Source organism: Ambystoma mexicanum, chromosome 1q (assembly GCF_040938575.1).
Source record: "Ambystoma mexicanum isolate Mex_15411 chromosome 1q, UKY_AmexF1_1, whole genome shotgun sequence".
NCBI lineage: Eukaryota > Metazoa > Chordata > Amphibia > Caudata > Ambystomatidae > Ambystoma > Ambystoma mexicanum.
In genome coordinates, this window is record NC_090922.1 from 152,323,479 (window position 1) to 152,395,567 (window position 72,089).

The following is a 72,089-nucleotide window of genomic DNA, read 5'->3' on the forward strand; positions in this document are numbered from 1 at the left end:
GAATGTAATGCTTTGAACTTGAAATTAGCAGACACACTTTCCACTTGTAGGCAGCAAGGCTGAAGAGTGTAACTGCATACTGTCTAGCAAGATATGACTCTCAGGGGACAGCACGAATAAGTGGTGTACATGCGTTCAAAGAGCAATTAATTTGGAACAGGGTTGTCATCTGCGAGAGATTCCGCACAACGATCCGTGCACATTCCGATCCAATACACATAGGGACGCATTTCCTATTTCCGAGTAAATTCGGCAGCAAGGACAGGTCCCCGCCGGCGAATTTTATTTAGCATGGCTAGGGGCAAATGTGAAGGGTAAAAGCCGGCGTGCACAAGTGTATGGCGCCATTTGCCCTGCACTTTTTCACTCTGCCATGCAAAGTCAGTAAACACTGCCTTGCATGCTCATATCCCAGGCAGCATTTACTTTAATTGTGAGCGCCGCCTACCATGCTGGCATGGTAAGCGGCACTCAAAATTACAATGAAATGCTGCCTGGCATGTTGGGCAGAATTAAATGTTTATTGTGAACACTGTTTACCATGCCCGCTTGTCAGGAAGCATTTATTTGTAATTGTACATGGCAGTTGTCGGCAGTGTGTACAATGGATCCTAATAGGGCCCACCTGCTTTATGCTAATGCATAAAGCAGGTGGACGCCATTGGGATCTCCAGAATTTACGCCGACATGAAAATCCATGCAGGTGCAAATCCTGGAACATTTGTGTAGTGGAGAGAAAGGGAGGTGGTGGAAATGCAAATTACTTTCCACCCCTCCTCTCCACCATACAAATGATTGAACATGTGGTTTGGCATGAATGGAAGGCATTAACGTCTTACTCAAGGCTTTTACGCCTTCCATCCTTCCATAGCATTTATATATATATATATATATATATATATATATATATATATATATATATATATATATTCAGTAATAACAAGTTAGTTAAGAGAGAATTAAGAAGAACCACCCAATTTAAGATTATACTCACTCTTAACTAACTTCTACTCAAGCTTATTTTGCCATAAATGTTTTCTTCTTAAGTCTCTCTTAAATAACGTTTTTTCACTAAATGTCAAGGGCTTGTTATGATATTTCTCATCCATGGCGCATGGACTATGGCCTTCAGTCGTGGCCACTGTCCACTCTACAACATGGGTATGAAAGCCCACAGTCCTGGCCTTGGCCCATATGCTCCTACCTAGTAAATAACAGGATTCAAATGGCCCTGACCTCGTGCCATGGCTGAAGTCTAGATTGCACCACTTTGGAAAAAATGGCTGTGGCCCCTCTCCTCCCACAATAGTAAATATTTGGTTCAGGCGGAAGTGGGTCGAAGTGGTCTGTGTTACTGTGACATCCCTCTGTACGGCTGAGTCAGTGGAGCTTTGGGCGTTGCATTGGAGGAAAGCTGCTGGACTCATTTGGGACACCCACAGCTTCTTCTACCACTTTAAGGAAACTGAGGCGTTGGACAAGGAAGTACCTGTCCCCGCTACCCAATATCCCTCCTGCTGTGGAGTGCCCGCGGAAGTCGGTCCAAGTGGTCTGTGGTCCACGGGGGTGTGGGGCCGCAGTCCAGGAGTTAAGCCTTTTGCCCTCTAAAGCCAAGGGAACCTGTCACTTTGCCCACTGGAGTGCCGGAAAGAGGTGGTGAGTGTTCTACGGCCTTAATACTCAAGCTAAAGTACGTGGTGAAGTTGGGGAGGGTGACAGTGTCAGCTTTCTTGGGGTTATTCTCTTTGCCCCTTCGCCCCCAGCTAGTCACACCTGAATAGTCAGGAGGTTGAATTCTGACACACTGCATTGTCATTTTACATCCAGGTAAATGGGTCAGGTTCAGAGTATTTGTGAAGATTTTAAAGTGACTTATCTTCTGATAGCAGTATGAGAACTAGGGGAAAACAAATGCATAGCCCCTTGACAAATAAGACGCTTTCTAGAACTATGCCAAAAAATGAAAAGATCATTGTACAATCAAGGTTTACTGCTCCCATGACCCAGGCAAAAAGAAAATCCTTTTTCAGAACTGTAAAATCCTCAAGTTGCGGGACACAAGAGCTAATCACTGCTGACATCTCATTGGAAAATGAAGATGAAGGTGTTTTCGATCAAAACATTTCGATCGATAATAACAGATTTTTGCTAAAGTTATGTCACGTGATCAAGAGAAACTCAATGGCCACGGACCAAGGATTTGGAAAAATGATTAACTACCTCAGAGTTACTTGGGAGTGATAATGACGCAGAGGAAAGTCTTGTGGTGTAAGATAAGGTGCCCCCTCCAGCAAGCTATTATCCTACTGGGATGATTAAGAAGGGGATGGAGGGTCTTGAAGCAAAGATTGATGCACTTTTCGTCCTATCTGCCAAAATGGCTGAGGAACAAAGAGGTGTAAAAGAGGGGATGCAAAATATGCTTGATATTTGTTACAGAGTTGCCGGTCGTGCAGATATGAATACCTCCGTCCCCAAGTACCACACAGGCAATTATATGAACACTGCCTGTGCAATCCTTGAGGCCACAGGTATGGTAGTTCGTCGAGTCTGGAGTCAGGAACTGCCGGAAGGACCCTTTGAGCGCTGTAGGACAAGGAGGGATTAGTACAGGGCAAAATGCAATATTACAGGGTATCTAGGAATAGAAACTAAACATTCTTACCTATGTGTACTGTATGTGTACTGTAGGCCCACCCGGAAAGGAAGGACAGTGATTGGACCTGAGCCCGGGTTCGGATAGGTTTCCACAACCTCTGGTATGATGATGGTAAGCACTGGAGTTTGGAGTGCTTGACCAGGCGAACGCCTAGTGAGAGGCCATAGGCCCAGGTTCCAAAAATCGTGGTTCGTGGAGAAAATCCGTTAATCAGGCCGTGGTCGAGTAAACCAAGAGTTCCAGAGCTAATCAAGGCAAGTTCAGGGTTAAGAGAAAGCAATCCGTTAGGCAGACCGTTGTCGAGTGACCAAAAGTTCCGATGGTGTTCAAGGCAAGTTCAGGGCGTAGAGAAAGCAATCCGTTAGGCAGACCGTTGTCGAGTGACCAAAAGTTCCGATGGTGTTCAAGGCAAGTTCAGGGCGTAGAGAAAGCAATCCGTTAGGCAGACCGTTGTCGAGTGACCAAAACATTCTGGTAAATACGAAGCGTAGCAATGTCCGAGAGAAAGACCAGCTGTGAAGCAACGTTTCGGTGTTTCTGAATGCATTTAAACCATTGGAGAAAATCACGTGATGCTCAACAGGGAAACGTTGAGGCGTGGGGGTCGTCACGTGATACCGATTGCGTTTGGTCTCCTCACGTGACGATCAGGTCCACACGAGCAATGGTGATTGCGGCCAAATGGGAACCTCCAATTACATTTCCAACGGAGAGAAGGGCGATAGATACCAAGCCTGCCATGGACCCCCCTGACATGACGGGTGCAATGGTGCCGCCTCGTCTGCGCGCCCAGAGGTAAGCATCGGGGGCTATGTAATGTGGGTGTGTGGAAACGTGAGCCTGTGGGGAACATAGTAGTTCGTAAGGTAGAGGACATGGAAAATGTAACATAGTTCCCCATTAAAGGCCCACGACCTCGTGGGCAGGAGGGATGGTCCTTATGGAAGCGCGCAACAAGAAGCGGGGCCTGGACGTCCCGAGATGGAACCCAAGAGCGGTCCTCCGGACCGTAGCCCAACCAGTTCACGAGGTATTGGAGCCGACCTCTGTGCAGACGGGAACCCAAAATGGCACTGACCTCAAAGACATCGGGTGTGGAGACTGAAACAGGAGCAGGTGGAGTATGGACCCGGGTAGGGGCAAGGTATGGTTTAAGGAGGGAAGTATGAAAAACCGGGTGTATACGCCAAGCAGATGGAATAACAAGGCGCAAAGCTACAGGGTTCAGGACTTTAGTAATTCTGAAGGGGCCGACAAAGCGGGGCAGAAGTTTGCAACAGCCCGGGATGTGTAAATGGCGAGTTGACAACCAAACTGTCACGCGGCTGTTGGTCGTGCAGAGTATGGGCTATCCCTCTGTTCCCAAGTATCAAACTGACAACCACAATAACATCGCCAGAGTGATGCTTAGGGCCAAAGAAGGTAGTCCGTAGAGCCAGGACTCAGGAACAACCGGAAGAACCCCTGGAGCGCTGTAAAGGAAGATATAAGGTTAGGTAACTGTACAGTATGTAAATACCTCGTGAATACACCCAGGACACTATATACCTGTGATTAGGAGCGTTGTCCCAGAGAACCGAAAGCCTGTTGTTCAGAAAGGAACAGCGGGTTCGAGCAGACGTGGCAGCAGAGACGGGCAGGTGACCCCTCAGGACAGGGTTGTTGTGCTGTGAAAGGTAGAGAGTAGCAGAGCGGTCCAGGAGGCTAGACACAAGGCAGTCCGTAGGGCAGAGCGTAGGTCGGCATCGGTGGATCCAAATTCCGTGGTAGCAAGGGTTGAGACAATGGCAATCCGTAGGGCAAAAATAGTTCGTCAACCAAATAATCCAAGGTTCCAAAGCAGACAAGAGTAAGGCACTGAGCAATCCGTAGAACAGAGCAGGGGTCTGGCAAGGTAAGGAGACTTAAAAACGAAGCGCAAGAAACACGTGATCCAGAGAGAACAGCTGTGAAGCAACGCTTTCCGTAACCGGACTCCTTTTATCCATGGGAAGGAACACGTGACCACTATCACGTGACACGCATACCCAAGCATCGAGAGTTACTAGGCAACGGGTCACGTGTTCCGGGCCGCGCTGGGTCGCGCAGTTCTCCGTGCGTTTCTGTGATGGAGCCTCCAGTTCGTTTGCCACACACCTGAAGGGCGATAAACCCCAGTCCTGCCGAGCATGCCACGTCGTGCCCCATAGCGTGACACCTGATAAGGTAATGAGGTACCCCTGTCGGGACGTGTGTGTTTGGTTGCTGGTTGGGACGAGGCTGTGGACGTGTGGGGGCGTGTCTGTGTAGGAAGCGTCGTAGCTCGTGCGGGGAGCGGTGTGACAGAGTCCCCCCGCAATGGCCCACGACCCCGTGGGCAAGCCGGGTTATCCCTATGGAACTGCGACACCAGAAGAGGGGCCTGGACGTCATGGGAGGGAACCCAGGACCGGTCTTCGGGGCCATAACCCAGCCAGTCCACCAGGTACTGTAGGTGGCCTCTATGGAAGCGGGACCCGAGGATGGCACTGACCTCAAAAACGTCCTGGGAAGACACAGAAACCGGGGCGGGAGGAACAAGGATGCGAGTGGAAGCAAGGAACGGCTTGAGGAGGGAGATGTGGAAAACCGGGTGGATCCGCCAAGCACGCGGAACAGTCAGGCGCAGGGCCACGGGATTGAGTATTCTGGCGATCCGATAGGGGCCCACAAAGCGGGGCAACAGCTTGCGACAACCAGGGATCCACAGGTGTCTGGTCGACAACCATACCCGATCGCCCACATGATACACCGGCGCCTCGGCCCGCTTACGGTCCGCTTTGGCCTTCATCACCGACTGAGCCTCGCGGAGGTGGACCAGAGTATGTGCATGGACACCTGCTAAATCACGCACGCAGGCGTTAGCAGCCGGAGTGGCAGAAGAGAAGTCAGGGAGCGGTAGGGCGCGAGGATGCTGCCCGTACAGGGAGTAGAAAGGGGAGAACCCAGTGGCCGAATGACGGGAATTATTGTATGCGAACTCAGCCAGATAGAGCAGCTTGAACCAAGAGTCCTGGTACTGGAGGGACAGACAGCGCAGGTACTGTTCTAGGGCCTGGTTAACACTCTCTGTCTGCCCATCGCTTTCGGGGTGGTAAGCCGAAGAGAAGTGAGCATCGATTCTCAGGAGACTGGTAAGAGCACGCCAGAAGCAGGACGTGAACTGGGATCCCCGATCTGATATGATGACATGTGGTAAACCGAAAAGACAGAATACCGTTTTGAAGAACAGGCGAGCTAGTGTTGGGGCCGATGGTATGCCTGTGCAGGGAATAAAAAGGGCCATTTTGGTGTATGAGTCGACGACAACCCATATGGTATCGTAACCCTGTCTGCGAGGTAGGTCAGTAATGAGGTCCATTGAGATGGTGTGCCACGGCCTGGGAGGTATGGGTAATGGCAGGAGTAACCCCAATGGCCGTCCTCTACGTGTTTTACATTGTGCGCATATGGAACATGTGTTCACATAGTTTTCTATGTCCTTTCTCATGGCTGGCCACCAGCACCAGCGTTGTAACAATTCAAGGGTGCGTTGTTGCCCGGGATGGCCATTTATGGCCGCATCATGCGACCATGCCAGCGCCTGGTTGCGTGCATCGCATGTAGGAAGGAATAGTTTGCCCTGAATGAAAGGGAGCCCATCCTGGAGAGTGATGTCCCATTCCGTGAGAGTATGGGGATGTTGAGAAACCCATTCTCTAATAGCGGTGAGCATGAGTGGCGAGGGCGTACATAAGCATACAACATGGCTTTTCCCTAATAGAGTGTCTGGGAACGAAACCAAGGAATCACCACCGGGAGATCGGGACAAAGCATCAGCCTTGCCGCTGATGAGGCCTGGTCTGTGTTTCACAACAAAATCGAAGGCAGCAAAAAACAAGTGCCAGCGTACCTGCCGACTGTTTACGCACTTCAGGGAGGCCAGGTCTTGCAGGTTTTTGTGGTCCGTATAAACCACCGTTTGGTGCTTAGCCCCCATTAGGTGGTGTTGCCATGTCTGGAGGGCGTCCTTGATGGCCAGCAGCTCTTTCTCGGTTACAGTGTAGTGAGTTTCGGCTGTTGAGAATTTCCGAGAATGATAGGCCACCGGATGTAACCGGCCCGTGGCTGGACATGGCTGGGACAACACCGCGCCTAGTGCAAACAAAGAGGCATCTGCTTCCAGGACATAGGGGAGGTCGGGATCGGGGTGTTGTAGGACCGGGGCAGAAGTAAACCTGGATTTGAGTGCCTCGAACGCCCCTTGCTGCGTGGGGGTCCAAGAGTACGGGGCAAGAGGACTGGTCAGGGCGGTCAGTGGAGAAACGATGGAAGAGAAGCCGGCGATAAACCGTCGGTAGAAATTAGCGAAACCAAGAAAGGACTGAAGTTGTTTAACGTTAGTCGGAGTCGGCCATTCCATGACAGCACGAACCTTGGACTGGTTCATAGACAGGCCTCCGGGGGAGAGGTGGAAACCTAGGAATTCCACTTCCTTTGAATGGAAAATGCACTTCTCCGGCTTGGCGAGAGAGGACCTCTCTGACATGAACAATGTGTTCCTCTATGGAGGGCGAAAAAAACAATATATCGTCCAGGTATACCACCACGTACGTATCCAAGACGTCAGAGAACACGTCATTGATAAACCGCTGGAAAGTTGCGGGGGCGTTGCAAAGCCCAAAGGGCATTACGGTGTACTCAAATAACCCCTGCCGAGAGCAGAAGGCCGTCTTCCACTCGTCCCCACGTCGCATACGGATCAGGTTGTAGGCCCCTCTTAGGTCCAACTTGGTAAAAATGGTAGCCCTGGTTAATCTGTCCAGCAGTGTGGAGATGAGGGGGAGAGGGTATCTGTTTTTTATGGTAACGGCATTCAACTTCCTGTAGTCCACACATGGACGCAAGTCACCTTCCTTTTTTGGCACAAAGAATATCGGGCTGGCGGCAGGGGAACATGATGGACGGATGTGACCCAATTGCAATGCCTGATGGATGTAATCATTGAGGGCCTGCTCCTCTGATTGGGACAATGAGTAGATCCTCCCCCTGGGTATGGGCGCATCCGGAACCAGATCAATCGGACAGTCGTATGGCCTATGTGGAGGGAGACCCTCCGCCGTGGCTTTATCAAAAACCATGTGGTATTCGTGGTATTCGATGGGGATACTAGCCAGGATGGCCCCCACAGTATGTGAAGGCCCAGTCTCGGAGGTTGCGTCAGTAATGCGAGTAGAGGCCATGGCGCCCAGGATATTGGCAGGAGAGGAGGGCGTGTCGCCATCCACAAGACAAAACTGCTGACACACCTCTGACTCGAACGTGACCTGTCCTGTCCCCCAGTTGATCAGCGGGTTGTGTTGTCGTAACCAGGGTATTCCCAAAATGACACCGAATTGTGGTGTAGTGATAAGGTCAAATGACATGATTTCCCTGTGGGTGCTCTGAATCAATACTTCCAAGGGTGCGGTCTGAAACTGAACGGGGCCGGACGACAAGGACTTGCCGTCAACAGCATGTATGGGTTCCGGGTATTCTTTTCTGACCAGGGGTAGGTTGAGACGATGGGCCAAGGCGATATCGATAAAACAACCAGTGGCCCCAGAATCAATCACTATATGGACCACATGTGCGACTTCCCTAGTAGGTTTCATAAGGGCCTGGACTATCACTGGTCTGACAGGGCCGAAGGCGGGTTCAGAGGTGTTTGAAGATAGCCTCGCCGGTGCCCCCTGTATCATGGGCGAGCCCTCTGAAAACCCGGGGTTTTGTTCTTAGGGCGTCGGGGGCATTCCCTTACATAGTGCCCATTTAACCCGCAATAAAAGCAGGCGTTCTCCGCCCTCCGGCGTTCACGTTCGGACGGTGTTATCGGGCTTCGGATGCCACCTATTTGCATGGGTTCGGAAGGTGGGGCAGAAGAGGCCTGACCGGACTGGCTAGTGAACGTTGTTTCTGTCCTTCTCTCGGATCTCCTTGCATCTATCTGTAACGCGAGATCCACCAGATCCGAAAATACCGAGGGAAGGGTAGGAACCACTGAAAGCGCATCTTTCATGGTGTTACATAAGCCACGGTAGAACACGATCGCCTTTTTCTCCTCCGGCCAGGAAGTCTCGGCGGCAAGCTGGTTATACCTAGCTATGTATTCTATCAATGATAGCTTACCCTGTGTTAGGTCCAGGAGTTCCAGATCCCTTGATTGGGCTTTATGGTGTGTATTAAAGACCTTGGCCATTTCCATTGTGAGGAGGTCGAAATCATACAGAGCGGGGTGGTCGTTTTCCAACATTGGATTTGCCCAGGTGGCTGCTACCCCAGCTAAATGTGACAGAAGAAATACGGCCTTTGTGACTGAATCAGGGAAAGCCAAGGGTCTGCACAAGAAGTGGAGTTTACATTGATTAATGAAAGTTTGGTATTTCCGAGGGTCCCCCTGGTAGCGTTCTGGGGCAGCAAGAGGAACGGGTGTCGGAAACAACATAGGCGTGGGTGCAGAGGCCGGGGTAGGTGCTGGCTGATCCGAGGGACCGGACTCCCCGAATTCGGTGTCTGGGGGTAACGGGTAACGAGTGCTCTGTAAGGCATCAAGACGATCATGTATGGCTGTTGTAGCAGCAGCCATGTCGGTCCTGAGGGCCGCTACTGCTTGCATCAAAGCGGTCACGGGGTCCCCGGTGGAGGGATTCATACTCTGAATGACCAAAGGCTTCACAGTCTGTCACGCGGCTGTTGGTCGTGCAGAGTATGGGCTATCCCTCTGTTCCCAAGTATCAAACTGACAACCACAATAACATCGCCAGAGTGATGCTTAGGGCCAAAGAAGGTAGTCCGTAGAGCCAGGACTCAGGAACAACCAGAAGAACCCCTGGAGAGCTGTAAAGGAAGATATAAGGTTAGGTAACTGTACAGTATGTAAATACCTCGTGAATACACCCAGGACACTATATACCTGTGATTAGGAGCGTTGTCCCAGAGAACCGAAAGCCTGTTGTTCAGAAAGGAACAGCGGGTTCGAGCAGACGTGGCAGCAGAGACGGGCAGGTGACCCCTCAGGACAGGGTCGTTGTGCTGTGAAAGGTAGAGAGTAGCAGAGCGGTCCAGGAGGCTAGACACAAGGCAGTCCGTAGGGCAGAGCGTAGGTCGGCATCGGTGGATCCAAATTCCGTGGTAGCAAGGGTTGAGACAATGGCAATCCGTAGGGCAAAAATAGTTCGTCAACCAAATAATCCAAGGTTCCAAAGCAGACAAAGCAGACAAGAGTAAGGCACTGAGCAATCCGTAGAACAGAGCAGGGGTCTGGCGAGGTAAGGAGACTTGAAAACGAAGCGCAAGCAACACGTGATCCAGAGAGAACAGCTGTGAAGCAACGCTTTCCATAACCGGACTCCTTTTATCCATGGGAAGGAACACGTGACCACTATCACGTGACACGCATACCCAAGCATCGAGAGTTACTAGGCAACGGGTCACGTGTTCCGGGCCGCGCTGGGTCACGCAGTTCTCCGTGCGTTTCTGTGATGGAGCCTCCAGTTCGTTTGCCACACACCTGAAGGGCGATAAACCCCAGTCCTGCCGAGCATGCCACGTCGTGCCCATAGCGTGACACCTGATAAGGTAATGAGGTACCCCTCTCGGGACGTGTGTGTTTGGTTGCTGGTTGGGACGAGGCTGTGGACGTGTGGGGCGTGTCTGTGTAGGAAGCGTCGTAGCTCGTGCGGGGAGCGGTGTGACACAAACACGGTCCCCTACGTGATACACAGGTGCTACCGCTCGTTTCCTGTCCGCCTTCTTCTTCATAGCTGTCTGTGCCTCACGGAGATGGATCATGGTTTGGGCATGAACCTCAGTTAGATCGCGGGCACAAGCAGTAGCAGCAGAGGTAGCAGAAGGAAAGTCCGGAAGTGGAAGGGTGGGTGGGTGTTGGCCATACATGGAATAGAAAGGAGAAAAGCCGGTGGCCGAGTGCCATGCATTATTGTAGGCAAATTCAGCGAGATGGAGCAGATCGAACCAGGAGTCTTGATACTGAAGGGTCAGGCAGCGCAAAAACTGTTCTAGAGCCTGATTCAACCTTTCCGTCTGTCCATCACTTTCCGGGTGATAGGCCGAGGAGAAGCGGGCATCAATACCCAGGAGCTTGGTCAGAGAACGCCAAAAACAGGACGTGATTTGTGCTCCACAGTTTGATATGATGACTTGTGGGAGGCCGAAAAGACAAAAGACAGACCTAAAAAACAAACGGGCCAAGGTCGGGGCTGATGGCATGCCAGTGCAGGGAATGAAATGGGCCATTTTAGTATAGGAATCAACGATGACCCAGATGGTATCATACCCCCGTCTGCGGGGTAAGTCTGTGATAAGGTCCATAGAGACCGTGTGCCATGGTTTGGGGGGAGCGGGTAGAGGTTGGAGCAAACCCAAAGGACGTCCCCTGCGTGATTTACATTGGGCACAGATCGCACAGGTGTTTACATAGTTCGCTACATCCCTTCTCATTGACGGCCACCAACACCAACGTCGTAGTAACTCCAAGGTACGTTGTTGCCCTGGATGTCCGTTGATGGCAGCATCATGAGACCAGGCAAGTGCCTGATTGCGTACATCACTAGTGGGGAGGAATAATTTCCCTTGAATGAATGGCAGTCCCTCCTGAAGTGTAATGTCCCATTCAGTGAGTATGTGCGGGTGTTGGCAGGTCCAATTTTTAATCGTAGTAAGCATAGTTGGGGTCGGTGTACATAGGCAGATGACATGGCCCCTTCTCAATAATGTGTCCGGAAATGTGGAAAGCGATAATCCCCCAGGAGAACGCGAAAGCGCATCCGCTTTACCATGAGCCAAAGCTGGCCTATGCTTTACCACAAAATCGAATGCGGCGAAGAATAAATGCCAACGCACCTGCCTGCTGTTCACACATTTCAGAGAGGCAAGATCCTGCAGGTTTTTATGATCTGTGTACACCACCGTTTGATGCTTTGCCCCCATGAGATGGTGACGCCAGGTTTGAAGTGCATCCTTAATGGCTAACAGTTCCTTTTCTGTTACGGTATAATGGGACTCGGCTGCCGAGAATTTCCGTGAATGATAAGCTCTAGGATGCAAGAGCCCAGAAGCAGAACAAGGTTGAGAAAGTATAGCACCTAACGCGAAAGAGGAGGCATCCGCCTCTACAACAAATGGAATTTCCGGGTCAGGGTGTTGTAGCACAGGGGTAGAAACAAACCTGGACTTGAGTGCCTCGAATGCCCGTTGGTGGTCAGGTGTCCAGATGAAGGGGACATGAGGGCTGGTGAGGGCGGTCAGGGGAGAAACGATGGCAGAAAAGCCGGCGATGAATCGCCTGTAAAAGTTGGCAAGCCGAGAAACGATTGGAGTTGTTTGAGGTTGACGGGGGTAGGCCACTCCGTGATTGCACATACTTTTGTCTGATTCATGGTCAACCCACCGGGTGTAATGTGAAAACCCAGGAACTCTACTTCTTGAGAATGAAACAAACACTTTTCGGGTTTGGCAAACAAGGCGTTTCTTTTGAGGCGAGAGAGGACTTCTCTTTCATGCCCGATATGGTCTTCCAGAGAGGATGAGAAGATCAAGATATCATCTAAATAGACCACCACGAATACATCAAGGATGTCAGATAATACATCATTGATGAAGCGTTGGAATGTGGCAGGAGCGTTACAGAGCCCAAAGGGCATCACGGTGTACTCAAACAACCCCTGTCGAGAACAAAAGGCCGTTTTCCACTCGTCCCCACGCTGCATGCGGATCAGATTGTACGCCCCTCTCAGGTCCAACTTGGTAAAGAAAGAGGCGCTCGTTAACTTATCTAACAGCGTCGATATGAGTGGAATAGGATACCTGTTTTTGATGGTGATGGCATCCAACCGTCTATAGTCCACGCACGGGCGTAGATCACCTTCCTTCTTTGGCACAAAGAAAATGGGGCTAGCAGCCGGGGAACAGGAGGGACGGATATGACCTAGACGCAGAGCCTGCTGTATGTAATCCTTCAGGGCTTGTTCCTCGGAAGGTGACAACGAGTAGATCCTCCCCTTTGGTATGGGGGCATCTGGAATGAGATCAATAGGACAATGTTAGGCCCTATGCAGAGGCAAACCCTCCGCGTATGCCTTATCGAAAACCATGTGAAAATCTTGGTATTCAACAGGGATGCTAACCGAGATGGCCCCTACGGTATGTAACGTGGTAGCCTCTGCTGTGTCATCAGTGAGTCGGGAGGAGGCCATGGCGCCAAGAATCATGGCAGGAGAAACAAGGGAATCTGGTTCTATCAGGCAAAAATGTTGACATGACTCAAACGATACGTGTCCTGTTCCCCAATTGATCAAAGGGTTATGTTGCCTCAACCAGGGGATACCCAGAATGATACCGAACTGCGGTGTAGTGATGAGATCGAATGACAGGGTCTCTTTATGTGTGCCTTGTATTACCACCTCAAGAGGGGCAGTTTGATGTCTGATCGGGCCAGAAGTCAGGGACGTGCCATCGACTGCTTGTACGGGCTCAAAATGCTCCTTTTTGATTAGCGGTAAGTTAAGACTATGGGCTAAAGCAATGTCCATGAAGCAGCCAGTGGCCCCTGAATCGATCACAGGATAGACAGTGTGTGTGATCTCCCTGGTTGGTTTTAATAAGGCCTGCACTACTACTACTGATTGGACCAAAGGCGGGTTCAGTGGGGGTCAATGAAGGGCTCGCCGGTGCCCCCTCTCTCATGGGCGAGCCTTCTGAAAAAACGGAGTCTTGTTTCTGGGACGTCGAGGGCATTCTTTCACATAGTGCCCGTTGAGTCCGCAATAAAAGCAGGCGTTATCTGTCCTCCGACGTTCCCGTTCAGTCGGTGTTATTGGACTGCGGATCCCGCCTATTTGCATGGGTTCGGGACTGGTAGATGGAGGTGCCGGGGAAGAGTGACTAGTAAATGTCGCTTCTGCCTTCCGCTCGGATCTGCGGGCGTCTAACTGCAGCGTGAGATCAACTAGATCCGAAAAAACAGAAGGCAGAGCAGGAACCACCGACAGAGCATCTTTCATGGCATTGGACAAGCCTCGGTAGAAAACGATCGACTTTTTTTCCTCTGGCCAGGAAGTTTCTGCGGCCAATTGGTTGAAACGAGTGATATATTCTATCAATGTTTGCCTACCCTGTGTGAGATTAAGTAATTCCAGGTCCCGTGCCTGGGCCTTGTAACGGGTATCGAATACCTTTGCCATTTCTACGACCAGCAGATCGAAATCGTATAAGGCAGGGTGATCGTTTTCCAACAATGGATTTGCCCAAGTGGCAGCTGCCCCGGACAAATGAGACAGAAGGAAGGCAGCCTTAGTGACAGAGTCGGGAAAAGCCTGAGGTTTGCATAAGAAATGTAATTTACACTGATTTATGAAGGTGCGATATTTCCGGGATTCATCCTGGAAGCGTTCTGGAGCAGCAAGAGGGGGAGTCAACGGGAGCAACACTGGAGTGGGAACGGGGGCTGAAGTTGGGGCAGGCTGGGCTGGAGAGGCAGGACCGGGTTCGTCATCATCACCGGGCAAGGGAAAACGTGTACTCTGGAGGGCATCAAGGCGGTGGTGAATGGCGGTCGTGGCAGTGGCCATTTCGGTCCTAAGGGCCTCTAGGACATGCATTAATGCGGTCACAGGGTCCCCGGCGGAGGGATTCATAGTCTGGACGAACCGGGAAGGCTTCACAGTCTGTCACAGAGTTGCCGGTCGTGCAGCTATGAATACCTCTGTCCCCAAGTACCACACAGGCAATTATATGAACACTGCCTGTGCAATCCTTGAGGCCACAGGTGTGGTAGTTTGTCGAGTCTGGAGTCAGGAACTGCCGAAAGGACCCTTTGAGCGCTGTAAGGCAAGGTGGGATTAGTACAGGGCAAAATGCAATATTACAGGGTATCTAGGAATAGAAACTAAACGTTCTTACCTATGTGTAGTGTATGTGTATTGTAGGCCCACCCGGAAAGGAAGGAGAGTGATTGGACCTGAGCCCGGGTTCGGATAGGTTTCCACAACCTCTGGTATGATGTTGGTAAGCACTGGAGTTTGGAGTGCTTGACCAGGCAAACGCCTAGTGAGAGGCCATAGGCCCAGGTTCCAAAAATCGTGGTTCGTGGAGAAAATCCGTTAATCAGGCCGTGGTCGAGTAAACCTAGAGTTCCAGAGCTAATCAAGGCAAGTTCAGGGTTAAGAGAAAGCAATCCGTTAGGCAGACCGTTGTCGAGTGACCAAAAGTTCCGATGGTGTTGAAGGCAAGTTCAGGGTGTAGAGAAAGCAATCCTTTAGGCAGACCGTTTTCGAGTGACCAAAAGTTCCGATGGTGTTCAAGGCAAGTTCAGGGCATAGAGAAAGCAATCAGTTAGGCAGACCGTTGTCAAGTGACCAAAAAATCCTGGTAAATACGAAGCGTAGCAATGTCCGAGAGAAAGACTAGCTGTGAAGCAACGTTTCGGTGTTTCTGAATGCATTTAAACCATTGGAGAAAATCACGTGAAGCTCAACAGGGAATCGTTGATGCGTGGGGGTCGTCACGTGATACCGATTGTGTTTGGGCTCCTCACGTGACGATCAGGTCCACACGAGCAACGGTGATTGAGGCCAAATGGGAACCTCCAATTACATTGCCAACGGAGAGAAGGGCGATAGACACCAAGCCTGCCATGGACCCCCCCGGGCATGACGGGTGCAATGGTGCCGCCTCGTCTGCATGCGCAGAGGTAAGCATCGGGGGCTACGTAATGTGGGTGTGTGGAAACGTGAGCCTGTGGGGAACATAGTAGTTCGTAAGGTAGAGGACGTGGAAGATGTAACAATATTATCCTGAGGCCAAGAGAGGTACAAGAACTGGATAAAGGCAAAGTTAAAGGACAGAAGGGCCCACAGTTGACAAACGACAATGTCCCAATGAGTAGGAGGGAGGATAATCATGTGAACTTGGTAGATGGGAAGACTTTGGCTTATGGCAAAGTGTTAATGGTGGGCACCACAAGGGTCTCCTCTTTCCATTTCCTGGTAGAGTCAGGGGATTCCACGGCACATGCAGTGGCAGAATCAGAGAGCCGGGCCCTGGAGGCTATCTTTGCCGAGTTTTCCCTTATGAACAAGTCCAGCTCCTCTACTCCCCCTGAAAGTATAAACAATGTGCAAAAAGGGCTACACTTGAGAGGTGCTCCACACTGGAAACTCAGAAATGTAAGCAGTCAAAAGCTGGTGCCCTCCAGGCCTCCAATGTTAATCCGAGGGGAAGGACAGTTAGCAAACCCAAGGGAGATTTGGAGATGACAGAGGTACTTTTGAGAGGCCCTATAGATGGGTGGCTAACGAAAGGACCAGCAAAACTTACTTTCCATTCCGGGAAGGTTTTTTTCTGGCCCTGGATCGAAATTCTGATTAAACGAACAGACCTATGTCTAACCTGACAAATCTAACAGAAACCTGCATGACACTGGGTCTGACCGCAATCAAAGAGACTTTATATGGTCATCCTGACTCCGCAAAGAACTTGGGGGTAACGGCTAACTCAGGATCATATGGATCAGAATGTTGTTGCCAAAATGCCCCAGTGAGGGATAAGGAGGCAGTGAGTGGAGTAGTGGAAAGGCACCAAAGTGGTGGGTATGCTAGGGTTGATGCTGAGCAAGGGCCATGTACTCAGGAACTTCATAAACAAGTTACATGGCATGATCCGGTAAAACAGAGATCAAAGGCACAACCTATTCAGGGGGAGGAAAGCGATTCCAGTAGGTATATGGATCTCCACCATATCAAATTTGTTCAGACAAATACCACTGCCCCTATCCCTTTTTTTAAATCGGACATGGTTAATGGAAGTTTTGCATTTAATCCCAGACTTATGTACAATCTCAAGCAAGGATATTTGTAGGATCGAGTTGCCCAGGTTTGATAGTATTGATAACTGGGCTTTAGTTTCTTTTATCCCCCCTTTAGTCATGCAACGTGAATGTAACAACGCAAGGGTTTTACATCAGTTGGGGTTTGACATTTTTGTCTTTCATTCTAAAGCACTAAATCCTAAGCACCATGTTATTCTTCATACGCCTAAAGTGTGGCCGAGTATGGAGAAAAGTGCCAAGAATCAAATTGTATCTAGGCAAGAGGGTAAATGGTCAAGGGTGGCCCAGGAACAGTGCTGACCTCCGATTTTGGAGGATACTAATACTATTCAATTACATTCCTGGAATACCAGAGGCCTTGACTCGTTCCTGAATAATTCTGAATCTCTGGCAATGATTAGAAAGGTAGAAAGTTTTTGTCTCCAGGAGACTTGGCTATGGTCAACATTTTAGTTAGATGGGTATACTCTACTTTTCCGCGCATCTGTAGTTCCTTTAAGAGGCAGTCCAAAAGGTGGTTATGCATTGGAGCTAACGTTTTGACTAATATCTCCGAATATCGAATTAACAGTGTGTCAGAACTTTTTGGCTGCTCATATTAACACTCTTCATATGGGCCAGGACCCGATACTTCTGGCTACCTTATACGACCCCCCTGGAGGGAAGTCAACGGTAGAGCTAATTGATATAGGGTGTCATTCCGAGTTTGGCGGCAGCCATGGTGCTATTCGCACCATGGCTGCCTCCAAACTCGGGTCCGGGTCCGTGGTGTCGGAAGGGGGATTTACCGGGATATTCCGACCTATGCAGACCCAGTAAGACCCTATTTCGAAAACCATTCCCCATTCCCTTTTGATCTCCCATAGGGGTCAATGGGAATGGGGAAGGAGCTAATAACGGGCACGCAAATTGGGGGCCTGTTATTAGCTCCATTGTCCCTTAACGGGTCCCGCTAAGGCCGGCTGGTAAAATCAGCTGGCCCTGGTGGTACCCGCTAAGGGACCTCGGAAGAGGTCAGTAGGGGTTAACGGCACCAGCATTCTTACCGGTGCCGCTAACCACCTACCGCCAGGGTCAGAATGACCCCCATAGTCTCTCAGAACTTGAGAAGCTGGCATGCTCGCTATCCGAGGGGGCGTATTATTGTAACTGGCAAGTTCAATCTGGAATGTGCCAAAGAACATCACATCAGAGTGGGTAGGCCGGGTGGGAGGGGAAAAAGGTCTAGGAAATGGAAGTGGGTCATTAACGAGTTTGAGCTTAGTCCCCTACTGCCTAAAGCGGGGAGCTGTAATTTACATGGACAAATGGCCCCTCTAGCAGTCATATAAATTTTATCTTTGCAAATCTTCGCAAGCTACATCCTGGATCACCTCCTTCCTCAAAGGAAGACTCATGAGGGTATTCTCCGACCAGGACTGCGCAACCCCTACTCCCATTTACTGCGCAGTCCCCCAGGGATCCTGCATTTCACCCACCATTCACACCATTTTCACCCTCCCCATTTCAACGACCTTGACGATCATGACATAGCATACACTAACTTATGCAGATGGTACTCAGGTTTTTCTCCCACTTACTGGCTCTTATGAACAAGATGCAGCCACACTCAACAAGATCTACTCCATCATCCAAGCCTGGATGGCAGCTAATGGTCTTTGTCTCAATGGAGCAAGACAGGAATACTTCTGGTAGGTCCCAAACAAGTCCTCAGCAAACTGGATAGAAAGTATGCATCCTTCAACATTGACAACACGACCATCACCACTGCAACAGCTGCCAAAACTCTAGTGGTATACCTAGATGCAACACTCTCCATGTCACGCCAAGTAATAGCGATAGCATCATCTGCGGCACTAACTACGAAGATCATTAATGCTGTCAAATCCTACCTCTCCTCTCAAAACTGCCTAGCCCTAGCAAGGGCCACTGTGGGGGCTCAGTCAGACTTCTGCGTCGTCCTTTTCCTAGGCACATCCTCCAAAAACTTGAATAAAATGCAAACTACACAAAACAACGCATTAAGAGCAGCCCTCAGCATTCCCAAGAGAGAGCACATCTCCCAGGCTAGAAGAAATGCCCACTGGCTCACAGTGAAAGAGCAAATTCTTTTCAAATCGCTCTACATCGCACACGCATTTCTAACTCAAACGGTCAGCCTTACCTGTCTGAAGTTATCCACAGAGCTACCTCAATCAAACCTAAATGGACCCAACATTGCAACCAGCTCATGGTCCCTACCTACAAAGGACTCTAAACAGGAGGATCTAGCTTTGCTGTCCTAGCCCCCAAGAATTGGAATCCGTTACCACCCGCCCTCAGGAAAGAACCCTCAATCTCCTTATTCTGCAGGGCACTCAAAACACAACTGTTCCACTAGCCCACCCATCCCTTAGAGAGATCCACATGCACCGCTACTACTGTATGTAATGCCTCTGTGTAGCCTGACCTACAATCGGCTCGCTTGCATCAAAGAAGTAACCTGTATCTCTTTATGTTAAATGTTTTGAATGACGATGTCTCATGATGCAAATGTATGTTCTGCACAAGCTAAGTATCCTGTAACAGCACTATGATGCCCATGGGCCTCTGGCGCTTTATAACTCTAAATAAATAAATAAAATGTAAATATAACACTGTGCTGAAGATAAGGCCCATGACGGCTAGTGATCATGCTATGCTTCTGCTAACTTGTAACATGCTTGGGAGTAAATTTAGAGATTATTTCGTCCATAACCCAGTGGTGAACACACAGGGCAACAGATTGTGATGGACAGTGGGTAGCATTGAAAAGTTTAACACTGTGGTGGGTAACTGTGGTTTGAAGAAGGACGAGATTATTCAGTACAGTGAGGGGTATTGGGAAGTATAAAAATGCTACTGGGACCCTCGAATATCAGATCTAATTCCAAAAGGAATTATATCTCAAAATCTGGTCTCAATTTTGATTCTGAAATCGCAAAAAGGATAAGAGAGCAAAATGCGGTAGTCTATAGGATAACACGATTGGATTTGTACACGGTATAGGAAAGAATAGAAAGCGGAACAATGGCTAAGGGAAGGTATACAAACTGGGTGAAGGGCCATAGATTCTCACAAAATGATGCGGTTAGGAAATATATAAACTGGCTAATCAGGATTCATGATGCCAATGCACTGCCTTCGAGGCCACGGGACAAGTAATGATGTCAATGAGATTGCACGTCTCTCAGAGACAGAATGGGATGGATATGCTGCTAGCATGTTTGGTGGGAGAGATCAATCTGCTATTATACAGGAAGTAAAGCCCATGCACAATACGCTGGTCAGCAGACATATTAGGGAAGCTGATCTGGTGTCCTGTACAATGAAGTCTAAAGCCGCTAGTGCTGCAGGCCCAGATGGTCTTTGCAATGTGGTATTAAAAAGCAACCCATTACTCAATACTCATACATGTCCGAAATCAACCCTCAAATTGTATACTTCTAGGACTGCTAGATTTCACGTCCAAACTATTTGCTTTTAGAGCTGCTATTGGCTTGCGTGTCAGAGAAAGGTATACTAAAATATCACTAGACACGTTTTCGGAAAGTTTGTGCGACAACCCACTCTATCTGGATCCTGTTAACGCTAATCTCGGACACTCATTGTTATATAGGATTGACTTTATATCTTTGCTTTGTAGATTATACGACTGCATTTGACAGTGTTAATAGATCCAAGCTCAGGGAAATGCAGGCCAGTTGGGACAGTGATCCATCAATATTGAGGTTTATACAAGCGCTATATAGTGCGATCAAAGTCAGGGTTAGGTTGTCACAAGGACAGGTGTCGCGAATTTTTCCTACTAGCTGGGAATTGAAGCAGGGATGTTCCCTGGGTCCTCTACTCTTTAATTTATATACTTCTGAATTGCCCTCAGTCATGAAAACAGTTTAGAATAACCTGTGGTGTTATGGACATGAAGGTTTACCAGGCTTGTCCTATGCTGATGATACAGTGATCTTGGATTGTTCCCCGATGGGACTTCATTGGTCTCCTCGGGCCCTGTGTCACTTTGCTAGAGAACTGGGTTTGAGCCCTAAAACAGCCAAGACTAAGATTATGGTTTGCAGTAAGGGAGCTTACTGTTCGCCTCGTTTCGAGTGGTGGCTAGTTGATACCAAGTTAGAACAGGTAAGGGAATATAAATACCTGGGTACATTCATTATGCCTGACTTGCCTGTGGCGTATATAGCCAAGGGAATTATCCATAAAGCGTGGCTTCAATGGTTGGCCCTACAAAGGCCGACGCCGCTCTCTGCAGCTCTCCGCTGCTCGACGGCGCGCAAGGCGCTATTATGCTGCCCCACACAAGGTAAGGCCACTTGCCTTAATATTTGCTTGTCCCCCCCATCATGGGGGAAGGCCCTCCCTACTACTTTGTGCACAGTGCCGTGCACCTTCAGAAACGCACGACTCCGGTCGCGCACCCGCCCCTCTATCACCTACACCCCGAATATTGTTGACCGTAACCTAAAGGTAGGTCTCAGATGTCTGCCGCCGTCACGCAGGCACAACTTTAACTCGACCTACCCGGATGACACTCTTGTGCCCCACAGGCCTGCCTGCACCATGGCACCATTGTATACTGAAGCCATTGCACCTCATCTCCGCCCAAACTCATCAGACGCCCAAATCAAAAGACCCATTACTAACACTGTCGCGGAACTACCATCCACACCCAGGCCAAGCGATGCTTACATGCCCAATGTTGCCACTACTGTCTCTGCTGCTCTTATACCTCATGTGGATTATGTACCGTCTGTTATGCCTTGTGATGCTCCCATGCTAAATGTTGATATTGTTGACACTCCTGATACTGCTGCCCCTATGCCCAATGTTGTTTCTGCACTGCCTGTTATGCCTAATGCTGACACCACGACCAAGTCCAAAAAAATACTACCCCCTATCCCTGACCCACCCACTACCCCCCCCCCAGACCACCCACCTCCACCTCACCTTCTACGGTCCACACCCTTAGTTGCGCCCTGCTCAACGCTCACTCCGTACCTGCCCACGCCCTCGACATCAATGACCTGATCATTAAGGACAATCTTGACCTTCTATTCCTCACGGAAACCTGGCTCAATGAAAGTTCAGGCCCGGCACTATCTCTGGCTATTCCGCTTGGGTACTCCATTTTCAGGAAGGACCGCACCTCTCAGAGAGGTGGTGGCGTGGCCCTCATCGCCAGGGAATCCTTTGCTATTAGGGAAATGGCAGGGCAACTTGACCACAATAGTGACTACCTCCCACTCAAAATCTATGTCTCTCCTAACTGCACCATAACAGTGCACATTGTCTACAGACCTCCGGGTCCTTGCACTGACTTCCATGACACCATCATCTTCGCACTGTCCAACAACATCAAAAAGACTTCCCAGGTCATACTCCTGGGCGACTTCAACCTGGGGCTCAATGACCCCAAGGACCCCCATGCCAAAACCCTCAAGAACGCCCTATCCACCCTGGGCTTTGCGCAATCTGTCTCTGACTCCACCCACATCAAAGGGCGCACCCTCGACTGGATCAGTCAACATAGCTGCTCACTACTTGTCACGGAAAACACGCCCATCCCATGGTCTGACCACCATTACATCCAATTCAACCTTCGCACCAAAAAAGAGACCAACTCACCTCCGGCACCTTGCCCAGCTACTCTCGCCAGGAGCTCCCACCAGCTCACAGTCGAGAATTTAGCACCCTACCTCCGCAACCCGGCCTTGCAGGCCCCATTCTCCAATAACCCAGAAACCCTAGCCAACACTTTCAAAGAAATCATCACCCAAGCAGTTGACTCCGTTGCGCCACTGACCCTCAAAAAAGCCAAGAAAACCAAACACGCTAATTCTTGGTTCTCCAAAGAACTTCTTGAACAACGCGCGCAAAAGAGGACTGCCCTCTCCACCTGGAAAGCTAACCCCTCAGAAGCCACCAAAAATGCGTTCAAAGCCATCTCTAAATCCTACAAAACTAACATCACCACAGCTAAAGCTGCCTCCTTCAACGCTAGGATCTTTGACGCCAAATCGGGGTCAAAGGAAATCTTCACCATATTCAGGGAACTGGAAAAACCATCCTCTCCTCCTCCCGCTCTCATCAAAGATGACAACTGGTGCAATAGCATCCAATCCGCAATGCTAGACAAGCTTAACACTCTTCAAACTAAAATTCGTGGCCACCAAAAAGCCCTTTCCCGCCTCATAACTAACCTGCATAGTCAACCCACCACACCCTCCACCTCTAATCCCTCTCCATCTTTTGACTTCAAAGATATTACTGAGCACGAGGTCATCGCCTTGCTCAAGTCCATCAAACCTTCCAACTGTAAGGGAGATGCTTGTCCAGCTAGTCTCATTAAAGACTCAGCACAGATCCTAGCTCCATTTCTCACAGCATTCATCAATTCATCCTTCCAGTCCGGCCACGTTCCAACAGGATTTAAGGAGGCCTGGGTTCGCCCACTCCTCAAAAAACCGTCGCTGGACCCCACGGTCCCGGGGAACTATCGACCTATCACCACTGTACCCTTCCTGCTGAATATCCTGGACAAAGCAGTTTACCTGCAAGTCCAAAAGTTCCTTGAAGAAAACCGTCTCCTCGGCCTGCGGCAATCTGGCTTCCGCCCACGACACGGTACCGAAACGGCTCTCTTGGACCTAAAGAACCAAATGGACGATCTAAGAGACGCAGGGAAACCTGCTCTCCTTCTGCTCCTGGATCTATCCGCCGCCTTTGACCTGGTGGACCACAACACCTTGTGTCGCCATTTAGCTACCCAAGCTAACTTCTCCCCCAAAGCTTGCGAATGGATTACCTCCTTCCTCAAAGAAAGGGCCATGAAAGTCTTCTCCGACTCAGCCTGTGCCACCCCTAGCCACATCACCTGCGGTGTGCCTCAGGGCTCATGTATCGCGCCCACACTTTACAACCTCTTCACGAGGCCACTGTTCAGCATCCTTGACTCCCTGGGCATCTCGTATACTAACTATGCGGATGACACCCAGGTCCTCATCCCACTCACAGGCGATTACTTGGCGGATACTAAAACTCTTACCACCATCTACTCCACTATCCAATCATGGATGGCAGATAACTGGCTATGCCTTAATAGTGAAAAAACTGAACTGCTCCTCATAGGAGCACCTTCCACGTTGGGGAACCTCGGTGAACAGTACACTTCCTTCACTATTGATAACATTCCCATCAAGGTCTCCAAACATGTCAAGACACTCGGAGTCTACCTAGACTCCGACTTGTCAATGGATAGACAGGTCAATGCCATTGCCTCCTCCTCAGCCTATTACTCGAAAGTCCTCAACGCTGCCAGACCTTTCCTGTCACGCCAGAATTGCCTCACCATTGCTAGGGCAATAATTGGATCCAGGCTGGACTACTGTAATGCCCTACTCGTTGGGACCTCCAACAAGAACCTGGCCAAACTTCAGCTAGTTCAAAACAATGCACTTAGGGCGGCCACAGGTACCGCTAGAAAAGACCACATCTCAGAAGTCAGAAGACAGGCACATTGGCTCCCGGTGAAAGAGAGGATTGTCTTCAAAACACTCGCCCTCACCCACAAATGCCTCCATGAACTTGCTCCACCATACTTGACCCAAAGAATCTCCAAGCATTCTGCCACCAGACCATTAAGAACGTGCTATTCCAACACGATTGTCACGCCCAAATCACGCAAGGTGCGCGCTGGCGGCGCCAGCTTTCCCACTCGGGCTGCCACCCACTGGAACGCACTGCCACCTCACATCAGAATGATTGAATCCCACCAAGCCTTCCGCAAAGCAGTTAAAACCAAGCTCTTTGTATGAAAAGTACCCCAATGCATTCTGTTACTGTATTATGAATATCATGCCTCACCTGCAACTATGCCTGTAATTTTGTATCCATAAGACCTCTGGTCTCATGCATATCTGCTGAATTAAGAATCCAACACTTACTTGTAACAGCGCCTCGATGTCCATGGGCTGCAAGTGCGCTATACAAATGCGAATAAATAAATAAATAAATAAAAGAATTAATGATCAGCAGGGCAGCCCCTGTATTGAGGCAAAAATACTAGCATACAAGTCCCCAATGGTCCCTACAATTTTATATGAAGTTTTCCCTAATAATTTGCTTACCTGGCTACTCAAGCTCGAAGGAAAAATACTGTGGTCGCTGTTGAGCTTGCCAAAAGGAGTCCCAGTGGGGGCAATGAGGTTAGAACTGCGCTAGCAGCCTTTAAAATCACTGTGGTTTGTTGTGGCATGCAAGTTCTGGGCCAAAATACATTATGGTCTTACCGGTAGTGATTACTTGCTGGCCCAAACAAGTTATCATTCCAACATATATTATAGGAGTGTACGGTTTAGGGACTTGGAACTACTAGTGAGTTCCTACGTGAGCGAAATTGGGGTATTCCGTTAACTGGAATCATGTCTAGAATTCCATCTTGCCAAAATCCAAGAGTAGTCTATCCATATTATATATTTGAAATTGTTTTTATTTGAGTGTAAAAGGTCACAATCGTAAATATATGCACTAACAAAAATACTTGCGTCCCACTAGCCATGGATGTTTAAAAAAAACACTATAACCTACAATGTGAAAGAGCCACTTTGGCCATACCACACATGCCATTGCGCCTCCCAGTAGCCATCAGTGTAAGTCCACCTCCAGTTCAGTGCCACATGAGCAATGCATTGTGTGTATACACATTATCCTAAACAAGCCTTTAGCTCCAAACAATGGAGATTTCAATCAATGAGTTTGTGTGCCTCTGGCTGGCATGACCCTCCCGCAAGACACATTTTTCAAGAGTGCAGCTCTTTCTTGTTCTGGCCCAATTCCTTCCAGGCAGATTGTGACAAAGCCTGTTTGCCCAATTACATGCTCAATGACATATACCTAGACAGAAAAACTGGTGATTCGCACATTTGCGCACTGTATTTTCAGATGCAAAGGTTAGATTATCTGGCCACTGGTAGGCTGAGTTGAATTCCTTAAGACAGCAAATAGAGCCGAGGGCATGACACATCATCCTTCAGGTGACAACGCCTTAGCCTTATTGAAATATTGAAATAAATCCTTTAAAGTCAAGGCCATTTCTAGGGACAGGCAAAGTGGACAAAGGCAAAACGGAGCTTGCCATTGGTGGAAGGCAGCTTTTGGTGCCGGTGGCAGGTGGGCGGCATTAGCTCCTGAAGGGGCACCTAGATTTCTAAATGATTGATGGGTGACCAATCTTTCGCTGGGTGGCGAATGTTTTCAGTAGAGGGTTATAAATGTTTTCTTACATTAGCGCAAGCAACCGACCATAGTGGGGGAGCCCACAAAATGTTAGGGAGGTTCAGGGGGGGTTTTCCCCGTGAGAATTGTTTTAAAAATAATGTGCTGAAATTATACATTTTGAAGCACCATTTTGGGAAAAAAATAGGCAAAACGCATTGCAATTTATAGGTGGTTCTCCATGGTTAAACATGAAACAATCAAGTAAATGCCATGTCATCAACAATACACTACATAGGAGCACTGTATACCATTTTCATCCATGCCAGTAAGGGTCAGTGTATATACCATGCAAGAGGCTGCTGCCACAATCTATACCAGTAACAGTCACATTAAACGATATGCATGAAACGATTCAGCCTTCATGCATAAGATTTAAAGTGACCATTACTGGCATGGATAGGTTGTGGCAGCAGCTTCATGCAAGTGATTTAAAATGAACATTAGTGGCATAGACAGGACAGCCTGTCTATGGCAGCAATGGTCACTTTCAATCCTGTAGGAGTTGTGTTTTGTTTTAATTTGAGGGGCGTAACTATTCTCCTGAAAATATCTCTGCATGGTCGAGGGTAATAGTTGGTAAACATAGTGCATTGTACAGCACATGTTTTGTGTAAAACTGGGTAACAAGCCAGACAGTTTGCAAGCCACCAGACAACATAAGCATTTCCCAGTGTATTTTCATGATGCCTTCGCTCATAATACATGCCAGTATAAAACCATTTTCAACAACATTTTCACACTAACTGTGCCCATACATTTCCATGCTGGCTGAACCAAAATATCCCAGAATTCAAATGTAGGAAAATACTCATGTTTGCATCGAACAGAATGCCAGTACTTATGGTATAAGAAAACATGTCCACAGTAGCTGTGTCAATACATGGCAATATCCCTCCATAAGAACATACTCCTTTTAGAAGCGTTTGGAGAGATGGGAATGAGCTATCCTCTGCAAGATGTAATATTATTTAACTGAGAGGCCTATGATATATCAAGTGGAATGAGGAGGAGGGTTGACAGGTGAGATAGAAAAAAGAAGAACGAAAAGCAGGAAGATAAGGCGAAGGAGATGGGGAGAGCAGGTGAGTGCAGATAAAGAGAATGAGCAGTGAGAGGAATTGAACTTAGAGGTGGGAGGGGTGTTTTAGAACAGATAGAGGATACGAAGTGACCATGTGACTTATGAAGGTAAGAGACTGAGAAGATAGGTGGGGGCGAGACGGAAATGAGGAACATTGAAGGTGTGATGTGTTGCTCCAAAGCAAGTGAGAAGCTGCAGTGATACTGTTGAAAAGTGCCGTTCTTGTGCAAAATAATGGAAAATGAACAATAATGAATTGAGAACAAGTAAATGCGGATTGTGTAATGTACGTGCGAGCAGGGGTACTTCTGCAACTTAAACATCGTAAGAGATGCTGTGTAAAGTAAAGCACGAACTGTAGAAATATGTGTGCAAAGTATGTCACAATCAGAGGCGTTGCTGGGGGGGCTAAGGGGGCTATAGCCCCTGGTCCTTTGGTTCTAGCTCCGGATAGAATCTCAGGAGCTACAACCAAGATGGCTAGGCCATTAGCGTAGCCCCGGGTCTTTTCCAGACCTAGCAACACCCCCGGTCACAATGAACAGAAAAGTTCGTTCAGAGAAAATAATAAAGGAAAGGGCTGCTTGTGCAAATTGAGTCAGAAAAAGAAATGCTGCGTGCGTGAGAGAGAGTGGGTCGTGTGAGATATAGGAAGGTGAAACATATGTGGACAAGACAGGTGCAGCCTCATTGTGTATGAAATGTAAATTGCATCTAGCGGACCCCCAACATAAGTAGCTGTCCCCAGCGATCAATTGTACACATACTGCAGAGGGGAGAAGAAAAGAGTAAAGTAAACTTGCTTTTACTCTTTCATTTTCCTGCCAATCCCAGTAAAAAAAGTGAACGCTGATTGTCAATACTCTTAGCAAGTAGAGTTATCCAATGGATTTGTGTAAAATCTGCCTGGTTGTGACCAGGTGCAAAATCGATTTGATCGGAATCCATGTGTTGTATGCAGGCATACAAATATCATGCATGGATACACGAGGCACACTGACAACACAAATGAGGTCAGCACAATGGGGTTCATATCTGTGCCCCATGACTCTTCTCCACTTATACATTGCTCCAGAATGGATCGGTGCATTAAATGGAAGCGGAAAAGCATTACACCTCACTTTTCCTCCTCTATTGAACACGCCGTGCCATTTAAAATGGGGCTGTTGGAGGCAGAGGACATATGTGGGTGTGTAGTGACAATGTGCGTGGTAGGTGAGATTTGAAAGTAGGTGGGTGAAAGGTAGAGGATATATTTATTGTGCATTTGTAAGGCCCTTATACAGCAAGTACATTGTGTTTCAAAGTGCCCACAGGGCAAAAGGGAGGGAACATGGGGAAGAACCAAATATAACAATGAAAGATACTAAGCCTTGTGAACATTCAGAACGTGCAAGTGCAGAGAGAGAGGGGATGAGGAAGTGGGGGTAAGTAGCAGGTGTAACAAAGAGGGAAGGGCTAGGGAGTAAGCAGCTGTTAGTGTCTTGGTGAAAGTGGTCAGCTGCCAATAAAAAAGTGCAGGCATATATTGACATAGGTCAGTGGGCGCCAAGGCAAGTGCTGGGAGCAACAAGTAATGGGAGCGGATGGAGGCTGAAGGCGATTGGGTGTGTGAGACCAGAACCCAGGAGGACACATAAGGGCCCTGGTCACTGATCTCAGCAACTGTGTGGTTTATCAGAGGATGGAGGAAGGGAACGAGGAGGTGAAAAGGAAGGTCATGAGGAGCTTCTGGAATTTGAGGGTATCCGGCTCAAGACAAAGAGGAAGGGGAGGCTGTTCCATAGGAGGCAGTCAGCTGAGAAAAGAGATTGACCACCAGCTCGCTGTTTAGTGAAGCGCTTGACACACAGAGACATTGATGCCGAAGGACCATAAATATCTGGAGGGAGAGTATTTAGTGAGAGCCAACTGTAGATAGTGTGGTACCTGACCGTAGACAGCCTTATGGGTGATGCAGAGGGATTTGAATTTGATGCGGTACCTGGGCTTGAGGCCCACATTAAGCCTTGCAGCCCTATTCTGGATTAGCTGGAGGGGTCTTAGAGAAGAGGAGGGTATATTGAGGAGGATGTTATTGCAGTAGTGAAGCCTAGAGAGAACCAGAGCTCTAGAGACACTGGGAGATGTTGAGGAAAGGAATAATTCCTTTGAGAGGTGGAGTTGAAGTGGGCCTTCTTGGATGGTCCTGCATGTGAAGGAGGAAGGGAAGGGAGGAGTCAAAGATGACTCCAAGGTTTCTGGCTTCAGATGAAGGAGATGAGGGAGAGCCCATAGAAGATGGCCGGAGTGAGGGGAAGAAAGAGGGAGCAGGAGTCCCAATAGGAAGGATCTCGGTCTTGCTGGCTTTGAGGCAGAGATCATTGCACGTACATCAGGACTGGATGGCAGATAGGCAGTCAGGGATAATGGAGGAAGTAAGGAGAGGATCAAAAGGAAGTTTGAAGAAAAGTTGTGTGTCAACTGCATAACACTGGAGGCTGGAGGAGAAGGTGGAAATGAGGTGTGCAACCAGAGCAAGATAAGTGTTAAAGAGCCAGGGAGAAATGTTGGAGCCCTGGGGTACATCGCAGGTGGCTATAGAGGTGGGGAGGAGAAAGAACCCAGAATAATCTGGGACGGATGATCATTGAGGAAGGAGGTCAGACAGTACAGTGCCTGCTCCGAGATACCTAGGGTATTGTGGAGACATTTTATGAGGATGGAGTGGTTGACCATGCCAAATGCAGAGGAGAGATCAAGCAGAATGAGAACAGCTGGAGAGTTGGAGTCAAGAGTAGCGAGTAGTTCCTCACTGGTGTTCAGAAGAGCCTTTTCTGAGCCTCTAGATGCTCAGAATTCAGATTGATGTTTGTGTAGGCAACCAACAAGTTCAGTGTGCTGGGTCAGTTGGGGGAGGTCCATTTTCTCTAAGAGTTTCCCAAGGAAGGGGGTAATAGATATGGGGTGGTAGTTGGTTGGACAAGTCAGGTCTACAGAAGGTTTTTCAGGAGGGGGCGCACAAGGGACAACTCTGCTGACCTCATAAGGTGTGATAAGAGAGAAGGAGGAGAGAGAGTGAGAGGGGGATGGAAGGCCATAGGAGGCAGGGTGGCAGGGGAAGGGGAGGGGGAGAGGGTTACTAGGGTGCTCAGTATGTCCTAGGTTTTTGCAGGGAAGTGTGTGGCCAGTGCGTTGCAGAGGGCCTTGGCGGGAATAGATGAGGAGATGACTGTGGAAGGTTGGCTAGTTCCTTGCAGAATCTAAAGAGTTCAGCCATGTTGTTGGATGCACCAAAGACTCAAGCCTGAATGTGGGCCCTTTACTTGGAGCAAATGGAGAGTCGGTATAGCCTTTGGAGCAAGCGGCAGGCCGGTTAGTCAAACGGTGAGCCTGAGATATGCCACTTCTGTTCCGCAACTCTGCACTTGCTTTTCATGGTTGCAAATTCAGAGTCATACCAGGTTTTACGCTTGGAGGCATGTTTCAGGCAGATCCTCATGACTGGGGCAAGAATGTCAAGGGTACTAGTGATGGCAAGATGGAGTTTGCTGAGAGCAAAGTCAGAGGAAGTGTCTGTAGTGGGGAGAGAGGGTGGGTGAAGGTTGATGCCAAGGAAGCAGCTGACAGTCGTTTCATCGAATATTCATGAACAAAGTTTGTAGGGCTGGGGGAGGTGCAGTGAGAGGGCTGAGAGGACCCAGGTGGGAGGAGAGCCTGGTCTGACCAGGAGAGAGGGGTGATCAGTCGGGGGAGGGAGAGTGACAGATCTGTGTGGATGAAGGAAGCTGAGTGGGTAGGACCAGAGGGCACAATGGAGAGGGAGAGTGAGGTTCAGAGGTCACAGAAGAGAGTGAGTGCCGTGAATGAGGAGTCAAGGTGGATGTTGATGTCGCCCAGGAGAAGGAGTTTAGAGATGGTTGTGAAGAGAGGGGAGCACAAATCAGCCAATTCAGAGAGGAAGAGGGTGGTAGAGTCTGGTGGACTGTAGATAGTGGCAATGGTCAGGAAGGAAGTCAGAGGGATGTCCAGCTTGCAAACCAGGCTCTCGAAGGAAAAGCAAGTCTGGGTGGGTATGAGGGAAGAAGGGATCCACTCTGGGAAGATAAGAACAACCCCACCACCAGCACGGTTAGGGTGATGCTTGGTGATGATCTTAAAGCCAACAGGGAGAGGGGGGTCAAAAGAAATGACTGAGATGGCATTGAACCATGTCTCAGCAAGGGTGAGGATATCGAGGTCAAGGTCTTCAAGGAGGAGGCAGATGTTGGCAGAGTGTTTGATGGCTGAACGGGCATTAAGCGTGGCTAGATGCAAGAGATCAACACCTTTGAAGGATTTCTGAGGAGGGGTACAGGAACGTGGTACACAAGTCAGAGGGTGGTGGGGACAGAAAGAGTGGAAGAAGGAGTAGCAGGTGTGGGAAGGATGTTGATGAGGGATGGCCAGCGCCGGTCAAAGAGAAGGAGTTTGTGTTGAGGACCCTAAACCAAGATAGTGCCCGTGTAATAGACATTAATAATACACCAGGATGATGTAAAGCCCGCCAAGAGTACTTCCCATCTAGTGCCACCATTTGTGAGGAGAGAGAGTAGAGATGAGATGAGGAGACCATAGATCTGGGAAGGGGACAGAGAAGAGGATATCAGTGAATATCTGTCTGGATGTTGCACTGTCATAGGTGTCTGCGATAGGTAGGCTAGGTTTACTGGTCATGATGTCTTTTTTAAGCTTTTTTCTACTAGACTTTGTGAGAGAGGGAGGATAGGTATAGTATAGCAGTTAGAAAAGATAGGAGAGATGGAGAGTGCCATAGGGGCAGCAGAGAATAGGAGAAGAAAGAGGAGGGACTGCACAGCACATTATGAGCACAAACTCAGCAGGCGGCCTAGTTGCCAAGGGAACCAAAAGAAACAGATACACTGGGAATGCTTTAGTACCTCAATTGGTGCAGAGATGTTAAAAAACACACCAGGATTCGAAATTGCACAAGAGACACAGAAATGCAGTATCAGGAAGGATTAAGTAAGGCATGGAGGTAGAATGGAATAGGCATACCTTGGATCCACAGTTGTTTAGGTTAGTAGGGAAGAAAAGAAAAGTGAAAGGTCAAAACAATGTACAGCCACAACTCACAGGTTGTTCTTAAGAGGTGCACAAGGTTCAATAGGCCCAGGTTTGTGAGTTTGAAGGCTGCATGCCTGTTCCCTGTTCCACGTGGTGCTGCAGGGGGAGCACAAAGGAGCGATGTGGGGGCCCTCTGAGCCCTCCAGGCACAGACAGGCACAGACAGGGGCTTTAAGAGTGGGCCTTAAGGGTGGGGGCTGGCGTTCACCTGCCGGCGCACTGATTGGTCTAGATGACCGTTGCTGCAACCAATCACAATCGTGTGATATGGAATTCACCAAGCACTCCAGTGCTGGTGAATGAGTCAGCCATCTTAGAAAATGGTAATTCAATGGAAATATGCCCACTTAATTCGTGCGCGAGATTACTGTTGCTCAAAATATACACATTTTGGCTTTTGTGAAAAAATAAATGAATCAGGCAAGTCACGCATTGAAATCCGTTGGGTCAGCCAACTCGATCGATGTCAAGCCCCAAAAGGGCTTACCTTGGTTGCAAAGGATGTCGGGAGTCAGCTATTCTGGTGCTCATCGCGGTGAGAGAGAGGCTATGCAGCAGGGCAGTCAGCTGTGGGGAGAGGAAGTGTGCTCCCACTGATGTTGGGAAGGTGGTGTCAAAAAGCTATATGGGTGTGTAGGTAGAATGTGCATGGTAGGTTAGAGTTGAGGGTAGGTGGGTGACAGGGGGAAATGGGAGAGAGTGAGGCAGCTGTGAGAGCAGAGGATGAGTGTAAAATGAATGTTTGTGTGTATGTACATTTGTGTGCATGTGAAAGAGATGGGAGAGGATGTTTAAGAGAATGGACAGTGTGGGGGATTTATATGAAAGGGAACAGGTACGTTTAGAGCAACAGAAAAATGAAAGGTGGGTTAAAGAGAAGAGTTCAAGAGAGTGAGGTGTGAAAAAAGGGGGGGAGAAAGAGAAATGGGGAACAGACCAAGAGCGGGTAGGTGGTGAATAGTGAGAGGAGATAGAAATTAGAAGAGTGATGTTTGAGAGTAGGTGTGTGAGGGGATTGGAGAGAATAATGGTGGAAGAGACCTAGACGGGTTGGTGAGAGTACAGAGATTAGGGAGAAAAATAGTGTTTCAGTAAAGAAGGAAAAAGCCCTGAAGGAGAGACTAGGAAGAAAATAAGAACGTACAGTGAGCAGAAATGGTGGGAGGCGATTGTTTATCTGTTGCCCTGGTTGCAAGCTTTTCTTGAAACAGCGCTGAGTAAAGTTCCCGCAATACTATCATTTGTTCGACCACCTGATCATCTATGAGTATGCATGCACCAAGGACTGGGCCTGCACCGAATGTGTGTTTAAGTGTATCTTCACCTGCACAACATCCACATACTGAATCTGTTTGAGAACATATTTCTTAATATTGATTAATATAGAAAAAGAAAATGAAATATTGCGTTCTTGGTGTACTAGCAAATGCATTTAATGTGGCCAAACTGTTATTAACACAACAATTACTTTGTTCCTTGCCTTAATGTTTAGATATCCACGTGTCTCTTAGTTTATCATCTGGGACCTCAGTGGATTATTTTGCAATGTTCTAATCATAGGATATTCTCAGGAAAGAGTAGTAAAACGTGTGTATTCATTTGAAGGTTTGTTGAGCAATTTATTATTATAGCCTGGAGCAATCTTTCAAACTCTATTATACTGCAGAAAGTTAACTTTCATAGAATGTAAAATACCTAACCCAGGGCTCCAGGAAAATATGTATTGTGGTAGCACTCTGCCCTTTAGTTTTTTTTAAGTTGGAAATACAATTATTTTAGGGGTTAACATGGTAATTCAGTTACCAATGGGGGTATTTTTCATGTGAGCTAAAATATTTTGTCGCTTCAATATGTATCTTTTGATGTGCATTCTTCTTTGCATCTAATAAGAAATGTAAGTAAAAAGATCGATATTTATCTTGTTGGGAGAGAAACATGTAACTATGTAATAGGGCTTAAGGATCTCTGCAAACCACTTTTTACAATTACCCCCTGAGATTTCAATGTTATAGTGAGGTGTATGAGAAGCTCAGAAACCTGTGAACTACCACAGAGACTATATAACTGTCAAACTACCTTAACCTCAATATAATTCAGTGAAAACCAAGGTTATCCTTTTCTGTGATACAAAATCAGTTTTTAATTCGGACACGTATATGCTGATTTCTTGGTGCCTCCACTAAAGCAGTAAAGCCAATCACCAAAGCAAGATGTTTGATGTTCTTCGACATTCGTACTGGGATTGTGGTGCTCATCTCTAGTTGGCTATGCTTAAGCATAGTCTCCAAATCTGCATAATGCTGCTTTGAAACATAATATTCCCATGAATATTACTTTAATGGGATGGTTAAACTGAAAATATGTTCAGGCCTACACGTGATAATGGGCCTATTTTAGACAACCATCAGAGAAGCCATGGAAAGGAAACCACCCATCAGTGGTAATTAATTTTAGCTGCCCAACAAATATTCCACAGATGGCCATGGCAGTCCCATCATGCCTTTTTGCAAAAGAGCAGGAAACACAGAAATAATATTGGGTTGGGTGAAATCCTTCCTGGCAAACTGAAGCATACACATGACAATTGGTTGAGAAGTGAGACACATGGGACAAGAATGTAGCTGCATTTTATCAAATGTTCCTCAAGGATCTTCCCCCAGACGTTCAAGTCAATTTGAATAAGGTGGTTGGCATTGAAACAACAGCATAGCCCGAAATACAGGCACACATAGTACACTATTTTAGAGTGATGTAACAAAAGGAGAAAGCAAGAGTAGAGAAAATGCAGAAGGCAGAAGCAAAACGAGTACAGAAAAAGCTGGCTAAATTCAGCATGGAAGGAGCCGTGATTACTAACACCACAGAAGGGCAGCAGGGCCAGAATCTTCTGCAGGGATAACAGAAGGGTAAGGAGATGGCAGAGGAGATATGGGAGGTTTCCAGAGTCGAAGGGGCAGTTACCAGAGAGTCAGAGGGGGTGTATGGGGAGAAATGAGACCTAGGTTTGGAATACAGTGTTGGTCTTGTGGGAAGATAGGACTTTCTGCACGAGAATGCAGAAGCAGGCAACCCATGTCCTACAACCCTAACATTCCAGTGAATTCGCTCACTTACCATCCACCATCCCAAATGCATCCCCCCATTACCACACATGCACCAGGTCTAGTGCAGCTGCAGCTATTTTAAGACCCAGCACCAAATCTCCCTCAGACACAAATGGCCAGCCCAGCCCAGCCCCCACAATAGGGCAGCACACAGAGGGATCTGACGTGCCCAGTCCTATCAGTAATGTCTGATCCAGAAGAGGAAACCAGAGTGGGAGTGAAGATAGGGGATCAAACATTTTATTTTATGGTTGATACAGGAGCTACCAAGTCCTGCTTTATGGAGGGGAAGTTTCCTCGGTCCGGCGAAATAATGGACATGCAGGGATTCTCTGGTGCTGTTGTATTGGCTCCTTTCACTGAAGATTTATTCATCTCAATAGGCACACAAGAGTTGTCAGCACCTTTAATGTATTCACGAGACACCCCAATGAACCTCCTGGGCAGGGACATCATGAGCAAGTTGAACATGACCATTTCATTCACTGAGCAGGGCAGTGTGTTCTACCTCATGCACAGACCATGCTATGGCTACTGCAGTAATACACGCATTTTGTGGCCACAGCGCCCTGCAGGGCATGTTACTCCATCCAGATGTCTTATTCTATGAGGTAACAGTTCTGTTAGGTTGGGTGCCTGTGATTGAGAACAAAACACTACACATACCCACAGAATTTCTATTTAAACCAGCCATCCCCCTGGAGATAGCACCAGGCACCATTACCACATTAGATTTAGAGGCACTGATCACTAAGGCGGACAAAGTAATACTGTCTGGCACAGACAAGAATGACATTGAATGGCATACAGTCCTATGTATTGACCTAGCACAGCATTTGCGACAGGTGTCTGTCAAGCAATTGTTTGGAGACACCGATAACACAGGATAGATGGTGTTTCAAATCTGTATACACTCTCAGATAATCTTTGAACAGAGAGAAGTACCCCATACCATACTCCTTGCTAAGACCCTGACACCACACCTGAGGAAAGATTTAGAGAAGGTGCCAGAGAGCTGTGGACCAGTAGCTCCCATGATGTTGGTCTCTTAAAAGGGATAGAGAAAGTTCACATCAACTGAAACCAGGGGCATTCTTGCCACGCATCAGGCAGTACCCTTTGACCAAAGAAGTAGATGAAGAGATTTAGTCCACCATTGTACAATTATGGAAACAGGGTGTAATAGTGTCAATAGAGTCTCCATGCAGCACGGCTGTGTACCCATTAAAAAAAGCAAAAAGGTTGTCATGGAGGATGTTTCAGGACTTATTCCTGTTGAACAATATTGTAGAGTCAGAGTTACCAGTGGTCCCCAATCCAGTCGCCATCCTTTGTAATATTCCCACAGCAGTGACCAATTTCACAAAAATAGACTCCAACAATGCATTTTTGTCCATCTCATTGCACCCTAACTGCCAGTGTCTCACGAAATTCACTTACAGAGGACAGAGGTTCCAACACACTTGTTTGCCACAGGGGCATTGTGTGTCTGCAAATGGACTTAAGAAACCTACAGGTACAGAGCACAGTATTTCAGTATGTAGAGAACCTCCTAGTGTATAGTACAACCGAATAGCAGTGTTCGAATGACTCAGTTGCACTTTTGACTTTATTGGCGGAGAAGGGATAAAAGGTTGACAAAGAGAAATTGCAAAACCGCCAACAAGAAGTTGTATACAGGGAAGAAAGTAACACCAGAAAAGACAGCAGCAGTTCACCATACTCTGCAGCCAACCATGGTGAAGCAGGTGCCGCGATTCCTACGATTATGTAATTACTGTGAGGCCTTGATATTTTATGACTCCACCTACACCCAACCTCGATTGCAGGGGTTAAAAGAAGCACAGAATGTTAAGGGACCCATTATCTGGACAGATGAGATGACTCAATCATTCCAAGAACTCAAAAATACAATTAGTAATGCACCAGTTCTAGCAATGCCGGATTACCATAAACAATTATTCCTGTTCTCACATTCTAATGGTTAAGTGATGATGGCTGTCCTAAATCAACAGCCATCAATGGTGCACAAGCCTTTGGCTTATTTCAGTGGTCTTTTAGACCCAGTCAAGCAGGAACATTTTCATATTGAGATGTCACACTGTCAATCCTGCAACATGCATTGCCAAGACAGTACAGCCAGATGACATAGTGCATGATTGTGCCACATTTGGAGACACTTCAGATAACGCTACCCATGTTATGGAAGACCCACTCAGAGAAAGGGAAGTGCTCTTCATTGACGGGTCACTGACGATTTATCAGAGCACTGGGGTCAGGCACACAGGGCAGCAATAGTGAGGATTGAAGAAGATGAATACTAAGTAATATCTAAGGTACAACTGCCCTCACACTAGTCAGCTCAAGCAGCAGAGTTCAGAGCACTAGTAACAGCTGTAGAAATATCCAAAGGGTGCTTTGCTACCATTTGCACAGATACAGCTTATGTCAGATCGACAGTTCATTCATGTATCACCAGATGGCGGAGGCAAGAGTTCCAAAAATCAGATGGCACAACCGTGCAACATGCTGCCTTATTTTCTAGGTGAATTGATGCACTAACACTCCCTACATCAGTCGCAGTAGTAAAGTGTGCTGCCCACACCATAAATACAGACTTAAATATTTATAGTAACAATGCAGCAGAATTAGCGGCAAAAGAAGCAGCATATCTGGAAATGTCAAATCCCACCATGCCCACTTAGGTAATATTGCAGCAGGTAGAACTAACGATTCCTTATAGTGCAATCCCAGTGACTCAGAAGATCGAATTACAGCCACAGGCTCTGCAAAAAGAGGAGTTATGGATCAAAAGAAGGTGTTCCTCATCCTCCCCAGATTTCATTTGGAAACATAGGGCCTTATTCACGGTTTCTTTGCACAGAAAATAGGGACTTGACTGGCCGTTCTGTGTGCAAAAGCCCCTCTGTCAATTAGTGGAATCAACTTTGCAGGACTTTTCCAGACATTGCGGGGACTTTTTGCAGGTCTGGTGTATCGCTGTGAAAAGTCGAGTGTCTTGCGAGAGACTCGATACAGGGTGTGTGTCAGGCCTGCGCAGAGATTAAAATAGGGGGTGGAACATACTCCCCATTCTCCACACAGAATGAGGAAGAACAAGTAAAAATGTGGGTGTGTTGAAGGAGCTAAGCAATCACACATGCCCAGTCCACCACAAACCCAATCAAATTCATGGATTTCAACATGCAACCTCACATCGGGAAAAGTCACACGCAAACCCTGTGATCTAACCTCCACATTATAGCAGGCGTAAAGTTCAACACACAAAGGACCCAATGCGCATATAGCAGGCAATGCACACCATACCAACATTGCACAGCCCTGATGAACAACAAAATAGTGGGAGCCATCGTACATGGACACAGGAGAAGGCAAATGCCCAGGGCCTGGATTTTTTCGCACCAGACACCATGCTGTTTGGGATGCCTGCTGACCAGATGTATGCTAGGTACCACTTCCCCACCATGTCATCTTAAACCTTGTAAGGGAGGGGGAGAAAGACCTAGCATCAACCACCATCTGCTCCCAGGCCCTTAACACCCCTTGAAAAGTTGTTGACAGCACTATGTTTCATTGCCACTGGCACCTTTCAGCATACCACTGCCATAGTTCATGGGATATCTCAGGCCATAAAATCCCTTTGTGTCCAACAGGTATTGGCCTGCATAACATCATGTGTGTGTGTGCGCAGGCACATTACGCGACCTGCGGTAGCGACCGTGTAGTTATGGTTAAGTTGCTCAACTCATCAGAAGAACACTTTTTGAGAGGCTTATAACTTTCCCCCCATTGACGAATCCTCACCAATCTTTAGAAAAAAGTGTATGGCTGCCACAGAATAATTTTCTGAAGTCTGGTGTGGTTTTGTCCAGCGGGGGCAAAGTTATAGAGGGAGTCCCAACATTTTTGAAATCCTCAGAGACCCAATGTAAAAACGAATGGCTCACGCGTACAGCCCAAACTGCTGGATAGATTTTACCCAAACGTGCGCCAGGAGCTCTGGCTCGGTCCTGAAAGGGTGCTTTTGCAAATTTGGTGTAAATCTGTCCAGTATTATTGTAAAAATTGCCAAAAAGTAGGTATAAATAAGTGTAATATCTCGATCCTGTCCGCAGACTCATTTCCTGATTCAGAGTTTGCGAATGCTTCTGGGCCAATCAGAGAGCAGCATGATTTTTGCAGACATTGTAAGCGCACACTGATTGGTGTGCGCTTACAATGTCAAGGTAAAGCATGAGGTGTGTCATATTATTTTAAACAGTCACCATATTGGATCCACAAACACCGGACGTTGTCCATGGACAGTGCAGTAAGGAAAAAGACTGGAAAACACTTTTGGGGTTATTTGGAAGCCGAACGAGGGCCTGGAAAGGACGGAGAAGTGGAATAAAGTTGAAATGGAGCTGGTTTTATAAGTGCAATAAAGGTGTGAAGGTGCCGCTGAGTATGCGATCATTTCTGCTGACAGCGCAGTGATGAGATGTCTGGAAAACACATTTGGGGTTATTTAGTGACCGAAAGAGGGCCTGGAAATGGTGATGAGGTGGAATAACATTGATATGGAGCTGTTTCTAAAGGTGAAAAAAAAGACGTGCCTGTGCCACCGAGTCCGTAGGCATTCTTACTCTCCACGGACATCATTTTGATTGGGGTAACCTGGGCGGTTCTTATTATTTGAAGATTTATTGTACGTACGTGTTTTATGGTTTAATTCTACTGTGGTGGATGTGGCCAATGGCCAGATTCTTGGGGCCATGGCTGCAAACGATGTCCCCAAGAATTGGCCATTAGCCACAAACACTATAGTAATATGTAGGCAAAAAGCTGTGGGGAACCGTCATAATGGACACTCTTAACAGTGGACCTCAGCGCCCTTGGTATAGATAGTGATTGTCGCATGGATTGTGCAACAATGGAGAAAAATATGGTTGCTCCACTCCGTTTTGGAAACTAAAAATGAAGAAGGTAGTTGCACTTATCCCTGAATGCGCCAATTTTAGTTAAATGAAAAAAAGAGACTCCACTCAATTGGAATATAGTGATTGTGAATTTGTATTATTTAGAATGAGTGCCCTTTGTGATAACACGTGTTTCAACGGTCTGAGCCGTCTTTCTCAAATCAGGGCTCATTTTTAATACAAGAATGCAAACAAAATCAATGTTTAAATTCAACAGAAAAATAGTGACCAATGTAGCAATGACAAATTATGTCAAATGTAGCACCGACAGAAAAAAGGGGGGGGTGTTTAGGAGGATCATTCAGGGAAAACAGTGAGACATTAAGTATCAAAATAAATTGAAAAACATCTGTTATTGCATCAAATGTACGATTATTTTGATACTTAATGACTCACTGTTTTCCCTGAACATTTGACATAATTTGTCCGTGCTACATTGGTCACTATTTTTCTGTTGAATTTAAACATTGATTTTGTTTGCATTCTGGTATTAAAAATTAGCCCTGATTTGAGAAAGACGGCGCAGACCGTTGAAATACGTGTTATCACAAAGGGCACTCGTGCTAAATAATACAAATTCACAATCACTATATTCCAATTGAGTGAAGTCTCTTTTTTTCATTTAACTAAAATTGGCGCATGAAGGAATAAGTGCAACTACCTTCTTCACTATAGTAATATATGTATAGTAATTATAGGTACTTTAGGGGAGTATACAGTATTTGCAATACAGTGGAATTATACAATTGACGTGTATATGGTATTTATGATTGTAGTACAATTAAGAATAGTGCTTATGGAATATGTATTTGTTTCTTTGTGAAGATAGCAAATATAATAATACTTCTCATGGTTACTTAGTTGCATGTGGTAATAAAGCTGGAATCTCTGGTTATTTTTCAGTGAAAAAAAAAAACAGTATCATTTGTTAAACAAGATAGTTTAAAACCTTTGATTGCATACAATTGTACATAGAGATGTACTTTCTGACCCTCATAAATAGAACATTCTATGTACTATGTTTGGTACAGCATTAGTGTATGCTACACTATTGTTGTATTGATATGAAATAATCATTGGGCAATTGGGAGAAAACAAAATCTGCAGTGAATCAAAAATAATGACTGTAATTACATAGGGTTTTTGGCATTTACATAGTTTTAAAGTAAGTATGTGTTACAGAATTGTTATGTGTGGTAGCATCGATATATTATGTGAGTGTTAGTGTGATAGTATGTTTGTTTGAAGTGTGCTGTAATTAAGGGAATGTTTAAAGTTTTATAATTATATTGGATTTTGCAATAAGCATTGCAGTAACAAAAACTGTGATGGTATATTTGAAGTAGTTAGATACCTGTTGGCATATTCTAACTGTCTTGGGTTTTAAAAGTACTATTGTAGTATTATGAAAGAAGTTAGATACCTATTGGTGTATTCTTACTGTTTATTGTGCTATAGTTTAGTGAGCACATTTGGTTTGAAGGAATATTAAGTAGGCATTTGTTAGATTTGCTGGTAACCTATGTTTTGGAGTAACAGAATTGTTGTTACTTTCAAACCAACCACTTATTCTTTGACATATACAGTACAGTGGCCTGATATGGTTGTGGCATCAGTGTGGTAGATTATGCCCACTGTTGTGAAGGTTTTCTTGCCCAGAGACACTTGGACATGTGTTAAGCTAGTAAGCTCCCTGTTCCTTTTGGTACCATCTGCTTTGTAACTTAGAAGTATTTGTATCACATATTGGCTGTGTGAGTTTATCTGTATGCTGGAACAATTGTCTGAATTACAAAAAGGGCATAATATGTTATGATTTGCATTCTGCAGAAGCTGGTGAAATGGAATGGATTCACAATTTGGTATGGATACATATACCCATCGTTTATTAGGGATGTGCTCTTGTGAAACATGGTTGCAGAGAGTGCATTTATGTTTCCACGTGTATGAAATCTGGAAGATGTCATTCATAAAGATGTTTTTGGAATCTAGTACTTGTAGTAAGTACATTAGGAATTCCTGTGGATCTTCCTGTGTGTTTATGGTGAATTGTACCATTCCTGTACAGTAGTCCAATGCTTGCCTTATACCTGAGACACTGTAAGTGCTTTCAATATTATTTGTGGCTTTTCTATGAAGGATGAGCATTTGCAAACAGAACTGGCCTGAGCCGTTTAAGTAAATGTGAACAATTGGTGGCAATCGGAAGAGAAGATTGATTGCTACATTTACATAGCAATTTACTCAAGCTGTGTTGCTAAATTTAAATGGATCAGAGCGGTGTGCCTCTTTAACCTTTGATAGGCCTGCAGTTGTTTTTTGAGAAGAGACATTTTTGATGTCTGCAGACTACTAATAGGGGTTTTAAAAAAAGGAAATATCAAAGAATAATATACAAGATATTTATTGTATACAAATGAATGTATTTATGAAAGGGATGGGGTATCGGAAGTTGAAGCATAAATGGGAGAATTTTTTTTTTCTATGCAATGTTCATCAGGGCAAGGTAGCAAGGAGGGAGAGAAGTTTCATCAAAGAATTTTTCATTTATAATGGGAATTTGATGGGGTTGATTTCTGGGGCAATGGGGACAGGAACGAGAAGGACAGTGATAATCAACATATATAATAACATGATTTTTAACATTATTTAAAAGTTTCTTAAAGTCATTACTAAGTTAATCCAATTTTGCACACCAGATCATGATTTCATTATGTACAGTTGGGGATAGTGATTGGCTTTGTGATTCTTTGGATTCTCCATAATTAAATTGGGGTGTTTTTTCTTCATGTAAAGTATGTACTATAAGAAAAAAAAGAAATTATTACTTCAATGAGCTCATTATAAATTACATTATTTGTTTATATTGAAAGATCTGGTTTACCATTAGAGATATCATCATTACTCATTTCTTCTTTTGGAAAGTTTTCTCCCAACCACTCAAGTGTGTCTGCCATTTCTGTTAAAAGAAAAACAATAGTGTTATTTGTTTAAAGGAAATGTTAATATAATTAATCATAATAATAGAGAAACAAATACAGTGTATTTACTGTTTGGTAAGGGGTTGTTTTGGTATGAGCCCCTGTTATATCTGAGTCTGTATGAAGAGTTGTACTCAAGTGATAATATGAGGTATACAGTTATGGTTTGTGCTTGTTGCATTCCATTATATTGTGTGTTAAATGAAAATTAAATGTTACATTTTGAAATGATGAATTGTGCAAAAAGCAATATTTGGGTGTAGTAAATATTAGTAATGTTGTGTTATGTATATGTTTTTGTTGTTTGATGGGTACAACATTTTCTGTTGTCCCCTGTGCTTCTGGGTTTTGTTGATGCTACCTGATTTCTACCGACATTCGCACTGTTTGCGGACTCTGGGCCAGCTACATTGTGGGTGAGTGTGATTTTTTGTTGTAATCATTAAAAATAGGGATAAGGAACTTGCAGCAAATTAAGGAGGCGTGCTGGTAAAAACCTATGAAATTCAGTGAGAAAACGTTGTTAAATTGGCGTTATGGTTAAATTGCACCAATAAAAACCTATGAAGTTCACCGAAGAAACGTATGAATGCAAGTAAAACTGAAAAACTCTTGAATTTCACCAGTTATGGTAAGCTAAGCAACCCTGGAGGAGGGAGGGTGAGGGTGTGTATACACATCTACATGAGTGCACCACAAATAAAAGGAACAAATATAAAAAACCTCCATGGCAGAGGTGGTTGAGGAGGTGTGGGTGTGCTGGGTCTGCCATCCTGCGGTGGGTCCTGAAGTGGTTGTGTGGGTGGTGGTGAATCCAGTCCATACAGTGTTAAGGCCTGGTCTTCATTGGCTAGGGCCAGCTGTGGCACAGATGCATCCACCAGCAACCCAAAGGCGGTGTGCTTCATCCTGAATGGCCACAGAATCGGTATGTGAGCTCACACGTGGAACCTCAAGTTGCTGGAACATTGTGTGGCTCAAGGAATACATCTCTTCATAGATCTGTGTACTTGTGGATGCGAGTTGATCATGCAGTGTCGTCCTCAAGCCCTGCAGTTCACAGCGATTGGATTCATGAGATGCCAACATCTCCCACCTCAGGGCCTCTCTATGTACCTTAACATCTACATGCAGGGTCTCTTGCATTCACTTCAGATCAGCCCATCGGCCCTTGATGTTGGCCTCTATGCCCAGTTTGGGGAAGCGGCTTGAGGACTGCATGATCTGCCACCGTTGCGCATCCCTTGCCGCTTGTGTGGCCATTTTCTCTGCCAGGTGAAGCATGCCCTCTGCAATTTGATCCAACACATTGTCATGCCGGATAGCGGCATGCATCTTTTTCTGCTCCCACACTGTCTCTGCGGCAGGTAGTTGACGACCACGTGTGCGGGGTCCACTGTGGCATGATGCAAGGCCCATTGCTGCAGTGCCCCTGTCATTGGCTGCAGGTTAGCATCCCTCCATTGGACATGAGCCCCAGAACCTGACACCATCTCATGGGAGGGAGGACACACAGCCATGACCACACTGGACCTGGGGCTGCCACTGACTGGCCTTGTGAGTCAGCTGCACCACTGCAGGCTCAATGGCCCCATCTGATCTGCCCGTTGAGAGACTCATTGTCCTCCCCTTCTCGTTCTACATCCGATTCAGCAGAGTCAGAAGAGTCTGAAGATGCCGTAGCATGATTGTTAATGGCCTGTAGCACCTGTGGATTTTCATGACAAAGTACATCATGGCCTCCACTAGTGGACTGCCATACCACCCACTCTTCTTCCTCCTCCTCCTCTGCATCTGCTGCATTATCACCTGCACATTAACAGAGGTTGATATTTTGAGTCATGTGTTTTCTGGCAACCATGCATATGTTCACCAAAGCGCATGCAGCAACAAAATGGCAGGACACCCATGCATCTGACACTGTGAGCTGTAAACCAAGGATGAATGGCATTGGCTGACATGCAGCACCATGCCACTGCTAATCCTGCCAATGCTGTTAGTGGACTCATAGACATACAAATGTGGCATACACAATGGCTAATGGACCATGCCACAAGCATTTCATCACACAAACCAGAGACAAGTACTGCACATGGGGCATTGTGATGCCGAAAGGCAATCACATGGCATCAGTCAACCCAACAAATCCACAGATACTACCAAGATTGAAATATGACAGACAATACATGATTCCAATTTTGTACGTGATAACTTTGTCCTGTCAAATCACACACGTAGGTTGTTCAACCAGTATGCACTATTGCTACATATGCTGCATACCTGAGATACAAAACTGTTTGCTGTTCCTGCAAAAGTGCTGCCATGGATGCATTTGGACACGGCCTACATGAATTCTCTCACTATCAGCATTCTCAGTATCCACCCAATATGCCAACCACTGGCACCTTTCACCTAAATGTAATCCTACACCCTGAGCAGTACAGCATGGTCCAGTGTGTCATTGTGAAGAGCGTAGTAGACACACATTCAATTATGAAATATGTGTGCGGCATTTTTGTGTGAATACATTTTTTTTGTGTGAACTCGGTTGTCCATAGCATCAGCTCTATGCCACTTTTGCATTCATTAGTGCACTGCGAACGTTGAAATATGCATCTACTACGAGTGACATACTGTAGCGACACTCAATAACATGGCCACAAAAGTGATGGGTGGAAGGTTTCGAATGAATCTAAACCACTGGCAATTGCTCTGGGCAACCTTCCACACCACCGTTTTTTAGCCCGTCTGCGCTATTCCAAAAGGGGACCAGCCATGTGCAAATCAGTCAGCAGCTGCCGCCACCGAATGTAGCAGCCCAGCCCAAACTGCTAGGCCAGGTCCCTTCTGCACAGAAAACCAAGCAAACCCAGACATGTTTCGGCCTTGTTGGACCTCCTCAGTGAGGTGCAGCCTGGTTCCCTGTGGCGCAGCGAGCAAGGGACCCACGTCTGGGCATACCCTCTCTCACAAGGAGAAACAAACTGACCACAAAAGTGATGGGTGGAAGGTCTCGAATGAATCTAAACCACTGGCAATGAGCCCCAACAAGGGCGAAACATGTTTGGGGATGCTTGTGGTCTCATGCAGAAGGGACGTGACCTAGCAGTTCGCGCTGGACTGCCCCTTTTGGGGTGGGGCCAAGCCTGATTTGCATATGGTCTTTCCCCTTCTGTAATGGCTTGGCAGGCGAAGAACGGTGGTCTGGAGGGTTGCCCAGAGCATTGCCAGTGGTTAAGATTCATTCTAAGCCTTCCAGCCATCCCCTCTTTCTTTTTACTCAATAACATGGATCAATCATGGAATTCTCCTCAAAATCAATATTCCACTGTACCAAGACCTCTTGCTGCCACACCACCACAACATGGTATTCACTGGCTGCATGCCAGCACTGAGTAGAGACGGTAATGGCAGCACTGTCAGTCGAAGCATGGCACTGCTCTTCTGTACACAATTCACCCATGAGGCATGCTTGATGGTGAGGAGGGTATGTTTGTGTGAATGTGGAACCCATTCAACATATTATGAACTGCCTTTTTCAGAAATACTTCTAAAGGTCATTCATGGTCCGGGAGAAATACATAGGTGCAACAATCATTCCCAGTGCAGAGGCCAGGTTGACACTGAGTGTATGCTTGGTCCAATACGTGAGATCATTCCATCACTTCTGGACATGTTCAGCAGTGCACATCTCCACCCCTAAGACATTGATGAGGTTTGTGACCTCCCGCCAATGTACCATTTCTTGTGTGGTTGTATGGGTGCTCCCCTCGTACTAACACATCGCATGATGGTGATCAGTTATATAGTCAATTAGGATCTCGAGCTCCACCTCAGTGAAGCGCCTCTTCCTTTGTGGGCCCTTGTCCTGTGCCGTGTCTCAGGTTGAGCCTCTTCCTGCTCAGCAGGACAACCCTTCTTGGCCCCAGAGGCCCTAGGTGGTGCTGCTTGACATGTCTGGCTGCAACCACATCGAGGTCCCAGTGCCGAGTCCTCCTAGGACTATGGCAGATGTGTCCTCATCACATCCACATCCCTGTCTACTACCTTTTCCTTTTGGGGTCTTTCCACTCATTGTGCAGATGTAATGGATGAATGGAAGAATGCACACAAATATTGTTTAAGGTAATATGAGGATGGGAACAGTCTACGCGATGTGTGCTGCAGATGCGTGATCCAGCAAGGCTCCATGTAACCCAAAAGTAAAAATATGCAGTAAGCGATACGCAGAGGCACCCCAAAACACCCACAATGCATATGTGACACCCGTAAAGCTTCCAAAAGGCAAAACAAGTAGTATGTGAAACGCAGAGGCACCCCAAAACACAAATAATGTGTTTGTGATACCCAGAAAGTTTCCGAAATGTGAAAAAAAGTGATACGCAATACACAGGTGGACGCATTATCCCTAACACTCGCCCTCTCACCAACGTCATACTAGAACAGAAGGAGAAGAGCCCTATACGGGACTCCATGTGTTGTGCCTATACCGCATCGAGTGTACGAAAGTGGATATGCACTCAGACAACCATATTGAATATATCTATATGAGAGAGAAAGGATGTTGTGTAGAAGGATGTCCGCATGCACCATAGGACATCATGTAGAGCTGAAGTGAAATTTGACGAGGGCAGAGTTATGCCATAAAGAAGATATACAAGGACATACTGAAATTATATGAAAATACTGAAGAATGACAATGTAACTGAAGTAATAAGAAAAATATGTACGAAACGATAAAATAATCATTGATACAAAGAAGAATGAAATAACTGATCAATAATTGTAAATACGCAGCAACTGGGATCAAGGATGCTATTTCAAGGAATAGCTGCAAAGCACAAAGGGTGGCAGACGGATAAACCATGGACGAGAGACACATTTATTTTAGATTAAAGAAGAAAACATTTGCAAAAGCCAAGTATTGGACAATTAACAATGGATAAGGCTCCTACAAGATGAAGTGAGCAAGTCTCTAGAGGCCAAAAGGAGCAAGGACACTCAGCATAATTGTATTAAATAGCATTAAATAAGAGTTCGAAATGGACAAATTCACGGTCTCCTCACAAGTGGTTCAAAAGTCCAAAATAAGGTCTATTCATTGAGCTGTGGACGAAGATAGTGATGTGCTTAGACTTGTCATGGTCTTCCACTGAAAATCCCAGGCAGGACCGCAGACTCTGGTATCCTTTCACGGGGAGACTTTCCGCCTGTGAGCCCAGCCTGCAGAAGGCCAATGGCCACTCTCATGCTAGGGGCTCAGGCGAAAAGGCAGGAGCAACAGCAGAGCTATAAGGGAGGGAGGAATAAGACACAATGTTATATCCCTGTACCATAAGTGGTTGTACGCTAAAAAACAAACCCCTCCCTCAGACAATACCCCACTCCTACCTGTTTCGATGATAATGAAGAAGAGAACACCTATTGGGTGGGCTCCTGCCAGAAAAACCCAGAGAGCAAAAAGTCCCAAAGTCTGAACAACTACAAGGTTTCCTGACCCGTACGGCGCGGGGCCAAAATATAGGGAGAAGGCAGGCAGTCAATAATCCACAGAAAAGCAGGTCCAATTAAAAAGTTTCTAAGCCCAGTTCAAATATAGTTCCAGAAGAAAACAAAAGTTCAAATACACAGATCCAGGAGACTAGCTAATCCAGTGTAGAAACTGAGTCTGGAATCCACAGAGCGGGGTAACAAAGTATTCAACAAGCAATCCAGAGGAACATTTTTGTTCAAGGGATACCATGTAATGAAGCTGAGGGAGCCGAGTGCCAGACACAATCAAGGACGAGCCAAAATTCAATCGTTGGACCAGAAGATCAGTTCTTAGGTCTGGAGCGGCAGACACAGACATGGATGAGGCAAAAGCGAAGTCCGGGTCAAAATACGAAACTGCCGCTGCAGTTGGGAAGCAAGCAGGAAGCAGTGAAAGATGAACCACAAGAAGCTGCTTGCTGGGCGAAGTGCAACAGTTAAGGAGTGCCACCCGGCTGGGTACTAATGCTTATGTAGGTCCGTTCCGGGTGGTGTCCATCGATAGCAAACATGACCTGTCACGTGGGTAAGGCCCCGGGATCCCTGGGACCTGTAGTGCTCAATGTCGACGTTTCCCACTGTGACCCAAGAGCCACGGCAGGTGCCATGGTCGGAACAATTTAGCATGGTGGGTAGGTGACACCAATGCTGGGGGAATGGGTGGCGACACACTCCCTTAAATGCTCCAGAAGAGAGAGCAGTCTACAAGATAAATTACAGATGGGAAACTTTGGCTTTTAGTCACACTGATGAGAGATGATGGAACTAATTGGGAAAGTGGGGAGTAATCTGACATGACTCAAGCACCTGGGTTTTGTTGTGCTCACGTGCTGCTAGCCGAGCCAAAAGTCCAAGGTTGTATGGGAATGCAAACCAATCAGTGGGTCTATGGGGCAACCTGTGATACATTGTTGTAAAGACCCATCCACTGCCATTTTGTCCGCTATAATCAGTATAATACGTATTTCGAGGCATGCCTCACAGATAAGAGACTGCCAATGAAGTACTAACCTATATGTATTCTATAAGTATACATGTTCCCCTAACCAATCCATTCTGTCGATAGGTTTTACAGTTTGCCGTGTGGAATGGCATCATAGATGACGGATATTGGGGTATAAAACCTCTGTGTAATGAAGTTTGTGCGTGAGTGTGCAAGCATCAGGCAGATGTCTGCCAGTTGGCCCTGCTTTATTAAATTGAGAACAAAGTAGTACTTTGCCATATTTTTTGAGTCTGTCCGGTTATTTATTCAGAGAACTTTATTGGTTATACCATCTAGCACAAGAGATGCTTCAAGGTGCTAGAGCACACCCCAAAAGGAATAAATGTGTATGCAACACTCCGTAGGCCTAAAAATGGGATAAAATATATACATCTATGTGCAGAGGCAACCCCCCAAAAGAAAAATGCGGTACGCATAACCTGAGGAAAACTCCTTGCGTAGCACCCCCAAATACAAGTATGCAATACACGTTTGTCTTCGTACCTTCATGTGCACAACCAGTGGTGCGCATTGTGTGCCTTAAATATCACTGTCATTGCTGTGAGCTACCTGGGTGCACAGATAGGTGGCAAGTAAGTTACATGGTTAGGGCCTTTATCTGTTTTTGGCTGCCTCATATAAGAGATGCACAGCAAAGTTCCTCCTGCCCGCCAACAATTGCTTTTGTCTCAAACAATCCATATCTGTTGTTGCCTGATTGAGTGTGGATGTCTGCTTGCTTCCAGCACTGTCTTGAAGTGCCAGCTGTCCTGCAACTGCCTGTATTCCAGTTTTGGGCCTGTGACCATCTCTTCTGTGTTTGGGACTTCCACCTCTCCCTGCCAACACCACCATCGCTCCACAGCACCTATCCAGGACCCAGCAAAGCCATACTTGCCTCGAGTGGTGCCATGTCAGGACCATCTACCTTTCTGGGAGATTGGAGCACCCCACGGCAGCAAGGCAGAGGGCTGCCAACTTCACCGCCACCGAAGATGGCCTCCTGGTGGATCGGGTTTTGGGAGCTTGTGATGCCCTCTTCAACCCAGCTACACAGCTGGGTCAAGATGCATGGCAACAGATCTGGGATGACATCACAGCTTCCATCCATGCAGAAATGGTGGCAGACTGTCTGAAGAAGACCATCCGAAGAGATGGGATGACCTCAAGGCCCTATAAATTTGAAGGTGGATTCAGCTCTCGCGATGGAGCCCACTGTGGAGTTGTGCCATGTGAGCCGCCACTGGTTGTCCCAGAACCAGCTGCGAGTCCTCAAGAGGTTTTACCCAGACCTTCACATCCAGATCTGTGCATGGATAAATCATCTTCAAACTGCTGGTGAGTACCCATGTGGTGCAATGCTTTACAGTGCATGTGTGGCATGCATGATTGCAGATGCCCCATTCTGTATGCAGCATGTGTGTTGTGAGATCAGCAGCATGCTGCCTAATGCCAATGCTCAGCGTATGTGGTGTCAGACATTGTTTTCTGGCATATGCATGGGTATTTGCAGATTTTGTGCTCGAAGACTTTTTGTTCTCGGGCACAAGTGTACCTGTGTACATGCAAGATGTGTATGCTAGCCCACACAACATGAGAAATTGATCCCCAGATATGTATGCCAGTCTGATGTTGGTTGGATGTTGGTTGCTTGCAGGTCAGGCTGTCATAGATGCATGTTGGTAACTGTGATTGAGTGGGCAGGTGCCCTGGTGCAGTTCCCATGCCCCTGGCTGCATGTCATGCTTATGTTGGTAGGGCATTGGTGTGGTGGTGTTGCATGTTTTTGGTAATGTGTTTGTGGCCATACGACAATGTGCTATTTTGACATGTGCATGTGTCGGGACTGTGATCCATTGTTGACACTACACTCATACGACAGTAAAAAAGCAGATTGCATGGGTGTCCCTGTGCGTGCGTGTGTGTCCATTTCTGGTTGCAGCATGCTGCATGATTGGTGATGCGAATGCTGTGTATGGCATACATGCATTGACATCAGTAACTGATGTAAACGTCTTTTGTGCCATTTTCCACAGTTGCTGCAGCTAGTGAAGAGGACGTACACCTTTCTGTGGAGCAGACTGGCAGGGACCGTGCAAACTGACCCCAGTGCACACTTCGGCCAGCTGCCATTGACACCACCTCATCTGGAGGAGAGGTGGCTGGGGGAGTGCAAGTTCCATCAGGCAGAGCTGCTGAGGGTACATCCCAGGAGGTGGTTGTGGCAGGGCCTCCTCCATGGCTGTGGTCCATGGTGCGGGGATATCGAGGGGGAGGAGTCAGGATATCAGGAGTCATCCAGGGAGATGGAGGTGGTGGAGGAGGAAGAGGCAAGTGAAGTACAGCTCACGGGGTCTGGTGGAGGTATCCATGAGGGTGTTCACGCTGCATCCCTGAGCCAGAGAGCAAGGATGTGCAGTGCAATATGGAAGGAGCTGCACACTACTTCCTGTCCCTGGTCCATCTGCTGTGGCAGTGACCACCTTCATAGATGCATCCACCCAGACACAGACCCTGACTCAGTCCTATCAGGGATGTCTTGGACTTGTGTCATCCAAGGACCTTCACCTACAGTACTTTGAGGCCATTGCAATGGCACATGGGCACAATGATACGTAACATTGCATTACTGTGTAACATGTATATGGTGCATTCACAGTGTAGTTGTTGCTATCCTGTTGATGTGCAACTGAGTGTGATGTACCATGGAGTCCGGTGATGACCAGTATTCTGCAGCAGTGCTACCAGTTGTATAGGCTAGAGGCGGATTTGGGGACAGTGTACTTCATATTGGAGGCAGGCCAGTGGAGTTGAGGTAATTTGTTGGTCAGGCTGGGGTAGTGTTGGAAGTGATAGGGGTTGGTGCGTGGTGTCAGGACTTGAGGGGGCTGCCTGGGGGTAGTAGCAGAGGTGAGGGAGCTCCCTGGTGGTTGTGTCAGAGTTGAGGGGGGTAGGTGGGTGATGTCAGGGCTGCCTGGGGTAGTGTCAGAGGCGAGGAGGGTAGGTGGGTGGTGTCAGGGGTGTGTAGGGTAGAGGATAGAGGTGAGGTTGGCTGGTGGGTGGTGTCAGGGCTGCCTGGGGGGAGTGCAAGAGGTGAGGGGGGCTTGTGGGTGTTTTCAGAACTTGAGGGGGTTGCCTCGGGGTAGTGTCAGAGGTCAGCAGGGCAGTGGGTGGTGTCAGGGTTGCCTGGGGGTAGTGTCAATAGGCGGGAGCTTGTGGGTGGTGACAGTGCTCCCTGGGGTAGTGTTGGAAGTGAGGGTGGCTGAAGGTGGTGTGGGGACTTGAGGGGGCAGCCTGGGGGTAGTGTCAGTGGTGAGGGTGGGTGTGTCACGGCTACCTGGGGAAGTGTCGGCAGTTAGGGGGGCTGGTGGGTAGTGTTGGGGCTAGAGGGCTAATCCCTGAAAAACAAGGAGCACACCTATGGTATCTTAATAATTTGTTTGGTTTTTAAGATAAGTCGTGGGGTGCAAGGGAGATAAACCAACCCTGACAATAGGTGGCATCAACAATGAAAAAACAGCAGATGTCCACACTCCTGTAGAACCCTCCCGTCCCTCCCATCCCTCGCACACCCAATGTATGTTGAAGAAGCAACCAATGATGTTTTGCTTTTATCTGAAAGCATATTCTGATTCCAGCAAAGTTTTTTGTTCTGTTTATATAACAATTGTCATGTGCAAAATATGACTTCATATCACATGGCTGGTGAGTGGTGACAGGGCTGCCTGGGGGTAGTGTTGGAGGTGAGGGTGGCTGATGGGTGGTGTGGGGACTTTAGGGGTAGCCTGGCGGTAGTGTCAGTGGTGAGGGTGGGTGTGTCAGGGCTACCTGGGGAAGTGTCGGCGGTTAGGGGGCTGGTGGGTAGTGTTGAGGCTGGGGTGCCTGGGGTGCCTGGGGGTAGTGTCAGATGTGAGGGGGATGGAGGGTGGTGGCAGGGATACCTGGGGTAGTGTTGGAGGTGAGGGGGCTGGTAGGTGGGGTCAGGACTTGAAGGGGCTGCCTGGGGATAGTGTCAGAGGTGAGGGCACTGGTGGGTGCTGTTGGGGCTAGAGAGGACTTCTATGATTTAGGGGGATCTAGCAGCAGTTAGGATGCATTGGAAGTAGGAGGGACACTTTGCAGTTTGACAGGGGTGCCACCGTTACTTATGAGGGACCTCATGCAATTTTTCAGGGATGCAAACATTACTTATGGGAGACCTTGCATAGTTGTGCAGGTGTGCAGCCATTGATTATGGAAGACCTCACACAGTTTTGCAGGTGTACAGATGTTTATGTGGGACCTTGTGCATTTTTCAGAGGGGTGCAGCTGTTGCTTATGAGGGACCTTGCGCAGGTTCGCAGGTGTGCAGCTGTTACTTACGGAGGACCTTGCACAGTTTTGCAGGGGTGCAGTTGTTACTTACGGGGGACCTAGCACAGTTTCACAGGGGTGTAGCTGTTGCTTACGGGGGACCTCACCAGTTTTGCAGGTGTACAGCCGTTACTTACATGGGACTTGGTGCATTTTCACAGGGGTGCAGCCGATACTTATGGGTGATCTTGTGCAGTTTCGCAGGGGGTGCAGCCATTGCTTACGGGGGACTTTGTGCAGTTTTGCTGGGGTGCAGCTGTTACTTATGGGGACTTCTTATGGGGGACCTCATGCAGTTTTGCTGGGAAGCAGCCATTGCTTACGTGGGACTTGGCAAATGTTTGCAGGGCTGCAGTTGTTACTTATGGTGAACCTCAGGAAGTTGCACAGGGGTGCAGACCTGACTTTTGGGGGACTGCGTGCAGTTTCGCAGTGGTGCTGGATGGTGTATCAGAGGTGTACACAAAGGTTTGTACAAAGGTTTGCCTTTGGCAATACTTTTGATTTGCCTGGGGGTGTGTTGTTGGCATTCCTCAAGCAGCCCAGTTTTCTTTGCGGGTTGGCTTACTTTGCACTGTGAATTCCATTAATAGAATACGCAAAGTGCACATTGGAAACTTAGCGTGAAGGGATGCGCAAAGTTGTTTTCGGCACTGGAGTTTTGTAGGATTGAATCAGGCCTATAATATCTCAGGAAAAATAGTCATGCCCGAAGAACTACTTACAGTTGCCCTTGAGAAATTGCACTACCCTGAGCATGTATCCAAGCAGAGCATTGCAGCTGACTTATAGGAAGAATGGTTCATCCCTAACCTCCAAGAACATCTTGATAATTTCAAACATAGATGTACCACATGACTACTTTGCACTACAGGTTGCACCCTTAGGATGTTGAAAGCAACATTGCCCCACCCCTCAGGGACATTTCCACATCTCCACCATGACTATGTAGACGTGGTTAACAGATGTAGTAACTTTCGTTATCTAATTGTTATGGTGTTCCCATTCTCTCATTTGCTTGAATCAGGTCCCTGTGTCAACCATGATGCCAAATCGGCAGCAACATCTTTTGTACGGTAAGTATTTCCCCAGTGGGGGATATGTGATATCCGCAGATTTGACAACGGGACTCTCTTCTCTAATTAGCTCTTCAAAGAAATTTCCCTTTTTTGGGCCTAAAATATATCACCCGCAAGCCAACAGGATTGTAGAATGCTTAAATGGCCTATTGAAGCAGTGTCTTGCTAATATTTGTAACACATTGGAAAAGAGTTGGCTTTAATATCTGCCACTAGTATTGTATGCTCTCCATAACCAGCCAAGGTCAGATCATCATCTTACTCTTCACTAGATAGTAATAGGTAGGATGCTGAAGACTCCACTTGCATATTCAGCCTCCAATGCACAAAGTTCTGCACAAATTCTAGGTGATGAATTTCAGGGATATCTTAGCGAGGAAATCAAATCTGTCAGACATAATTTCCACCAGTTTGGGACTCACCCAAGAGATCTGACTTCACCAGTGACAGACACACCAACAGCGTAACAGGATACAGCAGTTGCAGAGCAGCAACAGCTCTTCCCAGTGATAAAATATTTATCTGCAACTTCACACAGAAGTGGAATCAAGCAAGATTTGAGGGACCCCACAACGTCATCTACATCACGCCCACCGCAGTCAAAGTTGTTTTTCAGAAGACGCGGATCCACAAAACAGAGACCCGGAAGGACAAAATATTGAACACCGCACTTTAGGAGTATTTCTTTAACTAATCTGGACACAATGCACCCCTTTGTGTGGACAGGTGCTAATGTTTTTTTACTGCCGTCAGGAACAGCGGACAATGTTAAGACGAATATGCCTTGTATTATGGTTGAATTGATATGTTTATTTTTTTCCTATTGGTGAATCCAATAATGTCAACCAACACTGCATACATGCCAGTGAATAGTAGCGTATCCGTGACCAGAATTAGGAGCGGTGCTTCAAAACCCAGGCATTTATTTAAGTAGTGTTAAAGATGTGCATCACAACAAAACTGATAATATATGGTACAACCACATGAAGGTAGTGGAAAGAGGAAAGTGAAGCGATTCTTGCTATGTGTGTACTTTAAACTCCCAAGCAACAGGTACACCCAGATTGTTTATACCACAATAATTGCCACCAGAAGTAGTTCAATGTTTAGTGCACCTTGCCCTATGTAGGGTGCAAGGGTTGGTTCAGGGACAAAGGGTCCAAGCGCAACAGGTAGAAACTGACACCACAGCATACACAGATAACTACATAAAGATAAAGATGATGGCAGACATGGAGAGTTCAAAGAATCTTATACTGAACTATCAAACATTAGTGCAGAGGAAAGGCAAAGCTGTCTTTATGGTACCACCTCTGACCAGGTGTCCTTTTGAAGTAGGACAGGAACAGCTTCAGTGTAAAACAAGACCTCAGTTACAGATGCAAGGTGTGGTTTATTATAGAGATGAATGACCCGGAATGACTCGAGGGATTGATGGGGTGCAAAGCAGGAGGGATGGTTGGACTATCAGAGAGTGCAGTATTGGAAGTAAATGAGACTTGTTTTGCTGTTTGGGAGAAATGTGTTAAGAAATGGATTGACACGCATGAGAAGCCTAAGTACTGGCATTCACAAGATTCTCCTTGTGTTTCAGAAACAGTTGCAGCATGCATGTGAGGACTAACACACAGTGTAACATGGCCATCGACCTCCCAGACAACACAGGGGGAACAGCAGCCCTCAGGGACACATATGGGATTTGTGAGTTTTTGGCCTATGCCCAATTGCTGCCCCTCTGGAAGGGTGTGTGTGTTCCTTGGCAACCCGTAGTCTTGCAACATTATCAACGCAGTAACTATTTTTCTCAGGATTCCAGTGACAGACTAAATGCTATTGCCAAGGAGTTTAGGCTATTTAGCAGAGCTTAGACATTCTTTTCCTCTCTTCTTGCTGCTTGTGTACAGGTAGTGACAAATGCAAAAGGGCTCCAAATAACCTGTTGGGAGCTGATTGATGAAAGAGAAAACCGATTAAACACTGTTACAGAGAAACTGCAAGCTATTAGATTGACCACCCTCCAAAATTGACATGTGCTTGACTTACTCACCAGAGGGTGTCATCTTCGCAAAGATAAGTAGTTGCTGTTTCACTTAGGTACCTTCCACTAATGCAGATAATGGCAGCTTAATGCACGTCATTCACTCACTACACACTTTACACACAAGGATGGAGAAAGATGAAGGGTCACAAAACAAGATTGGTTTATGACTATGTTTTCATGGGCACCGTTGTGGATGGGTAAAATATTTAAAGTACTGAATCCTGTCCTTGTTCTGTTACTTATCCTTTGTTGCACCTGTCAACTGCTTATAGATTGCTGCAGAAAGGCAGTGGCCAAGGGAATGCCTATGATGTCACTTACACTTAAAACATGTGAAGCCACTCCCCTTTAAGAACATGTTCCCGCACAGAGAAATGGAATAGCAAGATTGAACATTGCATGGTTGGAATATAGCAACCAACTGGTCCACCAGGAAAACACTCAGACCCTCCCACCCCCAACTCAGAGAACCATTGGGAAAAATATGTTGACTGCAAAAGGGATGGGTGCTGCTGTTTTCTGACATGTACCCTAGAGGAATATAGGCACAGGAGGCAAACTGCATAATGTTTGTAAGTATGGTATGGGTACCAAAGAATGATTTTACAAAATGAAAGAAGCAAGTAACATAGTTAATCAATTAACTAAACGGCTGAATGTTAGGATGCAGGTACAACATCCTAAATCTGAAGGTAACTACAAGCTGCTGACATTCTATTAGCATATAAATGTGGTAATTTTCAGTATCGTTAGTTGTCATTTGTCGCAGCTTTTCTGGTCATTTTCAAATTGGATTTAGTTTTGCCATATTCTAGAGAGCACTAGGCTACTGAGTATGTGGTGGAATAATGGGCAGCAAAAGATATAGTTACTGGCTTCCATTAGCATAGGGGTCTCTTGCCACATTAGCCAGAGTCCTCCCATATTGTACTAGAGTTGTAGATTCCTGCCTTTGAGAGCACTGGTACTCAGATCTCAGCTTCTGTCCTTCCATATTCCTGCTTCCCCCAGGGAGCCTTCCGCATGCCAAGGTCTATGGATGAAGGGTGATGTGCAGAACACATACTAATTATTGTTTCAGGGCCTAGCAGTTCTCAGAAGCTTTGAGTGAAATGTAGAATAATCGTTTGCATTCTTGACAATAGATAAGTACAATATGTGTGAAAGATGCATTTTGGTGTGAACAAAGCCTTGAGTGGAGACATTGCCAAAACATCAAATTAGATTGTGGTTATACTGCCCTCTAGGGAGTGTTGGGACAACTGTGTTTGCAATTGGAAGGCTTTGTAGCACAAATAAATATGAGGCATTAATTTCCAAAGATTGGAGCCTCAGTTATGTTTCTTTTTTAAGATGACTGGTTCCCAAGAGATAGCTAGAAGAATGTGTGCCAGGGATAGCAAAATGTTTCTAAATGGGAGTTGCACAAATTGTTGCAGAGTAAACTGATACAATGCCTGGGAACTTTATGGAATGACAAATTGGCTGAGCTCATGGCAGAGGATATTACTGTGTCTAATTTGCTGACTTCACCGTTCACACTCACTACATGAGTGGGTTGTTTTGGTGGGAGTGTACATCAGAAGTTACATAAATTTGTTTTGGCCAATGAGCCTATGCCATTTTGGTCAATATTACATGAATAACTTTTGCCACTTAGGATGGAGTATTTTCTACTGACTGCACAATTAGGTCATAAGTAGGGGGCTGGTCAATAGTAATGTACTAACCAATAGAGTATACTAATATATATTGTGTTTAGATCTATATAGGTGGGAGACAAAAGGACGTGGGGAATTAACATTCACTTGATACTTGTAAGGTATTCAAATATTGTGGTGTTTGTCTTTAAATACGGTAACTCAATGTGGGCGGATCGGGAGAGTTTTTAGTTCGAAGGAGCTGACTGACCCTCACAGCAGTGATTTGCATGTGTTAAAGCTGTTTTTCTTGTAAATCGCGCAATCCATTATTGCTTCCTTGGATTGGTTTTTCCAATCTACTGTACCCTATCCATACAACAAGCTATTTGGCTGTGTTTTTTCTCAAGGGGATACTATAAGAACATCAAGCTGGCTGGTATATCCAACAAGTCTAATCTAAAAACTGCAGCAATTTCACACCTGGTGGCCAGGGCATGCCTAACCCTTGAAAATGACAATCACATGACACCAGAATTGAGCATTATGTTTCTAATGGCAGAGCAAAGCATGTATTAAAGTGTCTTGTGTGCCCTAAACAAGGAATTTGGTGCCTGGGGCCCAAGGTACCTGAGTGTTGTGTTGAGGCGGACACCCGTGCCTCCGGTGGCCCACACACACTCCCAGCATGCATGCATACACACACACAGGGAAGGAGACACGGGACATGCTGTTGCTGCTTGCGCGTCCCAGCGGCAACTGCCGTGGTATGCAGTTTATTTCAACCTGCGCATGCGTGGGCCCAAAATGAGGCTCGCGCATGCGCGCACAAACTAACTGGGACGTCACATCCCTTTTTTTCTTTAACGACAAACAGTATAATACTAGGGGTGCGCGGGCTCCCCTGAACATGTAAACATGAACACGTTGTCTCACCAAACTGGAGCGGCCTCTCTTGCTATGGGCTCAGTCCCCTGAGTCCAGGACATAGTCCTTGAGACGAACCGGTGGCTTGCGATTCCGGCGGACTGGATACCGGGGCGGGACCGTCGGCAGGGGGCAGTCACCTTCTCCAGGGGGAGTGCTCTCGCTCGATGGCACGTCCTTGTGCGCTCCTTTCCGGACCTAAAGTCTCACCTGGGGTCTGGGCTTCATCCGGCATGTCCACTTTCTTGAAGAAAGACCGGTTTCGGGTGACGGTGCCCCGCTCACACGCTGCCGTCACCATTGTCCCTTTTACATGCGTTACCTTCCAGGGGCGAGGTTCAAAAGGTAGAGACAATTTGCCTTCCGGGTCCTGATTCTGAACCAGCACTGAATCTCCAACTCGCATTTACGTTTCTCGCAAACCCCTCCTCTCGCTTTCCTTCTGGTTGCGCAACTCTCGTTCCTCCTGAACTTTCACGTCATCAATGACCCCGGGCCCTCGGCCCTCTACTTCCGGCAACATTCCCCTCGGGCACCACCCAAACAGTGCCTCTGCGGGAGCAACCCCCGTGGACTGGCGGGGCGTTGCTCGATATTCTCTCAGAAATTCCATGAGCTTCGTCTGCAGGTTTTCACCCCCACTGGCTGAAATCCTCAGTACCTTGTTGAGCGTCTGCATCATTCTTTCGGCCTCTCCATTAGCTCGTGGCCATAGTGGAGACACCCGGCGGTGATGTATCCCCCTTTCTCGGAGGAATTGGGCAAACTGGCTGCCAGTGAATGGGGGTCCATTGTCAGAACACAGTATGTCCGGGAAGCCATGCGTCGCAAACATTTTGTCCAACGCTCTGGTGGTGAACTCCGTGGCCGTTGACTCCACCACCTCGACCTTAGGGTACCTCGACCACTGGTTGACGGCCACCAGAAAGTACATGCCTCGACCCGTCGAGCCAAAGTCCACGTGCACCGTCCCCCATGGCTTCGTGCTGCGCTCCATGGAGCATATTGGCGGGGCCTTGTCTCCTGGGGTTGCCGCTTGGCAGGACAGGCATCTTCTCACGAAATTTTCAACCTCGCCCTCCAACTCTGGAAACCAGACCTTGGGCCTCAACCTCGCCTTGGTTTTGACGACCCCTTGATGACCAATGTGCGCCAGTTCCAACACCCTTTTCCTTAGCGCCTGTGGTATGACAATTTGTTGCCCTCGGAGGAGTCCATCATCATAGACGGATAGGTCGTCTCTAACTCGCCAGAGCGCTTGCAGGTCCCTCCGTGCCTCCTCGTGGCGCCGTGAGTTATTGCGCAGCACTTCCCTCCAATCTCCGCTCCTCACCTCGGCTTTGATAATGCCGAAGACCTCATCGTTGGAGGATTCCGTCGCTATGGCCAGTCTCGAGAGAGCCATTGGCAGTGCCCCTTCCACCACCTGACAGAGCAAGGCTTGGCAATCCTCTTCACCGCTCTCTGCTTCCGTATTCTCCTTGTTGGGATGGCGCGACAGATAGTCCACCGTTCCATGAGGGCCAACATCCACCTCTCAATTCTTGGTGGTGATTTTGACGAAACTCCCGCCAATATGGGCAATAGCGGTTTGTGGTCTGTCACCACCACGACAGGCTTGCCCAAGATGTAGAGGCGGAAATGGCGACAGCCCCACAGGATGGCTAGTACCTCCCTCTCAATTTGCGAGTACCTCATCTCGGTACTGGAAAGGGCTTTACTCGCGTATGCAATTGGTCGCATGTCCCCCCTTTCGTACGGCTGTAGCAACACCACCCCCACTCCTACAGGGCTGGCATCCACTACAATCTCGGACTCCACTGATGGATTGAAGTACGCCATCGTGTCTTCATCGGACAGGGCATTTTTGAGAGCTTGAAATGCCTCCTGTTCTCGAGCTTCCCACTTCTATGCCGCATCATTTTGAGTCAGTGCCCTGAGCGGTTCCGCCAGCGAGGCCAAACTCTTAATGAAGCGCCCGCAGTACGTCACCATACCCAGGAAACTCCATACCTCCGTGGGAGACTGTGGTGCAGTGGCTTCCCGAATGTCTCTGATCTTTGCTGGGTCAGGCGATACGCCGGCAGCGTGAAAGATGAATCCGAACAATCCAATTCGGTCTTTAAAGAATTCGCACTTTTGACGGTGTAGAGTGAGACCCAGATCGTGCAGTCTCTTTAGTGTGTCCTCGAGCCTTTTCATGTGTTCAGCTTCAGAGTTGGCGAACACCAAAATATCGTCACTCATATTCAACACACCTTTTAGGCCTGCCAAAGCTCCCGGGATGGTGTTTTGGAACACCTCGGCGGCTGACGAAATGCCAAAACTCAGGCGTTTGAACTGGTAGAGACCCTCGTGCGTCGGAAATGTGGTGATGAATCTCGAGTCTGGGTGGAGCTCAAGCTGGTGATAGCCAGCCCGCAGATCCAATTTAGAGAACACTTTCGCCCCCTGTAGCTCCCCTACGATGTCATCCAGGGTGGGCATCAAGTGTCTTTCCCTTTTGATTTCGGCATTAGGGAGGCGCATAGCTACGCAGATTCTCACCGCGCCAGGCTGTTTCGGCTTGGGCGCAACCACTATTGTTGACACCCAGGGCGTAGGCCCCTCCACCCTCTCAATGATGTCCATGTTGACAAGCGACCGCAGCTCCTCCTCCACCTTCTCCCTTAGATGGAAAGGGATCCGCCTATGCTTCAGGGCTGTTGGCCTAATTGAATCGTCAATGTGCAGATGCACAGGGGGCGCCTTCAACTTTCCGACCGCTTCGAAAATGCCCCCAAACTTGACAAGCAGTGATTCAATGTCCGTCAAATAAACCTCATATGTGAAATGAGCAAGGTTGAGTGTTTCAGATGCTGCACAGCTGAGTAATGAATGGGGACTCACATCCGTGACAAAAAATCTTGCCTTAATCGTTTTTCCTCCCTTGGATACCGGAGTTATGAACACGCCCTTGATTGGCAGCGGAGTTTCCCCGCCGAACATGAATATTTTTGCCGCTGATCTGTCCAGTGCGGGAGGGCCTGGAATTTTCTGATAGTGCTCTTCCGCCAGTACACAGACCGAGGCTCTGGTGTCAATTAGCACTTGTGTCGGCACTCCTTGTATGTCCACTACACACTTGGGCTGTCTCTTTCTCTTGATTCCAGAGGCAATGTTTGAAATGAAGAACACTTCGTCCTCCTCGGCCAACTGTAGTCTTTGCATTTCCTGCTCCAGGGCCGCGATGCTCCGTTGTCGTCTTGACCCACTCCCCCGAACTCTAGCCGGGCCTCTCTGCACAGGGACAGGAGCAGGGGCATGACACATTCTCGCATAGTGTCCCGGTCCATTGCACCTGCCACACGATCTTGATTTTGCTGGACACTCCTCCGAATGAGGCAAATCATACCCACAGTCTTGGCAAATCACGTTAGACCCATGTGGTGTTTGAGTCCCTTCCCTTCTCTGACCCCACTTGTCTTTCGATCCAGCCCGCTTGCTGATGGCAAACGCATCCTCAGATGCGCCCGGTCGCACTGCGGCGTCCATCCTGGCACCTCTCGCTTCCGCCAGCTCATACGTTCTGCCACTGTCTAGTATTTGTTGTAGAGTCCACCCTGTCTCTCTCAGTATTTGTCTCCGTAGTTTCCCGGATCGACACCCTTGGATGACCTGATTACGTATCATCAAATCCTCATTGTCCCATCAACACGTGGTGGCCATCAGCCGCAATCTAGGACAAAATTGATCCAGGGATTCCTCTTACTTCTGTTTTTCCCCGCAGAACAGGAATCTTTCGAAATCAACATTGGAAAGTGGTATGAAGTGATTCTCCAATGCAGCCTTGACGGCATCATATGTGGTTATTTGCAGGTTAAGAGATTCATATATGCAAATTACGTCCAGACCTGCGGAATACAACAGGGTCGCCCTTTTTGCATCATCATCAGTTATCCCCGTTGCCGTGAAATACATATCAAGTTTCTTGATCCATAGCAACCACCTAATTTTGACGGGGGACCTGATACATCAAATTCTTGCATTGGTAGCAACGACCCCTGTTGTGCTCTCGTCGCTACTGCCGCAGTTCCTCCTTCATCATCGCTTTCTGCCATGGTCACAGGTCGCACAGGCACCTCTTAATGCCTCAGAGGCCGCAAACCTGACTGGGGTTGATTTCACACGTACCTCAGATTGCTGCTTGCTAATCCACCACCTTGTCGTGTCTTACAGCACTCCTTAACAGGGTGTCTGTGTTGAGAAAAGTCATCATCAGGGCTCTGGGGCGACCAAAAGTTCCAAAAATTGCTTGGTTGCACTTAAACAGCAGCGCACGAGCACCCTTTCAGGCCGCTACTGCTGTGTGCTTGTCTTTCGACATTACCGGAATGTTCGCGCCGGGTCCGTGCTTCCATCCGACATAGCGTCGCTGATTTTTCACTGCCGTGTATATGAGGCGAGCGCTACGGCGGTATCCCGCCTCGTCGCCAGTTGTTGTGTTGAGGCGGACACCCGTGCCTCCGGTGGCCCACACACACTCCCACCATGCATGCACACACACACAGGGAAGGAGACACGGGACGCGCTGTTGCTGCTTGCGCGTCCCGGCGGCAACTGCTGTGGTACGCAGTTTATTTCAACCTGCGCATGCGCGGGCCCAAAACGAGGCTCGCGCATGCGCGCACAAACTAACTGGGACGTCACACTGGGAAGGTGGCAACCCACTTAAACCCCTGCCACCACTTGCGACCCAAATTATGCACCCGAACAGACCATAGAGGTGCAGAATGGAAAATACAAGGTAGAAGAACATTGAGTGTGATTGTGCCATGCTGTAGAACTACGTTAAGTTACCCTACCCTGAAGGTGACAACAGTGCCACAATCAGGGAGGATCTACAGACCTTCTTGATAATTCAACTACTCCCTCCTCGCAAATTGTGCAAAGCTCTTCCTAGAAAGGCACTGTACGTTGCCCATGACGATGCTGCCTCCATCCTTTAAGTGCATCCTCTTTTTCCATTGAATGACTTCCATGAGAGACATAGGTCAGAGCCACTCAACCTTTGCCAAACAGGAGCTGCCAAAGAGTAAAGCCACCACTCCCACCCACTCATTACCTATACACACAGCTGGGCAAGCAGCAATTTCTCGTTAATTGATTGATTAAAAACAGAAGACGTTGATCACTGCGGGAGCAGGGATGTGAGGTGTCTTGGGAATTGGAATCATGTCCCAAGCTGGCTACTCAGATCAACAAAAGCAAGTCAGCCGATGCAAGATAGCTCAGTGGGATGTAACATCAGGGCACATCCAGCAGGAAAGAGGTTTGCATTTTTAGTAAGGGAGCAGCAAAAAACAAACTTGCTCTTTGCCTGCCATCCAGGAATGATTACGATGAGGGGAACGAAGTCTGATTTTAAACGCAGTACATCATACCTTTTAGTTCCTACCCACTTTGACGAGTGGAAAAAACTACGCAGCACTGCCAATTCTTAATCATTTGAATGTCTAGCATTGACTATTCTGATGGACTCCCAAGAAAGTATGCTATGCTTTACAAAACTCCTGATTAGTTTTCACAAGCAATTACGCTTTGACAGAAGCATGACATTTTGCGTTCCGATGTAGGGTGACAATTGATTGTATGGGGTAAAGAGTTGTTTTCATGTTCGGAGCCGCCGTAGAATCGTACAATGGAAACGTATCTCGAAGCGCTGACTCACTTTCTCTAGTTAGCAAAGAAATAAATGATTCGATGGGAGAATACCTTCTAGCCGGTCAGAGAGCTCTATGAATTGAGTGCTTGCTGCTGCCACCAGTGTTCAACCTGCTCCCTTCCTTTTGAAGACAATACACTCCATAGCATTAAACGCTGTAAAGTTAACACCGTAACACCTGCTGTTTACAATTATACAAACGTGCATAAACTGTGGTAGCAAGTTATATTTTCAAGTTATTCTTTTTTATCTAGTTTAATTTCCACTAGTCCCATGTTGACTACATCTGACCTTCCATACCAAAAATGTTGGACAAAACGTCCACCTCTATGACATCTATTCGGCGTATCGGATATCCATATCCAACACATCAGTGCTACCTTGATTTCCACACGCTTGACCAGACCTGTTGACGCTGTCACTACGTTTGGGCCTGTAAATATGGGCCCCGGGGCATTACCTGACGGAGTAATACCCCCACCCCACGCCGGCTCAGGGCTTATTGCCTAAATGCTGCGCTTTGCAAATTGGGACCCTGGGAAGGCTCTCTCAGCTTAGTTTCCGAAGCTTAGTTTATAAGAGAAATTATTACATTACTTAAAAGAGGGAAGAAGCATGAATCGCTACTGTATATATATATATATATATATATATATATATATAAATATATATATATATATATGTATATATATATATATATATATATATAACAAAAATACTATTATTCTTATCTTATTGATGGCGCTGGGGGAAGAATATTTAGGAGTAAGATACCGGCTGTGCAAGGGAGACTTCAATTCATGACAACACCCTCCAGCAGCTAGGAAAGGCTGCGCTTGAGATCATGGAGCATCCCGAAACCATAGTAATCGTAATTTAGTTGAAAATACCAGGTGAATCTAACAGGTGTCACATGCACACATGGAGAAAATAACTCATGCATGTATGTAAAATACAGACCTAGCTTGGAAGCAACAGATCACTGTGCATAGGGACACACCCTGCTCAATGGGTGACATGAAATTGATAGTGAAGGTCCGCGTCCTAATCAAGACATTGCTGTGCATGCAGACACACCGCAACCGCTCGGCAAAACACATTCATCGCAGCAATGGAAATAGAGAACAGTTTGATGGCGTGCCACGGAAGAGGAAGCCAGAAACAATGCAATATGTTATTGTATTAACAGTTAAAAATACAGTGCACGCCGCCAATCCCCTCACTCTGGCCTATTATTTGAGTCAGCACATTAGCTGGCACTGCTGAAATATTCAACATAAGCTGCAAATCTTTATCTGTGTGTTTCCTTTGGCGTCTACATCAGAGGCCTATTCATATTTGGACAGTGTCATGACTTGTGTTATGTTTAGGGACCCGGGGCTTTGTCAGGAACAAACAGGTCCCCAAAGGTGTTTCCCCATAAATCTACCACAGACTTCTGCTCTTTCCTACCCCACCCCCTCTTTTTATCAGTTCTTCCCACACTCTTGTGTACACAGACATTTATTCAGCCACCCCACACCTGTGAAAAGAGTGCACTGAAAGACAAAGCTGTGCAGGTTGTGCTCAGCACTGGGCATACACTCTTGAGGGACCTGGATAGAAGACCTAGTAAAGGCAAGGCTGTGCTGCACCTGAGGATGCCAAGAGATTAAGGGCCCTGTCACGAGTTGGGTGGAGCGGAAAAATGTGGCAGTAATGATGCTCCGCCCAATCCCGAGTTTGGGGGGAAGGTCGGGGCATTTACATCCAGCTCTGAGCTCGGGGTGAATGCGCAAAAAGTAACCCATAGAGTCCTATTTACTCAAAATATATGTGGATTTACTGCCGGGATACCACCCAACTCGTGATGAGGCCCTGAGCCTACAACCAGCGAAGGATGCCACCATAATCATAGTATGACAATATTCCACTACTCACTGGACAGCAAGTATCATGCAGCAACCACTTGTTCATGCTGCAAAATGTTTACACACATTTCTATTTAATAGGCCCATTGTCCATTACCATACAGCAGCACAGGTTTGATAGCCGGTCCCACGCTTAGAGGCTGGAGTCTAGCCGATTTTGAAGAGGTGCAATTCTCAAGTCTCCCTTTAAGAATTAATGTGAACTTTCTACCATCTATCCTGAATACTACCCAAAAGTGACTCTCAGTCAAAACACATGCCACTTTTGGTATTGAAAGGCCGGTTTCCTTTAAGGTATGGAAACCTTCACTACAACAGGCAAACTCGGAAATGTGTCAAATCGGCCATATCTCTCAATTTCTTGTGTGATGAAATGTGTAAGTTCATTTTCTTATGTGTGCTGGTTTACACATGTAAACCTTTCACACTATTATGCAAATTAATTAAACATTATTTAAGTAATCATAAATTAGTCAATTTCAGCAAACATTACCAACTGTAAAATCAAGTAATCGTCTAATTTCATAACAATTTTCAATAAAGCAATGAAGTAATGTGTAAGAAGAAATGCCAACATCTGTCAAATCACCCATTGCACCTCATCCCTCTGCCACTGACATAAATAACAATGGGAATATTTTATTTTGTGTACAAGACCAGCAGCAGCCTTTTCAGAATGAGTGGATATTTTGGGAAATTCCCAAAATTCTACTGATAGCCTCAACATATAACCAAAAAAGTGATGGGTGGAAGGTTTTGAATAAATATGAACTACTGCCTCTGCTCTGGGCAACCTTCTTTAACACCGTTTTTTAGCTCATCTGTGCCATTGTAGAATGGCTCCTGCCATATGAAAATCAATCAGGTACTGCCACTAATGGGAGCAGGCCAGCCGAGATTGATAGGCCAGATCCCCTCTAGGAAACAAAAACAACCCCAGACATGTTTCGGCCTTGTTGGGCTTCTTCAGTGAGGTGCAACTTGGTTCCCTGTGGCCTAGCAAGCACGGGACCCACATCTGGGCATACCATCTCTCACATAGGGAGACAAAATATAACCATACAAGTGATGAGTGGAAGGTTTTTTAATAAATCGGAACCACTGGGGCTTCTCTGGGCAACCTTACACAGCACCGTCATTTAGCCCGTCTGCACCATTGCAAAAAGGACTAGCCATTTGCAAATCAGCCAGGCACTGCCACCAGTTGGAGCAGCCTAGCCCGAATTGATGGGCCAGTTCCCCTCTGCACGGAAACTCAAGCAACCCCAGGCATGTTTCAGCCTTGTTCAACCATTTCAGTGAGGTGCAGATTTGGTCCCTATGGTACAGCGAGCAACGGACCCACATAGGGAGACAAACTATAACCAAAAGGTGGACAGTTTTGAATACATCTGAAGCACTGGCCTTAAAGTATCCTGTAATGTCCAATGTCTGGGTTAGTTCAACTTTTGCTGCTCTCAAATGACCAGAAATAGGAAAATGTTTATCACCACATAAGAATAGGGATGGTACATGAAATAGTGCAGTGCTCTAAAGAAATTATAATTCACGCTGCAACTGTGACAGAATGGCATCTAGTGCTGATGTGAAAAGCCTAACATTTTTTATTTGTATAAATATATAATGATGTGGGTAATTCTGTTTCAGAACAAGACATCTACTAATCAGACTCCCCCTTTCAAAATGCCCCATGCCACAATTACAGTGCACACAGATGTCTTGCTGTAAACAGTCTACTGACTTGTCAGGACAAGCTCAGCTGTGGGACAGAGCAGCTTCAAAGGTCTTTGGAGCATCCCTGGCAGCTGCTGGGACAGAAAGTCACTGCAGACAGAGGTAGAAATATATCTGCTGTACCTCTAATCTAAATTATAATAATCGGCCTGGTGTCTAATCAGCCTGGTGCCAGGGAAATCTATAAATGTTAGCCATTCCTGGTTGTGCAATGGTGACTAATAAGCGCGCACAACTATAAGCCACAGCAATCCGATTTGATGCCAGTGTCAGCTCTGTAAGCTGGTCTAATATGTGACAGGGCTAATATGTATTGGCAGCTAGTCTGAATGTCTCCACAGCTGTCATATGGAACAATAGCCAGTGTAGTGCCTCCTTTGAGTTTCCAGTAGGAAGAGACAAACCTGCTCACAGGACCTAAAAACATCCCCAAATGTGGTGTTTTAGGGCTGGTGCTTCTGAGGCAGCACTGGCACCAAGGTGCTGATCACTGGAATGCCTTTGAAGCCAGAAAACATGGGAATGGGGCTGAATTAAAGTACTCCGTGAGAGAAGGTAGGCCTGTAGACAGATTCTACCATCTTGCTTCCTATTAGGGCTCGCTTTCTTTTTCCTGTCCTCTTCTCCTCTTCGGTTTACTGTGGTGTTACCAGATTTTTTCTTGAAGGTACTTTTACATTACGGGGGTAGGGGGTTCACCCCTTTCCGATCTGTTTTAATCCCTTAGACCATCCCTATATATTTTTTTTTATCATCACTTTTTTCGGTAAATGTTACAGTAAATATTACCTTGAAGAAAACATCTTCAGAAAAATCACTTGATACTGTGCTGTTAATTTCCTACAAGCAAGTCACTCTGAGTTTGATGTCACAAAACAAAGAGAACTTGTTACAACAACGGGGATTGGACCCCTTACAGTAGGATTCCTTTGGGCCAATACCCTGTGGTATTCCGCCTATAAAAAGACATCAGTACCCCCTAATTGTTTGATTCATTTCTGGACTCTGGGAAGAACACATTTAATACACATTTAGAGACCTGTTGCAAGTGCAGTCTATTCCAAAGTCCTTTTCCAGGGTGGTGAAGGCAAAAGACATCCAATGAAGAGGTCATCTCTGTTTCCTAACCACCCTGAAGGCACATTGGGGTGAACTGCTGTTGGAGCAAGTAATCACTTCGGATGCACTGCACCCACAAACTTGTCACTGGAGGTTGAAGGAACATTTGTAGGTGCCAGCCCAGCTCCCTGGAGTGGTAGTCAATCAGAAAGACGCACCGTGTCCTGGAGCCACTGGATTGCGACTCACAATTTACCAGCTGAAATCCTTTTTTATTGCTTGGACACATGTTCAAGCCATTTTGACCATGCTCGACACCCTTCAAACCGACACTGGAACCATGATGCCACTTTTGGCACTCCACAAACTTTGAGCTACTTCCTTGCATCTTCAAGCCATCTCACCAGCATCTCATACCAGTGAAGATTACAGCTCCTTCATCTTGAGCTTGAGATCACCTCTGTGGAATCGTCTGTTTCAGTGACTCCCAAGCATCACATTGGTCCAATAAAATCGTGCCTTGACCTAGCTCAACCGCTAGCTTGACCCTCTCTAGCCATCCCTCTACTGGCCGACCTGACCCAGCAGAAGCATCATTTTGACCCAACTTGACTGCTGGGTTGAAACTGCTTGAACTTATCAAGCCCTTTCGTCTCGAGCACAGACTCAATCCACATAGAGAACCATTTGAACCCCATCTTGACATTGATGCGCCTCTGGAACAATGTCGCTCAACCGATCGTGACACTGACTAGATCGCAGGAAAGCACATAGAAGCCCAATTCAGTGCTGTCACACACCCAAGACAAATAAATAATGTACTGTGAAGACCTAGCCCCCTGGTCTGCTTTGGTAATATAGTCACTTTTACACCCCCTTCTATGACTTTTTCTTAAAATTTACTTTGTTGAACTCTGACAATGTGCCCTGTTCATCTATCCAGAGTGCTATTCTAAATCAGCTTACATTTTCTGTGTTTCTTTACAGGGGTAGATTTTTGCTACTGTTTTTTTTTAGTTATTTGCATTTTGATTGTTTAATTAAAAGTCTATATTTTCATAGAACCTTGATTGGACATTGGTTTATTTTGTAGTCTTGCACTATTGCTACTGTTAACAGCAAACACCTCTCCTAAAGTGTGTAGCCTGCCCTCGATCCACGTTACCACAAAAGAGAAAGATGGTATAGCTAGTGGGCACAGATGCTATTTGGAGTTACCAGGGGTGGCATCTGTGACCCCTGATGACTCTACTGAGACCCGTGCCACTGCCTCTGTGACCCCTGATGAAGCAGTGCAGAGACCGGCGTACAGTGCACAAGGAAGCACTCTCTGCTTTCTGTTTCTGCTCTTGTGCGCGGGAGCCAAGAGAGCCGCAGAAGTAGGATGTGGGCTGGTGCTGACTCACAGGTAAGTGAAAGGAAAATGTAATTTTTTTAAGTGTATGTTGTACACTGTAAGTCTATGTAAGTCTATGTATGTATGCATGTGTGAATGAGTGAGTGTGTGCTGTGTAAATGCTGTTTGAATGTGTGAATATGTGTTTGAATAAGCAAGTATGTGCTGTGTAAATGCTGTTTGAATGTGGGAATATGTGTTTGAATAAGTGAGTAAATGCTGTTTGAATGCATGAATGTGTTTGAATGAAAAAAATATATGCTGTTTGAATGTGTGAATGTGTGTTTGAATACATGAGTAAATGCTGTGTGAATATTGGTTGAATGAGAGAATATGTGTTTGAATACGTGAGTAAATGCTGTGTGAATATTGTTTGAATGTGTGAATGTGTGTTTGAATACATGAGTAAATGCTGTGTGAATATTGGTTGAATGAGAGAATATGTGTTTGAATACGTGAGTAAATGCTGTGTGAATGCTGTTTGAATGTTTGAATGTGTGTTTGAATGAGCAAGTAAATGCTGCGTGAATGTTGTTTGAATGCAATCATGTGTGTTTGAATGAGCGAGTAAATGATGTGTAAATTGAAATGAATGATGTGTGAATGCTGTATGACTGTGCCTTTGAAT